The 72,089-nt window shown below is 44.4% G+C and overlaps 1 protein-coding gene across 1 annotated transcript; it reads left to right on the forward strand.

Moving 5' to 3' along the window:
* Nucleotides 1-399: 399 nt before the first annotated feature.
* Nucleotides 400-41,408, forward strand: LOC117054424 (1-phosphatidylinositol 4,5-bisphosphate phosphodiesterase zeta-1-like). The gene is given in 15 exon segments (XM_033163225.1): nt 400-553; nt 2,674-2,796; nt 3,995-4,112; nt 4,115-4,225; nt 15,398-15,524; nt 15,526-15,597; nt 17,526-17,670; nt 19,201-19,353; nt 21,180-21,398; nt 22,025-22,181; nt 28,140-28,256; nt 32,396-32,568; nt 39,898-40,030; nt 40,130-40,279; nt 41,259-41,408. Coding segments are annotated over 15 exon segments (1,908 nt in total). The 5' UTR covers nt 400-541; the 3' UTR covers nt 41,357-41,408.
* The last annotated feature ends 30,681 nt before the right edge of the window (nt 41,409-72,089 follow it).

Consider the following 72,089-nt stretch of genomic DNA (forward strand, 5'->3'; position numbering starts at 1 on the left):
CACGTGCTCAGACGCTTCCCCCCCATGCAGTGTATTGTAAGCTCCAGCATGACAAAACGCGAATTGTATACAAGAAAACTGTATACAACGTGTTTGTTTGTTTGTTGCTGGCTTGCTTTTCAGTCCTCACACAGACGCTGCTCCCTGAGGAGAAGACTGACACTTCTGTTTGTATGTGCGCTGTAGGGGGGAGTGGAAAGGGCCAAACGCGAGAAAAAGAAAATGCAAGCCGAGGCATCTCGTTGGCAACGGAGTGAGCTGTTGACGTCAGTGACGTCGGGAGCCGAGGGTGACGCGCTCCATTGTTTGACGTCAGGGAACTCCCCCGCTCCGCGCCCGTGGGGAGGCACCGCGCCCGCCCGCCGCGCCTCCATCGCCTCGCGGACACCGGCGAGTGCGGTCGCGCCTCCGGGCAGGAGCCTGGAAGACCTTCGGGCGGGCGGGTAGGCGGGCTATGCCGCGCTGGGAGCTGCTGAGACCATCGCAGTAAGGAACAGGCGGAAGAGTAGGCGGAGGAGGCAGGACCACCACCAGCAGCACCATGGAGAATAAATATCCTTCCATCAGGGGCGCGGGAACGGAGCCACTTCGCCCACCCCGTCGTGGAATGAGGGGCGAGAAGCCCCCATGGAGAGACGAGGGAAGGGGGTCTCCCTGGGGTCTCAGCAGATGCCCCCCAGCATAGGAGCCAACTCCTGAGTCCCTTTGACACCCCCCCCTTAAAATCTTTGACAGGGCATTATTCAAATAGTGTGCACCATGTGATCAATTATGCAGGCTAATATTTTACTCAAGTTGGCACCCTGCTCCCCAGACATAAACAGAGAATAAATTCAGCAAGCCGGCAACTTTACGCACATTCAACTTGGGTGCATTCAGCTTTAGGCGCGGAGTAGAGGGGAAAAAATTAAAAAGAGGGTGGGCGTCCAGGGGAAAAAAAGACTTTGTTGACGCCACCCGCCATTGCACCCAGCATGTCTTTGACAAGACGCGGTTTGGGCTTTTGGCGCGATCCCTGGGGGTACGTTGCAGGCTTACTGTAGATCACCAAGAGCTTTGCACCCTGCTTCCCAGCTAACCTCTCTTGGAGTGATGGGAAACATGTTCATTTTTTTTTATAAGAACAACAAGCATAAATGAACAATTTATGGAAGAACACAAGTAGGAGTAGCTGTCCATACACCCCTGCCGCTCCCCGCTTCCTCAATGCTTCCTTCAAACAGATAATGCGCCCCTTCCCCAGAACTTAACCTGTCAAGCAACCTCCTCCCACCCCATTGGGGCCACACATGGCATTTAATAAGTTGCCTGGTCAGCAGAACGGCAATAAAGTATATTAATGTTGAAGATGAAGATGGGTACCCTAAGAAGGATGTTTCCAGCGGAAGAGACTCCACAAGCATCAGTGGAATCCTAGTAGCATTCCCTTTACACTGGCTTTAGACACCCCAGATGTAAATTTTTAGGACCCACCTTTTCCTGTGATTGTAAAATGTACAGGAGAAACTCGAAAAATTAGAATATCGTGGAAAAGTCCATTTATGTAAGCAATTGTTTTCATTAGCTACTGGAGTTTAATATTGAGATAGACTCATGACATGCAAAGCGAGATATGTCAAGTCTTTGCTTGTTATAATTGTGATGATTATGGCATACAGCTGATGAAAACCCCAAAGTTGAAATTGTTAATTTGGGGTTCTCATCAGCTGTACCATAATCATCACAATTATAACAAATAAAGGTTTAACATATCTCGCTTTGAGTGTCATGAGTCTATTGCATATATTAGTTTCACCTTTTTAGTTGAATTACTGGAAGAAATGAACCTTTCCACGATATTCTAATTTTTTGAGTTTCACCTGTAAATTGTTTTAAAGCATTTTTAAACTTTGCATTGAATTAAGCTGCCTTGAGTCCTAGACTGGGAATAAAGTGGAGTAGTAGTAGTAGTAGTAGTAGTAGTAATAATATAATAATTGCCCTCATTCATACTTTATTATCTATTTCCCAATCTCTTTATAAATTTCCAATCGCATGCAGGTAGTGACTCACAAACATCCTGCCCCCACATTTTTTTTAAACTAGGGAGAACCAAAACAGAGAGTTCCTTATCCACAGTTATTACTAAGATGCCCAGATGCAAACCCATCTCCCTGCACAGTAAGCACTTGAGTCCAGTTCCCTTTTGGGGGACAATGCCAGCCACAAAGCAAGTGACTCTCCAAAATGACCTCCCCTCCTTTGCCAGCTTTCCCTTATTACCAGCTTTCTATTGTAGGTACAGTTCTCTCTTTCATACACTGAAGTCTCATCTACTTGTACAGAAATGTGTTGTTTCTAGTCTGCGGAAAGGTTCCCTGTTTCAACGCACATGCCACTATGTTTATAGAAGGGGATTTGTCACCTCTCCCACGAAAGGAAAGATTTCCTCTTGCAGCGATCCTTCGCCTGGAATGCTGTCATTCCACAGACATCTTTAGAACCAGATCCACAACAATGTTTAAATAAAATACTTGGATCTAATTAATCCAATAATTAAAAAAAATTATAAAATACTGGATCTAATTGCCCCCCCCCCAAAAGCCTATAGTGGCCCCTTGCTGACATCAGTCACTTTTTTGAACTGGAAAAAAGAGAGATTCTGGAAAATTCCTTAATTTGCTTTTCTCTACGTGGTTCATGGACCTAATCTTTGATGAATTTAGAGATGGCAAGATCAATCTAGATAAGACCTTGAAACTGCTAAATAAGTTTGACGTCAGTTATGACTACGTTCATGTGAAAAAGGTGTTTAAGGTGAGAAAATAACATTTTATTAAAATATATAGTAGTATCGTGGTCAGTGGACCATAGTTGTCAGCGTAAACTTACCGCAATTCCACATGCCAACAGGACTTCCAGAGTAAAGTTCTTTAAGAGTAGAAAATTTATCGCTTCTAGGCAAGCTGCATTATTACTGTGTAACTACCTATCTTTTCACCTATGAACCAAGCGCCCTTGGTTTTTCTTTCTTTCTTGGGTAGTGTTTCCTTTTTGGAAACCAATTACTGATCATTTGGGATGGGTTGGTAACATCTGTCTCACCTGTTGAACCTTGTATAAAGTGGAGTTACATGAGAGATTTGATTCTTCTGTACACTTGCCTTCCAGTGCCCTTAATGGTCTTAGAAACAGAGATGTTTGGAAGCTTAAAAAACACAATCTGTTTCCCTTCCGATTATGGCTGTTCTTATATTCCAATGGAGTCCTGGCTGTGACAGAAGGGTGGAGAGCTGAGAGGAGAGACTTGGTCAGATGATGAGCCCTACAACATGAGTTTGAAGTGGATGCATTGGCTGGGCTCCTCTCTCTCTCTCTCCATTAATTATTCTTATTAAGCCAGTAATTGGCATACACTATAGCAGGGGTAGGCAACCTAAGGCCCATGGGCCACAAGCGGCCCACGGGGGTTGTTTAACTGGCCCACGAGCTGCTCCCAAACTGAGCCGCCCGCTCTGCGAGTCCCCGTGCGGCACATCACGGCACGGGACTCACTTCCGCAGCGCCGGAACATGTCTGCGCAGATGCAGATGCCAGAAATCGCGGGCATGCGCGGACAATCCGGCCCACGGAGGGATCTCCGCTGGAGTGAACTGGCCCAGGCAGGGTATACCTTGCTGACCCTGTGTACTATAGGATGGGAGGTGAAGGGGTCAAACTGAAGACTTATGCTTCTAGGTCTGCTTTTCAGCTGCACAAGAGAAAACAACTAAGTCCCAGATTTTAATTTAAGGTGCAGCATGTATCCTAAACAATGCCAGTTCCCTTTTCACTTCACTCCCCTACTGTTTTCTCACAAGTTTAGGCTTGCCCTCACAATCACGAAGGCTCGCAACTTGACTCTAGTGTGTGTTTCTTAGAAAAGCTCCGAACTATGTCAAAGTGCTCATCGTTCTGGTGTGAATACTGCCACATTTTACTTATTGCCAATTTTTCTTTCTTTCCTTTTACATAGAAAAATGACAAACAGAAGTCTGGACATATTACCATGGAAGATTTCAGGGCAATTTATCGAACGCTTCTGCATAGACCGGAACTTCACGAACTCTTCAGCAGCTACTCGCCAAACAAAAAGTTCTAACAGTATCAAATCTGTGTGACTTCCTTAGGAAGGAACAGTTTGAACTTGATGTTAATGAAGCAAGAGCTGTGTCACTCATTAATAAGTTTGAACCCATTGACGAAGGTACACTAAAGTTTTAACGTTACAGTTTTTAATTTGGAACCATAGCTTTTAGTGTGTTGATAATGATATTGAACATATTTGTAACAATGAGTATGTAGATAGTCACAATGCAGCCTTTATTTTTCCAAGAGAAAATGTTGTTTTGTACACAGAGAGCTCATCAGTTTTCTAAATTTATTGTCTGCCCTGGACATTCAGCCAGCTCCAATGATAGCGAGGAGGTTAAATGCATTCCATCTAGTGCCTGGAAATTGTGTCTCCTGCACTATATGAGCACATCTAATGGAAGACCAGTGCTGACATCTGTTTCTGCAGCCACGATCTTTCGGTGGAGAAAGGGTGAGCAGCGGTGGAAGAGGCTCATCCTCCACATCCAATCATAAGTGCTACCCATGCTGATTGCATCATTCAGGGTTCCACGAGGACAGGGCTTCACAGGCCCGTCAGCCTAAAGGTTTGGGTGGGGACATCAGAAAAGTAGGTGGTGGACAGTTTATCTGGTCTGCAGGCCTTTTTTACAATCAAACTAAAAACTTTTTTATTTAACCCTGATTTTTGCAGCTGTGCTGCAACTTACATACATTAAAATAAATAAATTCCTAAGCAAACATCAATTGTTGCTTTTCTTGCCACTGGTTAACAAAAAGGTTAAAAAATAAATAAATCAAGAACGACCCACTACTGCTAGGAATAAGCTACCATGGGAGTGTTTTTATAGTTTATAACAAATGTTTTCTTGTCTTCGAAGCTGCAAACATAGAACAGGTTCTTCCAAAACCAATGCTACTTTAGTAATGTCCATGTTATAACCCAAAAGAACAAGATCGGCTTTATGTTCACTGTAACATTAACAATTGCTGTGGTCCTAAAACTGATGTTAATGAGATGCACTGCAGTTCTGCTTGAAATTATTGGTGCTGCTTCAACCAAAAGGCCAACTCTGGGAAATGCAAGCCCATAATTTTTGAGCTCATCTGCAAACTGTGCTAATGATGGTCGTTCTTTAATAAGGAATTTTACTGACTCAGGTTCCAATTTTAAGTTTTCTAGCTTTTTACAGTTGTCCAAGTAATGTTTTAATATTTTACATAGTGGATTCAAATTGTCCTCATTTCCAGGCTGGAACATATTCTTGTAAGCTATAGCTACAATTAACTAATGTACTGTAGCTGTTAGAGTGTTGGGCTAGGACCCAAGAGACCATGGTTCAAATCCGTACATAGCCATGAAGCTCACTGTGTGTGACCTTCGGCCAGTTCTTGCCTCTCAGCATAACCTACCTCACAGGGTTGTTGTGAGGATGAAATGAGGCAGGTGAGAACCATGCTTACCACCTTGAGCTCCTTGTAGAAAATCTGGGATATAAATGCAATAGCTAGCTAGCCTGTCTCCTTGAATCTGTTTTCTAATTCACGAGTGCTATGGCAAAGGTGCCACCATGTTGCCTGTAACAGGAGTTGCTGTTTCAGATTTATTTTCAGCAAAGCAACTTACGAATGCTTGCTTTGAGGTCACGATGAGAATAGGTAAAGGTAAAAGGTAAAGGACCCCTGGATGGTTAAGTCCAGTCAAAGGTGACTTTTGGGTGTGGCACTCATCTCGCTTTCAGGCCAAGTGAGCTGGCATTTATCCACAGACAGCTTTTCCAGGTCATGTGGCCAACATGACTAAACCGCTTCTGGCACAACGGAACACTGTGACAGAAAACAGAGCACACGGAAACGCCGTTTACCTTCCCGCCGCAGTGGTACCTATTTATCTACTTGCACTGGCGTGCTTTCGAACTGCTAGGTTAGCAGGAGCTGGGACAGAGCAACGGTAACTCACCCCGTTGCGGGGATTCAAACCACTGACCTTCTGATCGGCAAGCCCAAGAGGCTCAGTAGTTTAGACCAGGGGATTTGCATTTCTCCCAGTCAAGGGAAAGCATAACTTAATTTCACCACACCTCTCATCAGAACACATACACCAGCCAACTGCAAACCAACCAACCAACCAACCAACCAACCAGGAGACCATTTGCTTAGCATGCAACCCCTTTAATCCTGCTGCTTCCATTAATTGACTCCTTTCTTGCCCTAGCAAGCAGAGACACCTGATTCCCACCTCCCTGCTTAAGGCTTTGCTCTTGATTGGATACCCTAGGCAGTAAGCAGGGAGAGAACAGCAACTCCTGTTTAGAGGCGATGTGTTGGCACCTTTAACCCCAGCACAATCTCATTTGTCAGCATCGGAAAATTTCGCCTACCTTCTGAGTTTGCGGTTGGCGAATTTAGATACCAAGAAGAAATAACCTGTCAAACTTCTTTCCTCCTTTTAAAACTCTCCCCTGGCCTTGTCACATGATTTTCCGTGGAAAGCAGATTTCACTGCCGCAGCACCTCGAAAAAGCACCTGTACCTGTAAGCAGAAAAGCAGAAGCTTTCTGTTGGTTTTCTAAAATTTCTGTATAATTTTTTAAAAAGTAAAATAAAAATAAAAATAGGTGGGCTGAGAAATTTTAGGGAAACCCAGCTCCCCCCCCCCCCCACGGCTAACAGGCATGGATTCTTCTGCTGAGGCTTCAAACCTGCACCTACTGTGTTTTCTTATGCATGTTTGTATGAACTTAGATTGTGTTAATTCATCAGATTATAGTGGTAATTTATCACATTCTTCATTGTTGCTTTCTGGAAGAAAGAAAAGCGCAACCTAAAAAAAAGGAAAAAATGTACATTTATATTTCTTTATTGAAACATAAGCAAAAGATTATTGCAGTTTGTATAACATGTTATCAACTTGTACAACAGTCTAAGCATTCTCCTATTTTCTTAGACTACGTGAATAATTGTTTGTATTGGTTTTGCTTTATTATTTTTGTAGTTCTTTTTGCATTATTCTTATATACCACTTTGGATATTCTTAAAATAGAGAAGTTGTTTATAATTTGAATAAACCAGGACTAATTTGTATGCATCATGTGAGTAAATATTCCATTCAGATACTAAGTGAGACCATGTGTTGTTTCAATTAATGATGATGAAGGTAACCTTATTTGGACTGTTCTTTCTACATTAGCCTGCTGACTGATAATTTTACCTTTAGGAATCTGTTTAGATGCTAACAAATGCAACTTGATAAAACATTGGAAACAAAAGCACAAAATAGATAAATGTTGGTTGATGGGATTAGCTAAATAGTCTACTAATCTTGTATGAAATACATTTGATGTCTTGCCTTGTATAATGACTGCATTAAACAATTTCTCTGTTACAATTCTCATGTTTTTAAATATTGCTTATAGTGTTCTAGTTACAGCATAACTTTATCGTGTGATTTTAAAAAAGCAACACTGCCCACAAATAAACACATTTTTAACACTCTGAATTTCTTACCTCTTCATTGTTGAAGACCTCATTAATGGGATGGCATTTGTGCATTTGCAGCACTTTGAGGAATAGTGGGCGAGTTTGTTTTTGCAAAACAGCACAAAACAGATATTGCACTGGATATTGCTTACCTGAGTTGCTAAACTGCTAACAGTTATATCAGAGGAGATTCTTCTGTTCTTCAACTCATTTTAAAGACAGGAAATGCATTTTTCTAGGTTTCTCTTTTTACCAACACTAGTAACATTCTGTAAATCTTTTGTGGTGTGACATACACACAACCCCCCAGTCATCCAGTAATGTCCCCACTTGAAACTATTCAGTACTATAGCAACAAGACCATGGAGGGATGTTTGAAGCCCATTATAAGGCTTTGCATTCACGTTCCAACTAGTCAATATCCTTCTTAAAATGTGGTGCCCAGAACTGGATGCATTAGTGCAGGTGTGTGTGTGTGTGGGGGGGGGTCTTATTTAATGGAACTTTAGGTTTGCTGCCTAAGAGATTCGCTCTCTGCAGTAGGTGTGGGCAATCTGTGTCCCTCCAAATCTTGCTGGGCTGCAGCTCCTGTCATTCTTGGCCATAGCTGTGCTGGTTGGGGGATTGATGGGAGCTGAATTCCAACAACATCTGGAGGGCCAGAGGTTTCTTTCTCCTACTCTATAATATCTAATTGGATTGCAGTATTCCTATACTTGCAGTATTCCTATACTTCATTGGCAACCTTTCGGGGGCCACATGACATTGTTGGGTGTGACCAGTGGCAAAAGTCGGCAAAGCAAATAGATGTGACTCTTACCTTGTACAGTAGGCTATATTCCACCCATGCAAATACTAGAGGTGACTATGCATACACACCACACACACACACACACACACACACACTTAATCCAAGCAAGCAAGAGGCATTATCACAGCTCATAGAAAAAGTCAACTAGGCAAAAATACTTGAGGAAGGTGGAGAGCAGGACCAGTCAGAGGTGTGGCCTGGGGGGACGGGACAGAGTCTGAAGAGAGTCGCAAGGGCCAGATAGCACTGTAAAGGGGGCACATTTGGCCTCTGGGTTCAATGATCATTTCCCGGGGAACGATAATAGATTTCAATTGCATGTAGCAACTAAGCCTATAACCAAGGCTGAGCACATGCAATTGAAACAATTGCATATTTTTCCCTTGTGCATCCTTGCCTCTTCCTCCCCTTCTTCCTCTTTGCTGAATGTTAGACTGGAATGTTAGACACATTGGCTTAGGAGGAAGCCCCACTGAACACGCTAGGACTTAATTCAGACTGCACATACCTAGGGCTGAAATGTAGGGAGCTAATTTGCATGGGATTGCAGCCCCAGGCCTTAAAACCTTGTTTTGATGTTTGCTTGAAACATTTAAGTTGAAAAGATCGTTTCAGAACTACGTAGTATTCCAGGTGCCAAATTCCCTATTCATATGATATTAGTACAATGCACAGAACTTGAAAATCATCTTTTTTTGGTTTTCTGGGGTAGTTTTTGTTTTGCTTTTTTGCGTGAATGCTACTCCAGGTTCAGAGATTAGAATCATGATTACCTTGGGGATTAGGAAGTAGTAGCTGCTTTCCGCCTTGTGCTGAGAAGACACTTATTTTTTCCTTCTGTCTCAAAAGCAGTTTTGATAACAGCAGCACACCAAAGGGCTAGAGCAGTCTCTACAGAAAGAGCCCTGTGGAATACGTAGGTTGACCTCCAATGTTCAAAAACTCTAATGAGTTTAACTTGAACTGTCTTTCCCCCACCCTTTAACAGGATGACTTGAGGGATCTAAATTGTTATTGTTCGGTACCCTTTGGAATGCAGTCGTGCTTTCAAGCTTTGTCAGTGTGAAAGGTGATAAAAAAAATCAAAGGGCTCTAAAATGTATTTTTATTCATTTCCCCCCATCTGGTTTGATCAGTGTGCTGACAATGAGACAGCCTTACCTAACCTGGCTGGTGCTCTAGGTGTTTTGGATTTCAGATCCCATCAGCTTCAGGCCCCATGCTGGTAGGCATCCCAGTCCAAAACATCTGGGTGGCACACTGCTTTAAGAGGACAGGTTTCTCATCCTGGTGAGCTTCCAGTCTAACATTCAGCAAAGAGGAAGAAGGGGAGGAAGAGGCAAGGATGAGGGAGAAAAATATGAATTGTTTCAATTGCATGTGCTCAGCCTTGGTTATAGGCTAAGTTGCTAGATGCAATTGAAATCTATTATCGTTCCCCGGGAAATGATCATTCGAGCCCAGAGGCCAAATGTGCCCCCTTTACAGTACTATCTGGCCCTTGCGACTCTCTTCAGACTCTGTCCCTCCCCCAGGCCACACCTCTGACTAGTCCTGCTCGAGTATTTTTGCCTAGTTGACTTTTTCTATGAGCTGTGATAATGCCTCTTGCTTGCTTGGATTAAGTGTGTGTGTGTGTGTGTGTGTGTGTGTATAGTAACCTCTAGTATTTGCATGGGTGGAATATAGCCTACTGTACAAGTAAGAGTCACATCTATTTGCTTTGCCACTTTTGCCACTGGTCACACCCAACAATGTCATGTGGCCCCCGAAAGGTTGCCAATGAAGTAACAGTGCACTGAGGTTGAAAAAGATTCCCCATCTCCTGATACAGAAGAGAAGTTTCTTGAGCAGGCACTAGGACAACACAAGCAGGCTGTAGTCCTTCTGTTGCTTGAAGGAAGGAAAACACCACTCCAGTGAATCTCTGACTCCACCTTGGAGTGCTGTCCGAGAAAGGACTGTTGTCCTCAGCTGAAAGGTGTTTCTGTCCCGTCCCTAGTTGCTGAAGAACAAAGATTTGAAGGAGGATTCTTTATAAAGGCTTTGATGTTTAGATTACTGCGGTACATGTGCACATTGCTAGTTTAAGGCACCCCAGGAAATACACATAGTCAATCCCAAACAAAGCTAAGTGCTCTAACTCCCAAAGCTATAAATGTTGACCCGACACTGATCCTTGCTATCCTGTATGTAGGAATGGGGCACAACCTAGTTCCGTAAATGTTCCTGCAGTCTCTCACTAGTCCTAGTAGGTAGAACCCTCTGTTCCCTTCTCATTTGGCACCTCTGGGTGACAGGGGAGGTGTCTCTGCTGTCTGAAAGGTGGCAGGGACCGGCAAAACATTCCCACCTGGAAAGGCAGAGCTGCTCCCAATGTCTGATGGGCTGGGGTGTGTGGTGCGCCAGGCACTATGAATGTCAGTCAGAGGCTCCAACAGCTGTGGGGAGGCAGGTGGGGACACAGAGGGAGATGGGGCTTGCAGCTCTTGTTGCAGAGATGGATGAGATGAGATCGTAGGTTGACGGAACCCCACACCAGACCCTCACGATCAGGCTACCCCAAACCTGGGAGAGACTCCTACATCCCATGGGAGCCCTCCCGTGGGTCCTCCATTGACTGATTTGGCCAGCCTACGGCAGTTTCCAAGAGCACTTCGACCACACCAAGGCCCACCCACTGTTGACTGACTATATACAATAACCAGACTCCTAAGTTTCTAGAGTGTATCCAGCATGAATGTGTCTGCTCCCCCTCTCCCATTATTGGATTTGTACAGATGTTGTGTTTGTTACATATAATTATTTGAGCATTAGGTTTTCTCCTGCTTGACCAGACGTGAACAGTGATTCTGAGGTGGTCTACAGCCCAGTGCCCCCTCAGAAACACATGGTTTTTTTCTTGAATAGAACCCCCATCTCTCTTTGTTACTTGATATATAGTAAGAGTAAGTAGGTTTGTCCCTCAAAGAAAAAAAATCCCACAGAATGCCCCCCAAATTCTAGTATACCTGTATACTAACTGTTTGGCTCCTGAGCTGATTATGACTCCCAGACTCTAGTTAACTGCTTTCTATTTGTCTAATAGTGTTAGAAGCAATTCCCTTTCCTCTGTGTTTGATATTTATCATTTAAATAAATCATTGCAATTGGTGTAGTGGGCGGAACCCTGGATAATAACTTGAACGCTCATAGCTCCATACGACATGCGCTATTATTATTGCTTACGTTTATAGCACAAAAAATATACTAAGCTCTTTACAAAAGGGTCAGATAAACAGGTCCCTGCCTAAAGTAGCTTAAATAGACATGAATCATAAAAGAATTTGTGTGGGCACAGAGGTGGAAAGGAGGGAGCAGGGATCGTAAAAATAATAGCAGATTTAATACAGTGAAAAGCACAGTTTGGGTTACAAAAAAATGCAGTTTTATCGTTAAGCTTGCAATATAGGGAGTCAACAAAGAGGAAAGGACACCCACCACACACCAGTGAACTGCCTGATCTAACCATAGTTACATGGAAGAATGGCCCACTGATTTCAATGGGGTTTCTTTCCAAGCAAGTATGTTTAATATTGGTGTTTAGTTGTAATCCTATAAATGTTTTCTTGGAACCAAGTATTCCTGATTTTAGTGGAGTGTGATGCACCATAGTCATAATCATCTTCAGGTGCGAGTTATGTGGCGAAAGCATCCAAGTTGAAGCATGTACATATGTTTCAGAAAGTTGTTTGTATGTTCGCTATGGATTTGTACACCTCTTAAGATATCATTACCAAATTACTGTTCCTGAGGTCAAGGAGGAGGTTTCATACAGTTGGGTGCCATTTTGGATCCTGAAGGCAGACTGAACCTTTCAAAGCTGCACTGATTTTAACCAAAGTTTGCATGGTGGTTCTTGAAATCAAATCAAATCAAACTTTATTCACGTAGCCAACAGGCCATTGCGACTAAGAATACAGATAAAACAGATAAAAATCCTGGAGAAAGACCAGTCAAGTACACAAATATATAAATATACTGATAAATCATATGAAACCCCCAGGCTAAAAGGCCGTTCAGATAGTGACCTCGTTCTCAGAGAGTCAAACGATTTTCTCTGTTATCGTTTCTGTTCCTGCTAGAAATAAGGTAGACAATGAGGTAGACAATTGGCGCCTGAAATAGTAAAGATGGTACGATACTCTCGTTCCTCAGAGCTATATAGATAAGCTGATCGAGACAAATATAGACCTCAGGTGCATGGGCTAGTCATATATGCCGAGTTGTCTTTCAAATTGAGGTTCTTGAGATGAAGGTGCAGGGTTTTAACTACAGCTGGACACAGTTTTGAATCGAGATTGTGCACTGAACCTTTCAAAACTGCACTGATTTAAACCACTGATTTCAAAACCGCAATGACTTTTCTGGTTTCTTAGAATTCCCGAGCAACGTCAGGCACAAGACTGCTAGTTCTTTTTATAAAGAAAGTGGTGGAGGTGCCAAATAGCCTCAGGGAGTAAAGCAGGGGTGGGGAACCTGTTGGAGGCCAACTCCCATCAGCCCCTGCTAGCATGGTCAATGATCAGGGATGATGGGAGTTGTAGTCTGGCTACATCTGGAAGGCCACAGGTTCCCCACCCCTGAAGTATAGAGTAAAAAGCTGGAGATGTTTGACAAAAGAAGAGTTCTTATGCATACCAAAGAGAAGAGGGGAAGATAAATTAAATGCCTGGACTGGAATGCGACAAGAAATCACCAAGAAAAGGTAAGATCCAAAAGTATTGAGAGACTTAACGGTAAGTATGAAAACTGGTAGCACGTATAAAGAAACTGAGCTGAAATGGGAGCTTAGGAAAAGAGTCACAGGGAGGAGAAGTTTCAGCTGTGAGTATTCTGAAGATTTGTAATTGATAGATAGGAAATAATAGTTTATTAAGAGTGGATAGATAATAATAGCTTATTAAGTATGTATGCATAACAAATGAATAAATAATATTGCTTTTGCACATTAACAAAGAAGTTGGGTTTCTGTGAAAGTTTTAAGATGAGAAGGAGAAAGGCCAGAAAACACAGCATTAATATAATTTAGTTATAAGAAATCCAATTGAAAAGGCTTTTTTTGTACTGGGAATAGGACAAAAATGGTGTCATTGGTTTCCTAAACAGTGATATGATAAATATATGGTAGCAGTATTAACCTGGTGTAGACTTCAAGGATTGCATTAATACAGCAGTGACTTTCATATGTTCTGTTTTACAACAATCCTCTCCATGTTCAGTGGTTTGCCAAGGAACCACTTCATGTATTAGAAACAGGAATTGTCTAATCCTTGTTTGAGGAGGTTTCTGGGGCATATTCCAACATGTTTATCAATTCATTCTTGGTGCTAAGGTCAGAGCCGTAGAGTCACATCTGGAGATGTGGGATAAATTTGATTCAGCTTGCATTTAAATATACCTAATAATGAACTTTCCAAAACAACGCACAAACCAAAACGTCCTTCAAAATTCATACTTTCTGATTTTTGCAATGCACTTCTCCAGCCGTGTAATGTGTAAAAACAAAAACAAATATGTGTTACATTAGGGGAAACGGCTTTGCAAAAATGTGAATGTTAGGGAAAATTGCAAATGTGTATACAGTGGTACCTCGGGTTAAGAACTTAATTCGTTCTGGAGGTCCGTTCTTAACCTGAAAATGTTCTTAACCTGAAGCACCACTTTAGCAAATGGGGCCTCCTACTGCTGCCGTGCCACCAGAGCACAATTTCTGTTCCTAACCTGAAGCGTTATTTCTGGGTTAGCGGAGTCTGTAACCTGAAGCATCTGTAACCCGAGGTAATGAGAATGAGAAACTGAAAGAAACCGAAATTGACATATGGGTCTATCTCTAAGCACATGGTCAAAGCCCTTGAACAGGAATGAACAGACTTCTTTTGGGAAATCTGCTTTGGTTTTGACTTGAACCTACCTGAGCCATATCCAAAGTGGCAACTCAAGGGATGGAGCTAACTGCTTACTGAATCCTATGTGCCATTACACTGGGTGGGGGGTGGGGGTGGGAGGCTTAACTTCCCATAATGTTAAGTGCACAGTGTGCAAATTCATCTGCATTTAGTATTATTTTAACAGTCCATGCTAGGAGGGGAGGGGGAGATTTTAATTAAGACTGCAGAGTGGAGAGAGAGGATAGGCTTAACTCTTCCCAGCTGCGATCCTCACAGAAATGGACCCCCATCTTGCCCCAGGCGTTAGAAAAAGCTCCCATTGGGACAAATGGACTAATTGGCAAGCCAAAGATTTTCATCGGGTGGGAAGGGCTAAATTTCTATTTCCTGCATGCTGTGGTCCCGATCGGAGACCTCCCCATGCTTAGTATTATTTTCTTTAATGTAGGAAAAGCTCTCTGCTGTGTTGAAATTAGGCTCTCCATTGACCTGCATGTACTGATACAAATCTTAAATCTGAGTCAAATCAAGGATTCTTTTTGCTGCTGGTATTGATAAGCAACTGGGAACCAGAAACCTTTGCTGATCTACTGCAAATCGCCCAGTGATTACCACTCTGTTTGAATGTACCAAGTGCTTCCCTGTGGCTCAGCAGTGCAAGATTAGTCAAGGTGACCAAAACATTTTCCAAGTGTGGCAGAGCCGCTGATCTGCCATGACTGATCTCCTCATCTTCTGATGAGCTTCTGGACGAACACCGGCTTCCCCCAGAATCAAAGCCACGATAGCAGAGCGTATTACTAAGCGCATGAACTAACATGGCTAAGGTCTGGTTCTGGCTTGTGTACATTACGCTAGCTTCTGGTGATTGTTATGTCATGAAATAAAGGCATGAATAAGCATCAGCTTATTATTTTGCATGTTCAGCTTCAGATCATAGCCAAGCACCAGGTGAAATTCAGGGGCACACATTCATAGTGTGAATATTTCCAACCTCTGCTTAATTCCAGCATAAAAAACGGTGGAGGTATCTGAGCAATTTTAATTTTAACCACCACCACCCTTTTTAATGTTCCCACTTCAGCAAGAAGCCAAAGGGAGTTGACCTTCGAAGGCTTTATACGGTACATGCTTTCGGAAGAGTGCAGCATCTTTAAACAAAGGCACAGGACCGTTTACCAAGATATGAACTTCCCATTGTGTGACTACTTTATCATCATCACACAATACCTACCTGATACAAGACCAGCTTGTAGGGCCAAGTCACCTGTGGGGCTACGCCAAGTATGTACATTTATTTGTGGGGCAGGGCAGGGAAGGTGAGGCCAAAAGGGTGTGGGTACTAAGCTGTGAAAAAGTGTGTTGTGTTTCCCAATGGCATTATTTCTTCATTTTTTTAAAATAAACACAAATGTTTGCAGCCGTTAAAGAAAGAACTTAGAAAAATACCTATGGGCTGTATTATTGCACTCATTGAATGATTTCTGCTCAGGCAATGGAATGTCTGTTTCTACCCCCAACAAATCTGCTCTGGAGAGTTGGGGGATTGAGGGGGGGTGCAAAGGAGGAAAGTTCCATTGCATGTATGGACATCATCCTGCTAGTGCAATAATGACTTCATTGGAAGCAAGCCTGTGGCTGAGCTAGAACTGAAATAGGGATGGAATATAAAAACTGCTTTGAAAAAGCATTTAAAAAAATACATTGTATTTTCCATAAGGCTCGCCATCGCCATCTAGTGTCACATTGTATATTGCATTTAAAACACACTTAAAATGTTTTATTTGCAGCTGTATAAGACTCAGATTCATACAACAGCAGAATTATTCTTTTGCTGTGATTTAGTGCTTTCTGAACTTTGGGACTCTTCTGAACCCCTTTTGGCATCCCACCAAGTGCCTACTGTGTGCCCCATGGCCAAACGAATGGGGAATCTTGTGTGCAGTGTTGTTTCAGCGCTGGCTGGTGGCCCGCCTGTTCCTCCATTTGCCAATCTTTTTGGTGCTAGCATTTTGCATTGTGAGTGGCAATCACAAATCCCACAGCTTTTTATCATGAGTACCTGTGGCATCATGGCAGATCACTGTGACACCATTGACAAAACCATGTGATTTGTCCCTGGCAGTAATTGTGCCCGGTCCTTGTCTCTCTCCCCTTCCACCTGTGTTGCTGCAAGGTTGCCTTGCTGCTTCTTTGGAAGAAAGGGTGGCTGTGAAACATCAGCTTGCAGGAGTAGGTTCCCTTAGCTCACATTGCTTTAGCAGGATTGGTTACTCAGAACTGAGTCCACAGATTTAAGAATGGCAATCCAAGTCAATTATTAAGTTAGCCCTTCACAGTTGCAAGGAAACCTCTAGTCAAGAGGTAGATGGCGCACCTAGTTCCTGCTTCTGAAAGATTTTTACACAGCCAGAGTTTGGAATTCAGAGTCATCTGAAGCTTGTGGGTTTCATAAGCAGGAATAATTCTTCTGAAATTGGCTCCCAGGATCCTAAATGTTCCAAAATATCACCTGGGTCTTGCAATGACATCTTATGGTGCTCTCAAGACTTTGAGAGGGCTTTGGAATATCATGAGTTATTGCATCCAAATCCTGGCTTATTGCGTGGCTTTGGATAAGTCAAAACCCTACCTCACAGGACTGTTGTGAAGATCAAATGGGATTCCCCTATGCTGCCTTCGAGCTCCTTGGGTGAAAGGCAGGATATGGATAGATCAATATGATGACTAAATAAAGAGTTACATCTTGGCCTATAACTCAGATGTAGGTACAGTCACAACATGACCTTCGATGGTATTTTTGGTGTTAAATTGAATTGGTTGAAATTGTCAGTGTCAGGTAAATAGGGGCTTCTAGCACAGAGATAAAAGGATAGAGTTATACCTCTATCTGAATACACAGAGTGATGGCCAAAGGTGGGTCCAGTTTAGAACTGTAAATAAGACTGTGGCTGTCTAATATTTTCATATCTCTATGGCAGTGCAAACTGCTTCGGAGATCTGTTTTCTTAAAAACTGCAGATCATCAAAATGTGTGCTACGCTATCTGAGCTTCTAGCAGAGTGCAACTCCATAGCTAAACAAGCATTATTTGGAAAGCAGAAAGCAATATGAGTACTGATGAATGGGACACAGATCTTTTATTGTATATTATTATTATTATTATTATTATTATTATTATTATTATTATTTATTTCTTTTTTAATTTAAAGTTCCCTAAAGAAGGGATGCCGCTGTGTAGAAATTGATTGTTGGGATGGTCCAAATAATGAGCCTGTGGTTTATCATGGACATACCTTGACGAGCAAAATTACCTTCAAGAATGTCATTGATGTGGTCCACAAGCATGCCTTTGAGGTAGGTGCATGTAGTTGGTCAAAAGCTCTGAAAAATGTTCACAGGGCACTGTAGGGTACCTACTTGTCCCACAGCAGTATCAGATGACTCTGAGGGTGGGTGGTCTGCCAACCTATGAGAGCCTTATATGATGCTGTCAGCTGATCTACAGGAAGCAGGAAGCAGATAGATCTTAGATGTGAGCCTAGGAACACTGGCAGGGCTGGATAACAGATACAAAAATTAATTCCTTTGTGAAAATTACTGTGGGCAGAACAGCACAGTTGCTCTGCAGTGAGGAAAACCTTGATATGTCTCTAGAATGGCTGCTCCTCATAACAATTTTGGTTGCATTTGTGTGACTGCTGTTTATTTATTTGCATATCTGAAGATTCTCAATTGTGAAAGAGAACTACGCTGTTCACCAACATTTATTAAAGCAATATTACATCAAGCACCCAGTTTAAACCAAGCCAATTCCCACTTTCATAGTGTACGAAGTCACCAGAGATCGAGTTCACATTCCAAAACGGGGAGCATCTCTGCAAGAAACCATCCTGAAATTCAGGGGCAAAGCAGCCCAGCATTCCACTGTTGTTATGTTCTCTGCTATCAGCAATCCCCATTCTTTGTAAAAACCACTACCTAATATGTGGCAGCTGCAGGCATTTAAAAAGAAAACAGTCGCAAATCCCAGATGGGCAGGATGAGCTCACTGACCCATTGAGTCCGGCATCTTGTACTCACAGTGGCCACCAATGCCTGTGGGGAACCCATGAGCAGGATTGAAGCACATAAGCACTCTCCCTTCCAGTGGTTTCCAGTAACTGGTTTTCAGGAGCATTGCTATCATGACTACTAGCCATTGATAGACCTCTCCTCCATGAATTGGTCTAACCTTCTTCTGAAGCCTTCTAGATTGGTGGCCATCACTGCCTCCTGTGGGAGCAAATTCTATACTTCACTTTGCTCCTGATCATTATCTGCAACTGAGCATGTATTTTGCCTTACAAAAATAATTCAGGGAGCAATCCTTACCCCTGGTGAGCTGCAGTGGGGCAGTGCAGCTGGATTCCTGCTGCTTGCACCACCAGTGGCAACGACAGTGTTGAAGGAAATACCGAAAGTAGCAACAACTTGCCAATGGCTTAGTATCTAGAGGATCCTTGGCTTGCTCAGATCTGCTCCTAACTTACCCCTGAAACACCCATTTAGGGTTTACACTGGCCATTGCCAGCAGTAGCTTCTTTCCACCCACACTTTCTCTATGAGAGTTGTGGATTCTCCCCACTGGTAGAGGCCAAAACAGCCAGGCAGTTCTGGGTGGTGGGATGCCCGTGACACATTCAACCACCCTCAAGATTACGTGGGTTGAGGTTTGGATTGTTCTGTTAATGGATTTCCTCAGTAACTGATTTGTAAAAATGTTACATGGAAAAAATATGAGAGAGACATTACACATACCTTTGTAAATCAAGAAAATCTTTAATAAAAAAATATATTTTTTAAAAGTGGGGAGGGATACCAACGGTCTTTATGTTAAATTTTCAGGCATCAGATTACCCCCTTACACTATCTTTGGAGAACCACTGCAGCGCTCCACAACAGGAAAAGATGGCTGGCCATTTGCTGGACATTCTCAGGGATACCCTCTGTACTTCAACGCTGGATGATAGCATGCCATCTGAACTACCCTCCCCAGAGGTAACACCCCCCAAACCCAACATTATTATTATTATTTGTAGAAGATGGTGTGTTGGTGTGTGTCAGTTTGTGTGTGTTTGTGTGCAAGCTCTGCAACTGTTGTGCACAATTGCAGCATAATGATTATTTGGAGTTTGGAATATCTTTGTCATAAAAAAATGAGATTGGGCAGGGGGAAATGAGATTGTGCTCATAGGGCTTGTGGTCAATATCACTCTTGTTCCAGCCCATTCTTCCGCTTCCACCGCTCCTCTCACCATAGCTCATCCTGGAGCCTTTAAAATTGTGAGTGAAATGAAGTAGTGTGGTACAGTGGTTTGACAAGGGATTGGGAAGCCATGGCCCTCCAGATGTTGGAAGACTGCAGCTCCCATCAGTCCCATGTCTAGTGGTTGGGGTTTATCAACATCTGGATTAGACTGAGGAGACCCAGGATCAAATCCTCACCTAGCCATGAAGATGAGGGATGGCCTTGTGATGGTCACAATTTCCCAGCCTAGCCTAATTCACAGGGTAGTTGTGGGGATAAAAACACAAGCGAACAACAGAGAACCTACACAGTCAACGCTGACACCAAACCCTACATATATTAAGGAACATAGAAACATCGTCACCCCACATCTCCCATCCACCACCTTTCCCCCTTCTCTCCCTAATGTCTCAACAACCAAAACTGATTTGTAAAATGTTACATGGAAAAAATAGAAGAGAGACATTGCACACACTTTTGTAAATCAAGAAAAATGTTAATTAAAAAAAATGGGGAAGGGGGAGAACCACTTATGCCATTTTTAGCTTCTTGGAAACATATAAACATTGCAAGTATGAGAGGGCAGAGGAGCCTGTTTTGCATGGACTGATAGGTTGCTTCCTTTATATGCTACACATTGCCCACCCCACTTCTTCAAACAGATTGAAATATAATTGTTTTCCAGGTAAAACAAATAGTCAGATGTGAGACATTCCAAGCTATAGACAAGCCATGCCGATATCTCAGGAACAACACATTGTCCTTGAGATGACAACATGAGGCTACATGCAGTGTTGGTGTTCAGCAATTGAGTTGTGCTGCCTGAGTTTCTTCACACACATGCACTGTGCTGCAGTCCTGAAGAAAGGACCACACTTGTATAAACTGACTCATAACTATGACTCCCTTGCTTGCTGAATTGTTCCTAGAGCTACTGTATATGCTTCTCAAAATTGCACTCAGATTGTGGGTGGAGAAATGCCACCAGGCTTCTCTAGGAGAAGGAGAATTTATCCAACAAGTCTCAAGGGTGGGGGCTCACCACAAGCAGTGGTCATAGCGCAGCTTCTGTCTTTTCTCTAATTTGCAGGAAGGGGTGGAGTGGATAATAATAATAATATTTATATTTATTATTTATTGGATTTCCCCAGCCACTCTGGGCGGCTTCCAACAGAAATCAAATACAAAAATATCAAACATTAAAAACTTCCCTAAAAAGGGCTGCCTTCAGGTTTTTTCTGAATGTCAGGTAGTTGTTTATTTCCCTGACCTGTGATGGGAGAGCGTTCCACAGGATAGCCATGGTTTCCTTTTCATTAGCCCAAAAGCTAATCCCTACATGCAAGTCAAATCTCCACGATATAATGTTGATCAATGACTTGGATGTGAACAAATGAATGGCTTCTGGGGTTTGAAAGAGGGGTGGAGTGGATAGCCATGGTTTCTTTTCCATGGCATCTGCTGGTCTGGTATGCATAACGTTTCCCCAGAGTGGACACCTGAACAAAAATGGCTTTTGTTCCTGTACAGCTGTGTGGTTTACTGTGCTGAATGCCCTCAAATTTCTTTCCCGCAGCAACTGAAATTCAAAATCTTGATAAAAAATAAGAAAGTCGGAACTCTGGAAGAAACCCTGCAACGCAGGGGCCAGAGATGCATGGGCCAAATAGCGGAGCTCGAGGAGGTCATGGAGTCAGAGGATGACCTTATTGATGAAGACCCCCGAGCGCATTTGCTCAAGAAGCCGCTTGCTCGATTGGCGTCAGCTCCCAAAAAGGATAAGAAGGACAAGAAGGTAAATATACCTTCAGTTAGAAGTGGGGGAAGGAATTAGATTTTGTTTGCATTTCAGCGAGAAAGTAGCTAATTGAACCAAAACATGAACAGAAACCCAGCTATCCTTTGAAATGCACACTTCTCTGATTTCTACAGTGCAGTTTTCTAATCAAACATTGTGTACTAAAATGCATATATTTAAGGAAATGTGCATTAAAGATGAAAACAACAGCAGTGAAAACAACACAAAAATGCATTGCATTAGTGCAAATTGCTTGTAAAAATGTGTATATTAGTCAAAGATATACACAAAATGTGTTCATCAGCACTAATTAATCAGAGGTGTTGTTTTTTTAAAATTGCAAATTGCTTGTAAAAATGCGGAGAACAAAATTTAAGCCTGGGAAAATGAGAAAGGAAGAGGACTGAAATTGATAGGTTCCTCTATCCTTAACCTCCAGCACACAAGATTTTTGCAAAAGCAGAAGCCATACATTGTTGCCTGTCTCAGTGACTATTAACTGATGGTTGGTGTACAGTGAACAGGGCATCTTAGCTATTCAGTTATACAAAAGCCCCAGGAGAGAATCACCTCATATTTCTCACTTTGCAAGGCTGTAATGCTTTTTAACTTTTTATTCACAGACTCATAAGGTTAAAGTCGCCATGTTGCTGTCAGAACTTGTGATATACACAGCTTCCCGGTCTTTCGTCAGCTTTGAAGATTCAAAGGAGAAGCAGAAGTTTTATCAAAATAATTCCATCGGGGAGGTGAAAGGACAAAAACTTATAAGCAAGAGAGGTAATTTACAAGATTCTAAAATCAACACTTGCTGCTATTTGCTTCTTTAAAACTATTGGAGGAACTAAACTTTATGCATGGCACATTTCCGCTGTTACACAGAAGTGACAGAATGGTATTTAACTAAGTCCCACTTAGAGTAGACTTATTGAAATTAATGACTCTTGAGTTAAAGGTAAAGGTAAAGGTACCCCTGACCATCAGGTCCAGTCGTGTCCAACTCTGGGGTTGCAGCGCTCATCTCACTCTCTAGGCCGAGGGAGCCGCCGTTTGTCCACAGACAGCTTCCGGGTCATGTGGCCAGCATGACTAAGCCCCTTCTGGCGAACCAGAGCAGCGCATGGAAACACCGTTTACCTTCTCGCCGGAGCGGTACCTATTTATCTACTTGCACTTTGACGTGCTTTTGAACTGCTAGGTGGGCAGGAGCTGGGACTGAGCAACAGGAGCTCACCCCGTTGCAGGGATTCGAACCGCCAACCTTCCGATTGGCAAGCCCTAGGCTCAGTGGTTTAGACTAGTGTTCCTCAACCTCGGGCCTCCAGCTGTTTTTTGCCTACAACTCCCATCATCCCTGACCACTGGCCTTGCTAGCTAGGGATGATGATGTAGTCCAAAAAAAGCTGGAGGCCCAAGGTTGGGGAACACAGGTTTAGACCACAGTGCCACCCACGTCCCACGACTCTTGAGTTAGTCATGTCCATTAACCTCAACGGGACTAGATGGATGCCCATTGAGTCCCAGTGGGGAAAATGTAATAATAATAATAATAATAATAATAATAATAATACCCCTATATGTTTCATAGTCAGTGAAGTTTCCAGAATGCCTTTTGCAACCAGATTGTTAAGCCTCTGTGCTTGGGAATAAGTCATACTGATTTTAATGGAATTTATTTCCAAGTAAGTAGGCTTAAACTTGCAACATGCAAGAGGATCAGTCCTAAGGACCCTCTTGTAGACGTCATTTGAACATCATTCAGTGGGATTTACCTCCAGATAGGTGAGCATAAGATTGCATCTTTGTGGTATTACTGATCTTTGCCGTACTCTACTGCACCGAGAGCCAAATCTAATCAAGAGATCTTTACTGGTTTACTGTTTGCTTCTGTGAAGAAATCGAAGTGCTGTCTTTGGAATAGAACTCTAAATAAATAGATATTTATTTGTTTCAGCCACTGGCCTTTGCAATCTGCACAAAACATAAACTGCACACATATGTGAACAACTAAGCAGGGGAAATTACCAAACTCAACTGAGACACCAGTCATTTGCTTCCAGATATAAGCATAATAGAAATATATACAAGTATAAACACTACTGAGCGGGTAAAATTACTAAAATCAATTGGAATTTTAAAACGATACAATTTAAAACTGTGGGCACGTTGGCAGTCCTTATTTTAATGGAGGTTGCTATGAATTTTGCAGGTGTGTTTTTTTCCTGCTGTCAGCAGCTTATATCGATCTGCAAGGAGAAATGTCATTGTAATAATTAGCTGGGTACCCCAGCTGAGACAGGAATAATGGAGTGATTAACTCTTTGTGTGGATCTCTCTATAAAGAACAAAATAACATGAACTACCGTCTCCCGAAACTTATGGCCAGGAGTTATCGGAGGAATTGCCTTCTCCCACAGAAGCTTGGTCATATTATAAGATCTGCTTCAGAGATCATTTTAAGGATGCCTCTCCCCACCTAACATGTGGGAACATCCTCAGAGGCTGCTAACATTGCTGTCGTTCCAACATTGGGTTGATGCTGTTTGCTCATGTACTTGGAGGACGATCTGTTTTACCGCCAGGAACGGCGCTTGAGGATTTTGATCTTTGTGAATTCTGATATGACCCGACTTGTTCTGCATTTCCTGAACTAAAATGCAGATAAGAACCTTGCAGCTCACCCTCTTGATTTTACCCTTCTCTGAAGCTTGTCAGCGGAAAAAAAGTATAAAAATCAGTTTAGAAATGCTTATTTTCGTGAGAGAAAGCTTTCGGGAATATGCATTTAAGTGCAAATGTTCAAGTAGGGATTTTAAAAATCTGCATGAAGATTTGCACCCAAATTTCCACCTAAATTGTGGAACTTCCCCTCTGCCAAAGTATGTTGAGTATCTGTCTCCATTATACGGCTTTTTATTAAGCACTTTTTTACCTTGGCCTCTGGCAATCAAAGCATTTTCGTTTTCTGGTGGAACCCCCTTTTTATTGAATCTATACTGTTCTTTTACATTTAGAATGTCCCCACCCCCGTTTTATAACTGTAAAGTTTTTAAATCTATTGTTATAATTCTATACTACTTTGTCATAACCTGCCCTGGGACATTTATGTTAAGGGGTGTGGGCAAGAATATCTCTATCTCTATCTATCTATCTATTTCTATCTATCTCTATCTCTATCTCTATCTATCTCTATCTCTATCTCTATCTCTATCTCTATCTCTATCTCTATCTCTATCTCTATCTCTATCTCTATCTCTATCCAAATTGCAAACATGCACTGAATTATGGAGAAAGCTAGAGAGTTCCAGAAAAACATCTACTTCTGCTTCATTGACTACGCAAAAGCATTTGACTATGTCGACCACAGCAAACTATGGCAAGTTCTTAAAGAAATGGGAGTGCTAGATCACCTCATTTGTCTCCTGAGAAATCTCTATGTGGGACAAGAAGCTACAGTTAGAACTGGATATGGAACAACTGATTGGTTCAAAATTGGGAAAGGAGTACGACAAGGCTGTATATTGTCTCCCTGCTTATTTAACTTATATGCAGAATTCATCATGCGAAAGGCTGGACTGGATGAATCCCAAGCCGGAATTAAGATTGCCGGAAGAAATATCAGCAACCTCAGATAATCTGATGACACAACCTTGATGGCAGAAAGTGAGGAGGAATTAAAGAACCTTTTAATGAGGGTGAAAGAGGAGAGTGCAAAATATGGTCTGAAGCTCAACATCAAAAAAACTAAGATCATGGCCACTGGTCCCATCACCTCCTGGCTAATAGAAGGGGAAGAAATGGAGACAGTGAGAGATTTTACTTGGGCTCCATGATCACTGCAGATAGAGACAGCAGTCACGAAATTAAAAGACGCCTGCTTCTTGGGAGGAAAGCAATGACAAACCTAGACAGCATCTTAAAAACCAGAGACATCGCCTTGCCGACAAAGGTCCGTATAGTTAAAGCTATGGTTTTCCCGGTAGTAATGCATGGAAGTGAGAGCTGGACCATAAAGAAGACTGATCGCTGAAGAATTGATGCTTTTGAATTATGGTGCTGGAGGAGATTCTTGAGAGTCCCATGGACTGCAAAAAGATCAAACTTATCCATCCTTAAAGAAAAAACAAAATAAAATAAAAATTCTTTCCAGTAGCACCTTAGAGACCAACTAAGTTTGTTCTTGGTATGAGCTTTCGTGTGCATGCACACTTCTTCAGATACACATCCTTAAAGAAATCAGCCCTGATTGCTCACTGGAAGGGCAGATCCTGAAGTTGAGGCTGAAGTACTTTGGCCACCTCATGAGAAGAGAAGAGTCCCTGGAAAAGACCCTGATGTTGGGAAAGATGGAGGGCACAAGGAGAAGGGGACGACAGAGGATGAGATGGTTGGACAGTGTTCTCGAAGCGACTGGCATGAGTTTGGCCAAACTGCAGGAGGCAGTGGAGGATAGGCGTGCCTGGCGTGCTCTGGTCCATGGGGTCATGAAGAGTCGGACATGACTGAACGACTGAACAACAACAAAATCTCTATCTCTATCTCTGTCTCTATCTATCTCCTCACACGCACGCAAGCACACAGTGCTTTTTTCTGGTAGGATGCAGGGGTACGCATACCCCTAAACATTTTGTGAATCTAAGTTTGGCCTCATTGAGGGGCAGTATTTTAATATTAGTAGGAAAATGAAAGTACCTCTAAACATTTATTTATTTTTAGGGGGGAAAACCCTGTATATATATATATATATATATATATATATATATATATATATTCTGGAATTATATATATTATGTAATGCCTTTCCTAACAAAACACACATTTCTAAACACTCTTTGATTGTGGCCGAAACTTGATGGAAAAGACTTACAAATAATGAATATATGTGAAACGGACTAATCTGCCCACCCCTGTTTCCTGCTTCATTTATACTCAAAACTTCTACTGTTGCCATTTGAAATAATTGTATCGTTTTCATTTTAATATAGTGCAGGATTTATTTAGTGGTTGTTGCAAGCCACCTTGGAGGCTTTTAATCAGAAGCGCAGGATATAAATATGGAATATGGAAGCAGAGAGAGATGGATTGCCTAGAAATTGTAGCAAAAATTACGATTCTCGGGGCTTCTCAAATCACCCACTAAAACAACCCCTCCCCCGAACTGGAATAAATGATGCAAATTGGGCCTCCTGCAGTTTGCATAATCACAACATTTGTTTTGTGGCGTGGGAGCTATAATGGAATTCAGAATTTATCCTTAGTTCATTTCTCTAATAATCTGGTGGGTGAAAGGTTTACATTATAGAGCTTCAGCCAGTGGTTTGGGACCCACGGGTGGATTGCGAGGCCATCCCAGGTGGGTCGCGGCAAAGCTGTTGCTGCCATGTTGGATTCCAGCTAAGGTTGACCAAACGGAAAGGGCACTTACAGGGGTGTCTGGGCTCTTGCGCACATTGATCTGATGAGATACTTGCTGTATCCACTTCCATGTGGACACTGAGATCCAGCGCCGAGGGCCTTCTGTCGGTTCCCTCACTGCAAGAAGCAAAGCTACAGGGAACCAGGCAGAGGGCCTTCTCGGTAGTGGCGCCCGCCCTGTGGAATGCCCTCCCATCAGAGGTCAAGGGAATAAACAACTACCTGACATTCAGAAAATACCTGAAGGCAGCCCTGTTTAGGGAAGTTTTTAATCTGTGATATTTTAAATGTATTTTAATATTTGATGGAAGCCGCCCAGAGTGGCTGGGGAGACCCAGCCAGGTGGGCGGGGTACAAATAATAAATTATTATTTATTATTATTATGTGTGCTGCAAAGTGCAAAGCAGCAGGAGAAAGGCAAGAACCTTCTTCGGTAAGGAATATATTTCTGGCCAATTGTAGGCATCACTTTCCTATAGCTATGCCTGTAGTGAGAGAGCTCTCTATGGGGGTACAGACACTCTGTTCACATTGTAGCCTGTTTCTACGGCTCTCAAGACTTCTTCCAGAATAGAGCTATGCTGGGGACTAGAATGCAGAAGTGCCCACTTCTGCACAAGGCAGCACCCTGGTGGGTAGCTTGGTTGCCATCATGGCAGCAGCTGGAGGCCCAGGAAGTTACATCATAAGTCGGGCTGCGGGAGATGAGAGCTGGAAGGAGCAGGAATACCTCACCATCCTCTCACAGGGTTGTTGTGAGGATATAATGGTGAAGGGGGATAACCTTGAGCTCCTTGGAGGAAAGGCGGGATATAAATACAGTGATAAATGAATAAAATAAACAATAATAAATCACATCATTTCCAGTGGGAGAGAGTTTAGTCCATACTTACCCTCCCTTTTGAAATCAATAGAACTGAACCTTAGCTTGAACATATGCTTTCTCCTTGTTTGTTTTGAACAACAGGCACATTTTTACATGTTCTCCCTGTGACCATATGGACTACAGCCTTAAAAAAAAAAAATCAGAGTTGAGATTTCTTCCAGTGGGCTCTATCCTTGATATCCCGTCATCGGTAACTGGTTCATGGTTATGTTGATTTCCAGGGTGCCTGGCTAGGTTTATGTTTATGGTTTTTTTTTAAAAAAGTGTTACTTTTGAATATGAGTTCATAGAAGAGATGTAAGGAAATATTGCGAAGCATTGTGGGCATGAATATTGCATGGTGACTTTGCCACAAACACACATCAAATTATCTTACCTTTGAAATATTAAAATTTTGTACTTTTTAATAAAATATGTGCCCCATCCCTCTTTGCAGCTCCCGACTTCATTGCACACACAAGGAACTTCATTACAAGAATCTACCCCAAAGGAACCAGGACAGACTCTTCAAATTATGATCCACAAGAATTCTGGAATGTTGGGTGCCAAATGGGTAGGCTTTTCCATCTAATTTTATGTGATGTGTTTGCATGCACGAAACACAAAAATAGGTTTAGATATATGGTTTAGATTTGATAACATCTCACATGGATGAAAGTGGGTTGGGGGCTGACATATATTGGGATCTAGAGTGCCTTTTGGGTTGCTGTAACAGGCCACAGGGCTGAGGAGGGCATTGAGGTTAAGGTAGGCGTGTCCCTTCAGATATTGCTAAACTAGAACTCTGATCGGCTCCAGAAAGTATGGCCAATGGCCTGAGTTGATGGGAGTGATATTTCGGCAGCATTTGGAGAGCCAAAGATTCTACACACCTGGAGACAGTAAAGCAAAGAAGCATCAAACACATTGGCCAGTCTGAGATGTAATGGAGAACCATAGTGGAGAGTCGGGGCAGAGTGGATCATGTGGTCCCCCTCCTCTCTTTGTGCAATGGGGGATGTGCAAAGTATCTTTTTGTAACAAACTAACCACAGCTCTCTGTGACATTTGAACTCAGGAAACCGTGGTTTGTGTAAACTATGGTTCCAGCACAAGCCAGGTTCTGAAGCCATGGTATGAGCATTACTCATTAACCATATTTTAAACAAAGGGCAGTTGCCTCAATTTGGATGTCATGGAAGGCTGTGCATGGTTTAAAATCAGAAATGAAAGCATCCAATCTGCTGGAAAGAGGAGGCTGGAAAGAGGTGGAGATGTGGTGGACTGCAACTGCCATTATCATGCTGGCTGGGCCTGATGGGAGTTGTAGTCCAATAATTCATGGAGGGTGGGAGGTTCCCCAGCCCTGACCTGAATGCTGCCTTGATGATAGCGGACATATGGCTGAGTCAAAATTGCAATCCCTCATGCTCAAAAATATGCCGTGCTGGCCTCCCAAACAGATGTCTAAGTCCTCTTCCTGTAGCACGCTGCCTAATGTTTATGTCTTAACTTGTTTGTCATTGCAATGGGAAATGTAACAACAAATCCATTATATGAAGCCATGTACTTTGCTGCATCCTGCGGCAGTTGGGGGGAAGAACAAAAATACTAATTACATCTCTTCCTGCTCATTGCTTTCATTTTTTTGCTCCTCTTTAATGGCATGTGTGCAATGCATAACAAAAGATAAAGTGATCTGTTTGGTGATATTAACTCCTCTAAAAGCTTTGACTGGGTGCATTGTTGGCAGTGGACAGTTTCCTGGCATGAAAGGATCATTTACTGAGTGCCACTCAGGACTCAGGCAGCCTGCATTGCAGGAAATTGGATGATTTGTAAATGTCACCGCAGCACCCAGAACTGAATGGGTGACATGCGGAAGGAGTGACTTTATTTCTATGAAATTAAAAAGGTTCTGAACCAAAGAGTTTTGCCCTCTGAGATATAACTATTTTGAGCTTGTCCGCATGCTGCCAATCATCAGACTTATACAATGGGAATAGCAATACAGTCTCAGAGAGAGAGAGAGAGAGAGAGAGAGAGGGAGAGATGGTTAGTGATGGAGAGCCAGTGTGGTGTTAGTGGTTAAGAGCAGTAGACTCGTAATCTGGGGAACCGGGTTCATGTCTCCACTCCTCCACATGCAGCTGCTGGGTGACCTTGGGCTAGTCACACTTCTCTGAAGTCTCTCAGCCCCACTCACCTCACAGAGTGTTTGTTGTGGGGGAGAAAGGGAAGGGAGAGTCCCTTGTGAATGTTGAAGCTATGCATGTATGTTGACTTGGAAGTATGTTCCATCAAGCTCAATGAGACTTTGGCCACATCTACACCTGCTGTTTAAAACACAATTGAAGCACATGGCTGAAAAAACAATCCCATGGAAAGTGTAGGTTTTTAAGATGTTTGGCAATAGTAGCTCTGTGAGGGGATAAATAACAGTTCCTGGGATTATTGGAGGAAGCCATGTGTGTTAAATGTTCTTTAAATGCATAGTATAGATGTGATCTTCCTCCCAAGCAAAACTGCAACAAGACTGCAGCCTTAAGGTCTACTTGCTTCCTTATCAAACTGTCACCTATATTTATTATAATCTCTGTTCCATTTAAATGCTGAACAGATGAAAGTTTTACCCACCTGGTGCCCACCAGATGTTTTCAACTTGAACTCCCATCAGCTTCAGCCTGCATGGTGATGCTGGCTGAGGTTGACATGAGTTGCAATCCAAAGCAGCTGGAGAGCGCCAGGTTAGTGAAGGCTGATTTACAGGATAGATGAGTAGGTTGTGGTGGAAATATCTTCTTCTTGTTGTTGTTCAGTCGTTCAGTCATGTCCGACTCTTCGTGACCCCATGGACCAGAGCACGCCAGGCACTCCCGCAGTTTGGCCAAACTCATGTTAGTAGCTTTGAGAACACTGTCCAACCATCTCATCCTCTGTCGTCCCCTTCTCCTTGTGCCCTCCATCTTTCCCAACATCAGGGTCTTTTCCAGGGAGTTTTCTCTTCTCATGAGGTGGCCAAAGTACTGGAGCCTCAACTTCAGGATCTGTCCTTCTAGTGAGCACTCAGGGCCGATTTCCTTGAGAATGGATAGGTTTGATCTTCTTGCAGTCCATGGGACTCTCAAGAGTCTCCTCCAGCACCATAATTCAAAGAGATGGTTAGTGATGGAGAGCCAGTGTGGTGTTAGTGGTTAAGAGTGGTAGACTCGTAATCTGGGGAACCGGGTTCATGTCTCCACTCCTCCACATCTATCTACCTTACCTATCTAGTTTTATTTAATTCACGACCTCGCTTTGAAGTATTATCCAGCAACAGAACGCCCAATGAAATGAAACACAACCTAAACAATAAAACTATCAAAAAGAATGCCAAGCAGAGAGAAGCTAAACAGCAACCAGTAAATCTAGATGAAATCAATTAGGCAAATTAAAGATCAAAAGATTGTTTAAACAGACAGAAAATCTTTAGGTTCTAACTTTGGCATCTTCAGCTAAAAGGTTCATATAGCAGGCAATGGAAAATAGCTTTCTCTGCCTAAGATATTGGACTGCCGAGGGGAGAAAAAATGGACAGTACTAGGCTAGGTGGACAAATTGTTTAACCTGGCACAAGGCTGCTTCTGTGCACCTTTTGAGCACAACAGGTCTTTAAATCCCATTTGAAAGGGTCCATCTTCCAACTTTGACAGACCTAAGGTGTTACCTAGTCCAGGTGACACCACTAGGAATGCTCTTCCTGCAGTGGCTGCCAAACTAATAGACAGGGATGGGTAACCTCATGCCCAGGGGCCAAATATGGTTCTCCTTTTATCTGGTCCTTGAAACCCTCCCCAGAACCCACCCCACACAAGCCCTGCTTCACACTCCAAGTGCCTTGCAGGAACATGCCCTTGAACACTGATAATGACTCTTGATTCTCTGGATGGAGGATAGAGAGGAATCATAGGCTCATAGAATTGTTGGGTTGGAAGGCACCCTGAAGCTCATTTAGTCCAAACCCCTGCAATGCAGGAATATGCAGTTGTCTCAGACAGGGATCAAACCTGCAACTTTGGTGTTATCAGCATCACACTCTAACCAACTGAGCTATCCGCATGTGTAGAAACTAGCCTGCTGTACAAAGATGAAATTTCGATTTGTTGCTCCACCCAGTTCTGCCTTAGACACCCCCAGCCAAGGAAGGTGCACGCCTGATAGTTAATTCTTTATTGACGAAAACATGCACTTACAGCAACTCCCAAAGTGCTCTGGATACATATGCAAACACCCTTCTAGCCTCTAGGAAGCTGTCCCTAGCTCTGTGCTCCATGGAAACCGTCAATTATGAAACCATCAAGAGGTTTTTCCGAACTGCATTTTAAAGACTGGGGAGGTATGTTATCCCATGAGATGTGCACCAGAGCCAGAGTCCCACACCTCAGCTGGCAGGCAAAGAGGCTACAAGCACGTGCTGATATAGGTGCATAGAGCAAAATGTGCAAGTATGTGATCATTGCATGCGCCAGAAATTCAGAGGCCCAGCCCTTGCAGTTTCATCACCTCCATTTGTTTTTTCAATGTCTCTGTATGTGTCATCAGATCCTGGTGCGTGTGTGTGTGTGTGTGTGTAGGGGGGAAATAGTTCTGAAAAACAGCCATTCAGTTGCATTTAAAAAAAGGCTCACACAATACTTTGCATGAAACTGAAAATATCTCTTCCCCCGCTTGCAGTGGCCTTAAACTTCCAGACACCCGGACTACAGATGGATCTACTGAATGGAAGGTATTTGGACAATGGTGGCTCTGGTTATGTCTTAAAACCAGAATTCCTGAGAAAGAGAGACTCAGACTACAACCCACATGACGTAAACTTCAAATTCAGAGCGCTTACACTTACAGTAAGGGTAAGATGGTTTCATTCAACCTTTTACTTATCATTCATATATTATACTTATGTTATGTTTTATAAACCACGGAGCCTCTTGGGCTTGCTGACCAGAAGGTCAGCGGTTCGAATCCGTGTGACAGGGTGAGCTCCCTTTGCTCTGTCCCAGCTTCTGCCAACCTAGCAGTTCGAAAGCATACAGAGCGAAAAAGACAACAGTGACTTTAAAAAGGAATGGGAACATTTTACAAGACATTTGCAGAAACAACAAATAGAAACGGACTCATTGTCAAGATTTGAATAAACTTTCACAACTTTATTGAAGTTCAAAATGGAGGATGACAATGGAACAACATTTACCTTTACCGTTACCTATACATGCAGAATACAACAAACAATGTAACAAACCAGAAGGGGAAAATTAGGGAAGCCGGGGAGGAGGGTGGGGATTGTAAAGGTAGGATTGGATTATGGTACCTGATATTTGTAATTATAAAACTTTAATAAAAATATAATAATAATAATAATAAGCATACCAGAGCAAGCAGATAAATGGGTACCGCTGCAGTGGGAAGGTAAATGGCGTTTCCGTGCTCTCTGGCTTCTGTCACGGTATCCCATTGCACCAGAAGCAGTTTAGTCATGCTGGCCACATGACCTGGAAAGCTGTCTGTGGACTAACGCTGGCTCCCTCGACCTGAAAGCGAGATGAGTGCCGCAAACCCATAGTTGCCTTTGACTGGACTTAATTGTCCAGGGGTCCTTTACCATTTACCTTTACCTTACTTCTCCTGTATCTTGTAATTTTCCCTCTTCATCTGGATCTCTGCCTTTAGAATTCTTTCTCTTGCATCCTGATAGTTCTTTGGTCTCCTGGGTTGTTCTTTGGCCCACTTCTATGCCACTGCTGGATCTTTCTTAATTTTTACTCCAGCCTCTCATTTCCCAACTCCTGAATTTCTCCACACTGTTGCCCATGACCCAGCACTTGCTTCACGGCCAGCTTGTGATCTTCACAGAAACATGCACTTGGCCGTGTTTGGAAGCAGAATGCTAGATGGATCTTTGGTCTGATCCAGCAGGGCAGTTCTGAACTGGGAACCCTTCCTGGAGGCAGAGTTTTGTGTGGGCATTAAGGTTGCAACCCTAATCACGCCTGCTCAAAACTAGTGATGTCAGAGAATTCAAAAACAGGAGCAGAAATGGCCATTGTTCCCTGTCTGGAACAGAAACCAATTCAGCAAGTACAATTGGTATTAGCTGCTGTTTTTGTTGTCAGTCTGTAAATGATACATAACTGCTTATGTTTTCCCCACTGGTTTTGAGTTTATTTTGCATGGAAACAAAGGGGGTGAAATAACACCATGACAACATAACTGATACGATTTATCTAATTAATGACGTAACATGTAAATTTTGCCACCATGGGCAGCGAGACAAATAATGTAGTTTTTGGCAGAAGACCAACTGCAGCAGAACAGAAACAACGCTGCATGCAAAGAACGTAGAGCAGCATGGAAAATGATACCTTATTTATTAGATCCCAACTCTGAAGTAAGTTGCACTGAATTCAATAGGGCTAGGAATGCAGTGATTATAGTTACAGTTTACCCTCTCTAGCCCCCTAGCTACAATATATCCCCGGACTGGGATTAAATCTAATTTGCAGCATCCAAGAACGAAACTGAACTTTCCAAAAATACTGGCATTCTGCTTACAAGGCAGCCTCATTTAATACTGTTATTTACAAGGATCTCGTTCACAGTACACCTAGGTCATTCTTCAGCTGCAATTTAGAACATTACCGTAGCATGTTGAAAAAAGAGAGAGGCAAATTGAATTAAACCTTTCAGGGCAAGCTGTGATATTCATGTACAGAGATGGTTCTGGAAAATTGCCCGTTTGAACAAAAATAAATCAAACAGGTTTGATTTATTATCTGTAATATTTCCTGGTACTCTCCTATGCTTGTTGTTGAAAATACCTCAAATACTATAAATTCTGTGGCCAGCAAGCTGCAAATAGTTATCAAAGACATTTGACAGGTTATTAAATACCAGCAGTGTACAGTGTGTGTGGGTTTTTTTTTGGGGGGGGGGTGGTCTGGCTACAGAGTAAGCATCCTCTTCTCTTCCCTTCTTGCCAACCTTTAACAAAGATTTTGTTCATTTTTTAAAAAATAATAATTAAAAATGCATGTTAAACAAAGCCAGATATGTTTCTCCCTCCTTCATAAGGAATGGTTGAGGGAATTGGTATGTTTAGCCTGGGTAAAGAGATGATGGAGAAGAGATGTGATAGCCTTCGTCAAATATCTCAAGGACTGCCACATGGAGGATGGAGCAAGCTTGTTTTTTCCTGCTCCAGAGGCTAGGGCCCCAACCAATGAATTCAAGTTACAAGAAAGGAGATGGTCAAAGGCCTGGAAACGATGCCTTATGAGGAACGGCTTAGGGAGCTGGGTATGTTTAGCCTGGAGAAGAGAAGGTTAAGGGGTGATATGATAGCCATGTTCAAATATATAAAAGGATGTCATATAGATGAGGGAGAAAGGTTGTTTTCTGCTACTCCAGAGAAGCGGACACGGGGCAATGGATTCAAACTACAAGAAAGAAGATTCCACCTAAACATTAGGAAGAACTTCCTGACAGTAAGAGCTGTTGGACAGTGGAATTTGCTGCCAAGGAGTGTGGTGGAGTCTCCTTCTTTGGAGGTCTTTAAGCGGAGGCTTGACAGCCATCTGTCAGGAATGCTTTGATGGTGTTTCCTGCTTGGCAGGGGGTTGGACTGGATGGCCCTCGTGGTCTCTTCCAACTCTATGATTCTATGAGATTCTGACTAAATAACAGGAAGAACTTTCTGACAGTAAGAAGGATTCAGCAGTGGAACAGTCTTCCACGAGAGGCGGTGGACTTTCCTTCCTTGGAGATTTGTAAGAAGAGGTTGGACTAATTTGTGGAGAATTGGTCTATCGAAAAGTATTGGTGAAAAAAGAACCTCCATGTTCAAAGGCAGTACAACCCTAATGCATCAAGAGGCACAATACACCTGACAAGTAGAAGTAGAAGATAGACATCAATAGCCTTGCCCTCCATGAATTTGTCTAAAGGTATTTTAAAGCCAGCCAATTTGGTGTCCTTCAGTGCCTCCTGTGGGATTGAGTTTCACAGTTCAACTATACACTGTGCGAAAAAGCACTTCCTTTTATCTATCCTGAATTTTCCAACATTCAGCTTCATTGGATTAATGAATTATTGCATTATAGTTTTGTTTTTGTTTTGCTTAAAAAAAAAACAAAACTTTGGGGTTTTGGTAATGAAAGCTTTATGGAAGGAAAGCTTGTCTGCCATTATGATCCATCTGATTAAGAAACCCCGGACAACCTTCTGAGAAACTCCCGAAGTTCTCCAAAGCGTTATTTGAAAGTTAGTGAATCATATGAAGCAAGAAAGTGTTTGAGATATAGGTATCACCCAAGCACTATGGGGCGTCTATGCCTATGCATTTTGTGTTATACAATATTGGTCCTGGACGACTCTGTGTTCTGCTGATTTAATAATATTTTATTTTTATGTTTATGGTAAAGTGAATCTTTTCTAAAACATTTAAATCATATATACTTATGGATGTTTTTCCTCCTTCCGCAGCAGTTAATAGATGACTCCTATTGTTGACAGTGGGAGAAAGATTGAATGCTATATAGGGATCCATGCTATAGCAATCTTCTTAGCAGGGCTAATGGTTGTAATTCTGAAAATGTCAAGAGACTTAAAGAGGATGACACCATGGAGTGCTGTAGTATTTATGTGGCATTTTCAAAGCTCTCATCCCAGGGTTGGATTGGGCTGTGAAATTTCGCTGTTTGTAGTCCAGAGGTTGATGGACTACAACTCCCATCACTTCTGACCATTGGCCATGTTGGCTGGGGTTGTATCATGTGAAATTTGTAAATTCAGAAATTCAGAGACTGCCCTCCATCATTTGATGCTGGGGCTGTCTACCATTATAATATAACCACACTAGCAATATTGTTGTTATAAAATAATAACGATGGGTTGTCTCTCATGCTTGTCCTACTTAGAGTAATAATATTAATAATAATATTTATTATTTGTACCCCGCCCATCTGGCTGGATTTCCCCAGCCACTCTGGGCGGCTTCCATCAAATATTAAAATACATTTAAAATATCACAGATTAAAAACTTCCCTAAAAAGGGCTGCCTTCAGGTTTTTTCTGAATGTCAGGTAGTTGTTTATTTCCCTGACCTGTGATGGGAGGGCGTTCCACAGGGCGGGCGCCACTACCGAGAAGGCCCTCTGCCTGGTTCCCTGTAGTTTTGCTTCTCGCAGTGAGGGAACCAACAGAAGGCCCTCGGCGCTGGATCTCAGTGTCCGGGCTGAATGATGGGGGTGGAGACGCTCCTTCAGGTATACAGGACCGAGGCCGTTTAGGGCTTTAAAGGTCAGCACCAACACTTTGAATTGTGCTCGGAAACGTACTGGGAGCCAATGCTGATCTCTCAGGACCGGTGTTATGTGGTCCCGGCGGCCACTCCCAGTCACCGGTCTAGCTGCCGCATTTTGGATTAATTGCAGTTTCCGGGTCACCTTCAAAGGTAGCCCCACATAGAGCGCATTGCAGTAGTCCAAGCGGGAGATAACCAGAGCATGCACCACCTTGGTGAGACAGTCCGCGGGCAGGTAGGGTCTCAGCCTGCGTACCAGGTGGAGCTGGTAGACAGCTGCCCTGGATACAGAATTAACCTACGCTTCCATGGACAGCTGTGAGTCCAAAATGATTCCCAGGCTGCGCACCTGGTCCTTCAGGGGCACAGTTACCCCATTCAGGACCAGGGAATCCTCCACACCTGCCCTCCTCCTGTCCCCCAAAAACAGTACTTCTGTCTTGTCAGGATTCAACCTCAATCTGTTAGCCGCCATCCATCCTCCAACCGCCTCCAGGCACTCACACAGGACCTTCACGGCCTTCACTGGTTCTGATTTGAAAGAGAGGTAGAGCTGGGTATCATCTGCATACTGATGAACACCCAGCCCAAACCCCCTGATGATCTCTCCCAGCGGCTTCATATAGATATTAAAAAGCATGGGGGAGAGGACAGAACCCTGAGGCACCCCACAAGTGAGAGCCCAGGGGTCTGAACACTCATCCCCCACCACCACTTTCTGAACACAGCCCAGGAGGAAGGAGCGGAACCACTGTATAACAGTGCCTCCAGCTCCCAACCCCTCTAGCCGGTCTAGAAGGATGTTATGGTCGATGGTGTCAAAGGCCGCTGAGAGATCCAGCAGAACTAGGAAACAGCTCTCACCTTTGTCCCTAGCCCGCCGGAGATCATCGACCAGCGCGACCAAGGCGGTTTCAGTCCCATGGTGAGGCCTGAATCCCGATTGGAAGGGATCCAAATGGTCCGCTTCTTCCAGGCGTGCCTGGAGTTGTTCAGCAACCACCCGCTCAATCACCTTGCCCAAGAATGGTAGATTTGAGACTGGGCGATAGTTGGCCATATTGGCCGGGTCTAAAGATGTTTTTTTAAGAAGCGGTTTAATGACCGCCTCTTTCAGCGGGGCTGGGAAGGCTCCCTCACAGAGGGAAGCATTCACCACCCCGCGCAGCCCATCGCCCAGCCCCTCCCGGCTAGCTTTTATAAGCCAGGATGGGCAAGGATCAAGGAGACAGGTGGTTGGTTTCACTCGTCCAAGCAGCCTGTCCACATCCTCGGAGGTAACAGACTGAAATTGATCCCACGCAACTGGACTAGACAGGACTCTGGCACTCTCCCGCCCTGGCCCTGCTCCCACGGTGGAGTCTATCTCTTTCTGAATCTGAGCGATTTTATCCGCAAAAAACTTTGCAAACGCATTGCAGGAGATCTTGGGGTCCCTACCAGGCCCCGATGACGAAGGTGGCTCTGATAGATTCCGAACCACCTGAAAGAGTCTCCTGCTGCTATTTTCCGCAGATGCAATAGAGGCGGTGAAGAAAGTCTTCTTTGCCTTCGCTATCGCCACTTGGTAGGCTCGACGTTGAGCTCTAACCTGTGTTCGGTTGGATTCAGAATGGGTTTTCTGCCACCAGCGCTCTAGCCGTCTCAACGATTGTTTCATCGCCCTCAGCTCTGGGGAAAACCACGGGGCTGTCCGGGCTCCATGCAACCGGAGAGGGCGCTTCGGAGCCAAACAGTCAATAGCCCTGGTTAGCTCCACATTCCAGCGGGCCACCAGGGAATCGGCTGAAAGGCCATCAACATGGGATAAAGTATCCCCTACCACTCTCTGGAAACCATTTGGATCCATTAAGTGGCGGGGGCGGACCATCCGAATTGGTCCCACCTCCCTGCAGAGGGGAAGGGTTGCGGAGTAGACCTACTTAGAGTTATTCTGAGTCATTCTTACCTGGATACAATCCCATGTTATTGTTGTTGCAGCAAGAGCAAAAACAGAAAAAGGTAGAGTGAATCGATATCAGCACAGTAAAAGGTAAAGGTAGAGGTACCCCTGACTGTAAGGTCCAGTCGCGGATGACTCTGGGGTTGTGCGCTCATCTCGCTCTATAGGCCGAGGCAGCTGGCGTCTGTCCGCAGGCAGCTTCTGGGTCATGTGGCCAGCATGACTAAGCCGCTTCTGGTGAACCAGAGCAGCTCACGGAAACGCCGTTACCTTCCTGCCGGAGGTAGGTATACTTATCTACTTGCACTTTGACATGCTTTCAAACTGCTAGGTGGGCAGGAGCAGGGACTAAACAACGGGAGCTCACCCCATTGCAGGGATTTGAACCACCAACCTTCTGATCAGCAAGCCCTGGCTCTGTGGTTTAGACCACAGCACCACCCGCGTCCCTTTTTCAGCATAGTAGTGTTCTTAAAAACACTGAAAAACAACCTCTTGAAACATTTAACTCCATGACCACACTTTAATTAAAATTCACAAGCCCCATTGCTGACTTGCCCCAATTTTAGCCAAACAACCACTCCCCTCTGGTGTAGCCTTCAGAAACAGTATCTTAAAAGGCCATCACAGAAAGTAAGGGGGACCAGGAACCTTCTGTGGGCACCCTCTTAAACCAAGCACTGATTTAAATAGTGCTTTGGAGCACTGGTTCTGATTGCACACTAGTTCTCTTTAAGTGTGTGGGGTGAACATGTGAAGACAGAAAAAGGGGAGTGGGCAGATAAGCAGGCACCTTGAGTTCAACATCTCCAGAGTCACCAGCGCCACTTCAGATCTTCCAACAGTGAAAGGAAAAGTCTCAAAGTAGATTCTTATGGGAACGTATCTCAGTAATTTGAGCAATTCATTCATGCTGGCGGTTGATTATCCTTTATGCAGATTATCAGTGGTTGCCAGCTGCCTCCAAGCAACCTCTCCAAGAGTAATAAGGCTGATCCTGTAGTGAAGATAGAGATCCATGGAGTTCCTGGAGATATGAATAAACAGCAGACTTCTGTCATAAAGAACAATGGTAAGTTTAACACACCATGAACTTGGGTAAGATGTTCAGTGGAGCTTCTGTTCAAAAACGCATGTCCAACAACTAGATTCCCCCTCCTGTTTATTGCAGCTTTGAATCCTAGATGGAATGAAACATTCACGTTTAACATCAATGTTCCCGATCTTGCCTTAATACGCTTTGTTGTAGAAGATCAGATGGCACTAACTGCAAATGACTTCCTCGGTCAATTTACTTTGCCAGTTATGAGCCTGAATAAAGGTAAGATTAAGCAGGGATGGGAGGAGTCAGCATGCACCCATGCAATATTTGTGCATGAATGGGTCTCCCCGTTCATTGTGGAGTTTGAGACAATTTTGCACATGTGGTCCCTTGCAATTCATTCGGAGCTCATTGCACCCACTGGAGTGGCTACAGAGCTCTAGACTGGGATGAAATAACTTGATTACAATTTTGTACAGAGGAATTAAATTAGCCAAATCAGTCATAGACAAAGGCAGCCTTTAAATCAATATAGTCATTTTAGGAGAATTTAAAAGTTTGTGCGATAGAAATCCATCAAATGGGTACATACTTGTTTTGTAGCCACAATATTTTTTAACCAACCCCCCCCCACTAAAATCAGTTTATAAAATATTTCTTTGAGTTTAATATTACATCCACAACCCAATGAAATATCCATAGAATTATTAAGTTGTATTTCAGGCTACATGAACCGTCTTGAAATATTTAGTCTCTAACAAGACAACAAAGTCTATGTGCTGTCAGACTAAATCTAGCAATGCTATTATGGAAGAGGAAGACGTCTATTTATCAATATCAAGGCACAGGGAAACCACAAATAAAAATGCATTCAAATCTACCAGTATGAAGTTAGCAGTACAAAATAAATAGAGATTATTATTTAAATGGCATACAAGGATGATTTTCTGGGAAAGCTAAAGTAAATCTCTACTGCCAAGAGTGCCAAAAGAAACAAAGAAGCAAAATAGTTAGACAACTTTCTTTTTTATTTTGCAAGATCAAATAAACTTTTCCTTCTATGACAGAAGCAGTGTGCTTTAAAAGCATGGTCTGTATGCATCACATGCATGGATTTACTTAAAAAAGAAACAATTCGCATGATTATTTTTTTAAAAAAACTCCTTCTTCCTTCATCATATATTATTGGATGTGCATTTTATATTTAGCACATTTTTTTGAAGAAGAAAAATCTGCTTTCTTCTTGGTTTGTTTCTAGGATACCGCCATGTTCCACTGGTCTCCAAGCTCGGAGTGACCCTCAAGCCCGCCTCGCTCTTCGTATATATCTGGTACTGCTTTCACGTCCTGAATTAATGTCATCACTACTCCTCCCAGCTGCGTGTTTAATAAAGCAACCATACTCAAAGCAGAAGGCACATGATTCCTTCACACAGCACACACGTAGCTAAACTATGGAATTTGCTTCCACAATATGAAGTGATGGCCACTAGTTTAGATGGCTTTAAATGGAGACAAGTCATGTCTGTGAAGGAATAATAGAATCATAGAACTGAAGAGTTGAGGGACCCCGAGGTCCATCTAGTTCAACCCCCTGCAATGCAGGAATCTCAACTAAAGCATCCATGGCAGATGGCCATCCTACCTCAGCTTAAAAACCTCCAATGAAGGACAGTCCACCACCTTCTGAGGAAGTCTGTTCTGCTGTCAAACAGCTCTTACTGTCAGAAAGGTCTTCCTGATATTTACTGTAGTTGGAATCTCCTTTCTTGTAACTTGAAGCCATTGGTTTGACCCCTACCCTCCAGAGCAGGAGAAAACAAGCTTGCTCCATTTTCCATGTGACAGCCCTTGAGATACAGTATTTGAAGCTCCTTATGGCTCCTACTTTTATTTCTTGTTGGAATTGGTGTCTTCAGTATTTCACCATTAAGAAACTCCCATCCATCTTGGGTTCCTTCTCATTGAGTATGGGATCTCACCCAGTAGTTCCTCAAGCTATTTGAAATCAGCCTTCTTAAAGTCCAGAGTGCATGTCTGACTTCACTCAGCTTTCCCTTGCCTCTGAATCATGAAACCCAAGAGGACATGACCACTTCCTCCTACGGTTCCCAGTACTTTTGCTTCATTGACCAGCATTTTTCCCTGTTGGTGAGGATTAGGTCCAAGACAGATGATCCCCTTGTTGGTTCTTCCACCTTCTGGGAAATGAAATTGTCAGTGAGGATATGGCTACCAATGGCTCTTAGCTATGATGGCTAAGTTCTGCCTCTACTGTTGGAGGCAGTATTCTTCTGAATGCCAGTTGCTGGGAATCACAAGTGCAGATTTGTACCCAGGTCCTGCTTGCAGGCTTTCCACAGGCATCTTGATGGCCCCTGTGAGAACAGGAAGCTGGACTAGATGGGCCATTGGTTTGATCCAGGAGGGATCTTCTTAAAGGTGCTAGGTAGAGGCATGCACTAGCACACAGAAGTTAATGAGATGACTTGTGTGACTTAATGGACTGGATTTGCATGATAGCAAATATTTGCACTTATCTATTATTATTATTTTAAAAAACTTTTTGTGCAGGAAGCAAATTCTTCACAGTGCTTTGTGTCTCCCTCTAGCTGCCAGTGGCATAGCAAGGTGGGGGTGATGGGTGCTTGCCACCCCCAGTGCCACCCTGGAGGGGGTGACACTCTGGGTGCCTCCCCCCCCGAAGCCGCCACCAGCACGCTCTGCTTCTCGCAGTGATGGAACCACCAGAAGGCCCTCGGTGCTGGACCTCAGTGTCTAGGCAGAACGATGGGGCTGGAGACGCTCCTTCAGGCATACTGGACTGAGGTTGTTTAGGGCTGTAAAGGTCAGCAGCAACACTTTGAATTGTGCTCGGAAACGTACTGGGATCCAATGTAAGTCTTTCAGGACTGGTGTTATATGGTCTCGGCTGCCACTCCCAGTCACCAGTCTAGCTACCGCATTCTGGAATAGTTGTAGTTTCCGGGTCACTTTCGAAGGTAGCCCCACGTAGAGTGCATTGCAGTAGTCCAAGCGGGACTAGAGCTTAAGAATGAGCTGCAATGTACCGTAGCCGCTGAAAAATATCAACACAGGCTTTGCAAATTATTTGTATTAATACCCAGTATTGTGCAATGAAATTTTTCATAGGGGAACAGATAGGGCCAGAGGCGAGGGTGATGGGTGGTGGTGGGGGGAGAAACGTTGCTCATGTGACATTACAAGGTCCTAATATCTCACAAATGTGCATTGTGCCTCCTTACCTAAATTGGGCAGAAGCTTCCCAAGCTTTGGTAAGGAGGAGCCAATGGAACATTTAGGGGACTAGCCTAGTCCTGCTAGTCCACTGACCACACGCCACTGCTAGCTACTAGCCACAATAGCTATGATCTACCTCCAGAACAGAGTTCAACTAAGGAATTAGCTCCCAGAAGATGTAGTGAAAGCTGCCAACTTGGATGGCTTTAAAGAAGATCAGGCTACCAGTGGCTTCTCATCATGATGATGTATGAACTCTAGTGTTGAAGGCATCTTGCTTCTGAATGCCAATTGCTGGCTACCACAAACCATGAGAGTGCTGTTGAGCCCAGGTCATCCTTGTCAGCTTCCCATGGGCATCTTGGTTGGCTACCATGAGAACAGGATGTTGGACTATAACTGAGCAGTCAGCTTGAAAGAGCAGGGCTTTTCTTAAGTTCTTAAATATTTACTGGTTAGTTATTGGAGTGTGGGGTGCCTTTGCTGGAAGATAATTGGTTAGCTTACCAAGATGACTGACACCTCAGCGTATCAGGTCAGGGATTTTTATTCTTTCAAGTTTCCAAGCTATGGCAGGTTTTCCTCAGCACACAATAATAGATGAGTTAATTTAATTGGGGGGTGGGTGTACCTATCTATTCATTACGATGGATATGTGTTGTTATTTGGTTTCTAAACAGTAATTTTATATAGTTTGTGTAATAAAACAAAATCGATGGTAAAAGCATTAGGTAGGTGGAAATAACATTTCAGTTAGCTTCCAAGGTATTAATCGCCTGGGTGGTAGTGTGAGTGACTTACCTATTAGTGTAGCATCATATTTACAGGTGTGATGTATCTGATCCATTTACCGCAAGCCTTGTATAAATATTACTGCATTTGTGTTTGTGTGGAATGTATGTGTTGAAATGACCGGCCTCAATAGACCAATAACAAGACAAAAGCAGAGTCAAGACTACAGAACTACTGGAAAGCCAATGTCTACATTTATCTACAGTAAACGTTAAGGGAACAAATTAAAAACCCAGTCTACTGAGAAGCCTCTGAAATCAATATTTATTGAGCTTTAAGGACAGGAAGTTTGAAAAACAGCCAGCGTGAGCTGCCAAATGCACTTTATTTTTAGAGGGGAAAGTAATTTGCCTTTTCAGTCTCCCAAAGCTGTAATCAGAATTTTGGCCCTGATAATCTTATATTGCTTGTGTGGGTGTGTTTTATAGCCATTTTTTTTTTTAGGAAAAAAAAGCATAGAAATCACAAATTTTCAGAACTGTGAAGCATATGAAGGTCTTTGCTAGAATAGATTCATATTACAGTACACCCGTCATATATTGCACTCAGAGGAGTGGGAGGCTAATCTCTCCATCCTTTATGGCATCTCTCTCCAAGAATTGTCCAAAAGGGAAGATTATGCTGGTTGCTTTGTTAGTGCAAATGGCTCTGAATTAACTCTGTTTCTTGTCCTGTACTCTGTTTCTTTCGCGATGTGTCCTGTTTTCTCCTGTTCAACCTGGCCGAGTTTGTTGGTGTGTCTTAAGACATGGATGATTGGCAGCTTCCTCTGCAATCCCCAACTGGCAACCACTACCCTTCCTTCGAGGTCAGGACTGGCTAAACTATTTTGGCCCAGGAGCCACATTCAGCCTTCGCCAATCATCCAGGGGCCACATATCAGTTGTGGCTATTGCCACACCAGCCTCTCATACGCACCCACCCACAACACATGCAGGCCTGCTAAGAAGGGGTGCTACCTTTTAAAATTTTTTTGCTGCTGCAAGCAAATTCACTGGGGCCCAGAAAAACTTCCTTAGAGGACCACATCAGCCCCTGAGGAGATGGCTAGTTGCCCCTGCTCTAACAGCAAATGGGCATAAGAACATGAGAACCTGCTGGATCAGGCCAATGGCCCATCTAGTTCAACATCTTGCTACCACGGTGCCCAACCAGATGCCTCTGTGAAACCCCAAAACAGGACTTGAGCCCAACAGCATTCTCGCTTCTTGCAGTTCCCACTGTGGCAGCCAGGGCCAATGTAGGGGGCCACCAAGAGACAAGGCAGGATTTCGGCATACTGACAAAAATCCTTTGCATATGTGGGTGGCGCTGTGGTCTAAACCACTGAGCGAGCCTCTTGGGCTTGCCGATCAGAAAGTTGGTGGTTTGAATCCCCGTGACGGTGTGAGCTCTCATTACTCTTTCTCAGCTCCTGCCAACCTAGCAGTTGGAAAGCATGGCAGTGCAAGTAGATAAATAGGTACCGCTGCGGCAGGAAGGTAAACACAATTTCCATGTGCTCTGGTTTCCATCATGGTGTTCTGTTGTGCCAGAAGCAGTTTAGTCATGCTGGCCACATGACCCGGAAAGCTGTCAGTGGATAAACGTTGGCTCCCTTGACCTGAAAGCAAGATGAGCACCGCAAACCCAGTCACCTTTGACTGGACTTAACCGCCCAGGGCTCCTTTACCAATTTACCAACATATGCTGATAAATGTAGAGGTGAACACACACAACCTTTCTTGAAAGCACCACTTGTATAAAGTGACTCGTCCAATTTGCCTGACTGGGAGTCAGTGTCTAGTATGGTGTTTCCTTGGTGTGGTAGTAGCAAATATATACAGACATTCACCACTGCAGTGATCAAGGCATGCTTAGAGTCCAACAAGAGTAGGAGACTCACTCTCTTGCTTGCGCCTTGTGGTGAGAGAAGCAGAGAGAGAGTAAAACTTCTACACTTGACTGAATCTTTATGGCATCCATGAGTGTTTCTTGCCTACTGTGTGTACCTTCAACCCCAAAGACGCTTCTGAGGAAGGAGCTGTGTTTAGATGTAACTCTGCTGAGTATGGATACTGGCACACATGAACAGTGAAAGTGATGCTGGACCCAACCCTTCTAAATAATCCATCAGAGGCTGATGGATTGATCCAACAATTTGCCCATAAGAAACCAGCTGATGTGCTTCACGTAGCACATGATGGACCTTGCTGCTGCACAAGATGCAGTGCTGGCTACAAGCTTAGATGGCTCCAGAAGGGCATCCGATGAATTCAAGGAAGATAGGTGTCCACAAGTGGCTACAAATCATGATCACTGTGGCATCTTCAGGTTTAGAGGCTGTAGAGCACTGAATACCATCTGCTGGGCTGCAGTAGTAGGGCTATGGCTTCCACCTCCTACTTCTGGTCTTCTGGGAGAAGCTGCTGGGATAGATAGACCATTACCAGTAGCAGCCTGCGTGGTGTGGTTGAGCCACCTTCCTGACAATGACATCGCTGCAAGTTACCGAGATGAACTGTGGGCAGCGAGCTTCAAGGTCAGGGCTGCATGAGCGCACCAGTTTGAGCAAACCTGCCACTCCCACAGTTGCGCCTGCAAAGCTCCAACCTTGCAGCTGCCACAAAAAAGAAAAAGAAAAAAGAAAAAAATCTGTAGTGACACCAGTGTCTGAAAAATAGCTCCACCCCACCAGATAGATACCTACGAGTCAGATGTTGCTCCTATCCAGTGTGGCTCTTGGGTTCTGACAGTTGCCAAAGCAACATGCTGGCAATTCCATCCCCAGTCTTCAAAAATTCTGCCAGGCATTGTGTGGGAAGCACATTAACCCTCCTCGCCTCCTCCTCGAGATAACCTGGCCTTGGGCTAGATGAGTAGCTTCCTACATGTCTAGCCCACCGAGTCCTCTCAATTTATTTATGATTTGTATTTACAGCCTGCCCTTCAGTGCACGGCCCTAGGATGGGTTACAAAAATACCGCAGTAAAAAAGAGATGCGGATGAACGTGGAAACCATAAAGCGAAACCATAAAATAAACAAAGAGCACCATTAACAAAACAGAAGTGCAGAGGAGCAGTGCGGGCGGAGGGAAGGCACCCACTCAGACTGATGCCGGGGTCAAGAGGTGCATGCTTTGATCAGTCATTGTAAAGCGTGCGCATCTCAGAGTGGGGTCACTCCATAACTGGGGGGGGGGGAGAAGAAGGGCACACAGAGAAGACATTCTCATGCACCACCACCCTTGATTAGTGCAACAGCACTCACCTCGTGCCATAGAGAGTTCCACAGCTTTATTCCGTATCAGCAAAAGGTGGCAAAAGGTCTTCCTTTTTCCTGTCCTTTTGACCCTGCTGCCAATTAGCTTCACTGCGTGACCCCCGAGATATAGTATTAGGAGAGCGGGGAGGGGAAATATTGATCTTCCTTTAGTTACTTCCAATTTAACATCCTTATTTAATTGGGCTGAGCAGAACTGCACATAGTTTGTTTATGCCATGCTGTTCAGGGCAGGGAGGGACGAGTCTGTCACTTTTGGTTTCTCTCTATTTCTCTGAAGTTCAGCTTTCCACATTTCCACAGCACTTTGCAAATCCTTTTAAAAGAAGTCCTCGTGAAACCTCACCTGCACTTCAGTGTATTTTTCTCCAGTTATACACCACTTGGTATGCAGTCTTGCCTAAAATGTACCACTTTGCAAACAATTTCCTCCTAATATGAAACATATTTTGTTTAGTATTTTCACTGTTATATGCATTTTTTAAATGCACACTTTACTGTATGCAGCCTCTGCATTTTTGTACACATCACCTGGTTGGGAAACTGTATTGCATAAATTGGAGAAGTGCCAATTTCGAAAGATGGGCCCTTATTTCAATTTGTGCTTTGGAAACAGTGAATCAGATAGGTTTGCCGCTAAGTGCAAACTGAATCAAACTTCGCCCACCCTACTAGCATGGAGAAGAGCTTTATTAAACACGAACCTTGAAATTTGGGGTTCCCCCTCCAAACTGAAGCCAACGATTTGTAATTGTTTTGTGCCAATTTGTACCACTTTTTTTTTTACCACCACCCCCTACAAAGGAGGAGAAAATTTTGGCATCAGTTTGGAGGGGATCACAGATTTGGGGGTTCATATTTAATAAAGCTGCTCTTACTTCCCAAGTAAATGGAGCATATGTCCCAGGAGCAGAAATCTGAGGGTCATGACCCAAGATAGAGAGATAGATAGGGAGACTGACAGATATTAGGACCCACCCTATTCTTGTGAATGTAATTTGTTTTTAACATTTTTTTTTAACTGATGCAATGCTCCCTGGGACCTTATGGTGAAACGCGGGTAAGAAACCAAAATGATGGTGTAACTGCTTATGGTTTACTATAGCGCTCTGTTCTTTTTCAAAGCAGAGGAGGAATTTAGAGCAAAAAAGCAGCATCTGGAGGTGTTCGGATCCATCTCCACTCATTGCCTCTTCACTCCAAACCACTCCTCCGCCAAGCCACATACCCCATTGGGCTCAAAATTCCGGTTTGTAAAGGGAAACGCGTTTTGAGCCCTGCAGAGAGAAAAGCTGCTAGCGGAATGTTTTGGAGCAGGTGCGAAATGGTCAGGGAACAGGTTAAACACCCACGCTGCATCTCATTTCTAAATAACCTGCTCTTGTAGATGCCTTGATGTTTACAAAACAGCACTGGAGGAACATGATGAACCGCATTAGCGTGTAGTGGGTAAGCCTGTGCTGCAATTGCATTCTGGAAAATACACACACAGGCCTTTTATGCACCTGTGCTAATGGGGGCTTTTTTTTTTTTGCAAATGGAGGGCAGTAATTCCATGAAGATAACGAAATGACAATGGAGCATGAAAAAGCCATTATAATTTCCTCGTGATTAGCAGCCTGCTATGCGCACTTAGCAACCTCCTCTGTGCTCATATTCTGCAAGGGAAACACTTCAGTTAATGTGGCAAAACAGTTCACGAGGAAAAGAGGGAGAGACGTCCACAGGAACGAGTAATTCACTTGCCTGCAGCAGCCTTTGGCGGCCTCGTGCCCTCTGTCCTGTGCTGGCTGGGGCTGATGGGAGCTCTAGTCCAAAAAAAATCTGGAAACTAAGCTAAGGCTGACTGGGGTTGATGGGAGTTGTGGTCCAAAACATCTGGAGGTACTCTGCTGACACATCCTGGCTGGGTTTGATGGGAGATGTAGTCCAGCTATCATGTTGGAGAAGGCTGGCCTATCACTGTTCAAATTGTAGTATCTTCCAGTGTGCAGTGTTTTCCTGTAGTTAACTGAAAGTTGCTAATGGAATGCTAACAGCATCACTACTGCCATCACCCTGTGCAATCGAAGGCAGAGCAGATCCTTGCAGCATGTGGGGTGAAGCTGCCCTGGCTATGTTGGAGGCTGTTGCACGAGCCGTCCCTGGCTTCAGCATTGCTGCAGCCAAACTGGAATAATAGAATCATCAAACTGTAGAGTTGGAAGGGACGCCGAGGTTAATCTAGCCAAACCCCCTGCAATGCAGGAATCTCAGCTAAAGCATCCATGACAGAAGGCACCTGATTCCTTCACACAGCACACACGTAGCTAAACTATGGAATTTGCTCCCACAAGATGAAGTGATGGCCACCAGCTTGGATGGCTTTAAAAGGAGATAAGTCATATCTGTGGAGGAATAATAGAATTGAGGAGTTGCAAGAGACCCTGAGGTCCATCTAGTCCAACCCCCTGCAATGCAGGAATCTCAACTAAAGCATCCATGGCAGATGGCCATCCAACCTCAGCTTAAAAACCTCCAATGAAGGAGAGTCCACCGTCTTCTGAGGAAGTCTGTTCTGCTGTCAAACAGCTCTTACTGTCAGAAAGGTCTTCCTGATATTTAGTTGGAATCTCCTTTCTTGTAACTTGAAGCCATCGGTTTGACCCCTACCCTGCGGAGCAGGAGAAAACAAGCTTGCTCCATTTATCATATGATAGCCTTTGAGATATTTGAAAATTTCTATTATATCCCATTTTGATTTTCTCTTTTCCAGGCAAAACATAACCAGCTCCTTCAACTGTTCATCATAAGGTTTGGCTTCTAGACCTTTGATCATCTTGGTTGCCCTCCTCTGTACACGTTCCAGCTTGTCAATATCCTTCCTAAATTGTAGTGCCTAGAATTGGACACCGTCTTCCAGGTGTGGTCTGACCAAGGCTGAATGATCTGGGAGTTTATGAATGCAAAAATAAAGGTGCATGACCTGCCTGTACCAAGGACTTTCTTAAATATATATTTATGTATTGCTTTGGATAACATTGTACCTATTGACCTCACAAAAAGCAAGGCTGCAGTGGTATACCATTCCAATGTAGGACATTTTTTAGCACACACTTTCAGCTCTACCACTTTCCCATTAAGCTGTGAGGAGGTTAAGATGGGATCGGCATATCTGTTTGATCCAGTCACACTTCTGGGTCAAGCTCGCCTGACCCAGCCTCGAGGCCAGGTCAGTCACACTTACCGATTGCATCTCCTGCTTCTTGTAGGTCAGCTCTGTGGCTCAGAAGAAAAATGGGAGGCTTGCTGCTGTGCATCTCAAATACTGAAATTCCGGTCCAGGAAAAAGAGCGTAGCACTCTGGCTATCTCAGAAGGTCAACACAGGGTGAAGCAGAAGGGAAGGCAGGAGACTCTGTGGATGTTGGTGCATTTGTCAGTGGCTAGCATTTCTTGTAATTACTGACACACAAGGAAAATAAAATACGCTCTGTCAAAGAAGTGGGGAAACAGATCTTGGTGACAGCCTAGATTATTATTATTATTATTATTATTATTATTATTATTATTATTAATTATTATTATTTATTCAATTTACATTCCGCCCTATATCAAAAGATCCCAGGGTGGTGTACAACATTACAAACACATTGTTGTTGTTGTTGAGTTGTTTAGTCGTGTTCGACTTTTTGTGACAACCATGTCCAACCATCTTGTCCTCTGTCGTCCCCTTCTCCTTGTGCCCTCCATCCTTCCCAACATCAGGGTCTTTTCCAGGGTGTCTTCTCTTCTCATGAGGTGGCCAAAGTATTGGAGCCTCAGCTTCAGGATCTGTCTTTCCAGTGAGCACTCAGGGCTGATTTCCTTCAGAATGGATAGGTCTGATCTTCTTGCAGTCCATGGGACTCTCAAGAATCTCCTCCAGCACCATAATTCAAAAGCATCAATTCTTTGGCGGTCAGCCTTCTTTATGGTCCAGCTCTCACTTCCATACATCACTACTGGGAAAACAATAGCTTTAACCATATGGACCTTTGTCGGCAAGGTGATGTCTCTTAGTAGTTCTTGACACTCTCAGCCCAGCTTCTCTCATTAGTTCATTGTTCCCTCATCACTGGTGCCATTTCCTATCATTCCATGCTTGAGATTCTATAAAAAAATCTTACAAAATGTGGATACCAATTGTTTTACCCCTCATATACCGAACTGATCACTGCACTGGGTATGATAAAGGAATTGGATGTTCAACATATCGCTTCTCGGCCTTTTGGCTAAGATCAAGTGTGAAGTGATGTTCAACATAGTGGCAGCTCTTATCAGACAGGACCCATTTAAGAACACCCTTTTCTAACAAGCCTTTTCTATTGTTGTTGTTGTTGTTGTTTAATATATTTTAATTAAAGATTTCTTGTGTTATGTACTGAGTGGAATAGGATCCAAACTGCAGCAGGCTGATTGGTCCTAGAACAATAGGATTGAGATTGCAGCAGTCTGACTGGTCCCAGAACAATAGGATTGAGATTGCAGCAGTCTGATTGGTCCCAGAACAATAGGATTGAGATTGCAGCAGTCTGATTGGTCCGCAGGAGCCACCCAATCCAGCTCCAGGTGGAAGTGAATCTGCACTCTGATTGGCATACAGGAGTATCCCTGAATTAGCCAATCACGTGGGGCCCATTGTGTAAATAGTGTATGTAAAGCAGGCGTTTTGGGGGAACTACATTCCTCACTACTATGAGCTGAATAAAGAGCATGAAATTCACACTCGACTCTGAGTATCTTTCACTGGCGACGAAGGTGGGATCCCGCTGAGCTGACTGCCACACACAGCACCGCAGCAACGCCACCTGCCGCACAGCTGCCTCGCACCGTGTATCCAGGCTTCAGCTCCGGGTCCCAAGGAACTCAAGATGGCAACGGACAGCAGCTTCTCGCCGTTCAACCCAGCATCAGGAGACTGGGAAGGATACGCCACCCGTTTCACCTTTCTTCTAGAAGCTAAAGGGGTCACCAACGATGCCAAGAAGAGGGCGATATTCTTCAGCGTCTGCGGAGAGGAGACATTCGAAATCGCCCGGGCTCTCCTTGCGCCTGATGATGTCGCTACTGTTCCTTACAAAACAGTAATGGAACGGCTGAAGGGGCACTTCTCGCCACAGCCCTCGGTGGTGGCTCGTCGAAATGCCTTCTATGCAAAGCGGCAAGCCCCTGGGGAAACCATGACGGGGTTTGTGACCTCCCTCCGCCAAGCCGCTCGGTTCTGCAACTTCTCAGAGTTGGAGAACATGCTGCGTGACCGTCTCGTCGGTGGCCTGAGGGACGAGAAGCTGCAACGACGCCTCTATGCCAAGAAGGACCTAACGTTCCAGGTCGCTCTGGAGGAGGCCCTGGCAACAGAAGCCGCCGAGAGGTCGATGCAAGAGGCACGGCCGAGCGTGCCGTCCCAACCAAGGGTCCACCAGGAGGACCTCATTGATGATTCAGGACCAGACAGGGAGGAGGTGCACAGAGTACAGCAGCGCACTCAAGCCGTGCACACACCACAGCTGCCTCGACCAGAAGGAGGGAACTGCGCAAGCTGCGGGGAGAATCACGAGAGGAGGACCTGCCGTTTCCGCAATGCCAAGTGCAGGCAGTGCAGAAAATCAGGCCACATCGCCCGGGTGTGTCGGGCTCGGCCCATCTGACGCCAGGCATCAGATGACCGCCTCAAGAGCCCCAGGTCCCGGGGCCCAAAGCACCAGGGCAACTCGACGGAGACCACGGACTACCAGGTATACCAGTTGCCCCACCCCAACATAGAGAAAATTTATGTAGAGGTACAGATAGAGGGGGCCCCGTGCCGCATGGAGCTGGACACAGGTTCAACCCTATCCATAATCTCGGCACGGACTTTAAGGAAACTGTGCCCTAGTGGGGGTCCCAAACTCAGGCCGGCCCCATTCACCCTCCGGGACTTCCAGAAACGTAAGGTCCCCACAATGGGGGTGGGGACCTTCAGGGTGCAATATCGAGGGCGGACGCGGCAACTAGACTTGCTCGTGGTCAAGGGCTCCTACGTTAGCTTACTGGGATTGGCATGGTTTGGACCACTGGGGCTAGCCGTCACCGGGGTGAACCGCACTAGCTTACAAGTGGATGTGGACGCCATATGCAAGGAGTTTCCAGCGGTTTTCGATGGGAAATTGGGACAGTATACGGGCCCCCCTATTGCCCTACAGCTGGACCCCGCAGTACGACCTATCAGGCTCAAGGCCCGCCGGGTCCCATTCGCCCTGAAACCCCGTATAGACGAGGAATTGGACCAGCTCGTGGAGCAAGGAGTGCTGGAGCCTGTGCCTAATGCCACCTGGGAAACCCCGATCGTCACACCCGTCAAGCCTAATGGTTCGGTCCGCATCTGCGCAGACTACAAATGTACCATAAACAAGGCCCTCATGGCCCACGCATACCCAGTGCCAGTGGTCAGCCATGTCCTCGCCACCCTGGCTGGGTCAAATTTTTTTGGCAAGCTGGACTTGGCCCAAGCCTATCAACAGCTGCCAGTAGATGACGCCACAGCAGAGGCACAGACGATTGTGACGCACAGAGGAGCGTTCAAGGTAAAGCGGCTGCAATTCGGTGTCAGCGTGGCACCAGGCATATTCCAGAATCTAATGGACTCTCTGCTTAAAGGGATTCCTGGCGTCACCCCCTTCTTCGATGATGTGTTGATTGCCGGGCCCACGGCAGAGGAGTTTGAGGACCGCCTTCGCACCGTTCTGCACCGTTTCCAGACGGCGGGTCTCAAGGTGAAGCGGGAAAAGTGTCTACTAGGAGTGCCTCAGGTGGACTTTCTGGGATTTATGGTGGATGCAGAAGGGGTCCACCCGACTGGGGACAAGGTACGGGCCATTTGTGATGCCCCAGCGCCCAAGGGCAAGACTGAACTTCAGGCCTTCTTGGGGCTATTGAACTTTTACCATGCCTTCCTTCCCCATAAGGCAGCAGTAGCAGAGCCCCTACACAGACTCCTGGACAAGCGGGCCCCTTGGGTGTGGGGCCAGCGCCAGGAGGCCGCATTCCAGGCAGTCAAGGACTTGCTCGTCTCAAACTCGGTCTTGGCACACTTCGACAAGAGGCTGCCGGTGGTGCTAGCATGCGACGCCTCACCCTACGGCATCGGCGCTGTCCTTGGACACCAACTCCCAGATGGAAGAGAGGTGCCAGTGGCATACTTTTCCCAGACACTCACCGCAGCCGAGCGGAACTACTCGCAAATCGACAAGGAAGGTCTGGCAATCGTGAAGGGAGTAAAAAAATTCCATGATTTCTTGTACGGGCGGCCCTTTACCGTGGTGACTGATCACAAGCCGTTGCTTGGTTTGTTTGCCCCCGAAAAGCAGACCCCCCAAGTGCTGTCTCCTCGTGTCCTCAGGTGGTCAATTTTCCTTGCCGGCTACCAGTATGCACTGATTCACCGCCCTGGGAAAGCGATGGGCCACGCAGACGCCCTCAGCAGGCTACCACTACCAGAAACAGGCCCCGACCCAGCACCCGCACAAGAGGTTATGAGCCTGGAGTTGCTTCCCGACCGCCCTATTCAGGCACAAGAAGTTGCACACCATTCCAAGAAAGATAGGGTCATCTCCCGGGTCCTGGACTGGGTGTGGAGGGGATGGCCCAGCAGCAGCCCTGGGCCAGAATTCGCTGGCTACACAACCCGTAAACATGAACTGTCGGCCCACAAGGGGTGCCTGTTATGGGGAAGCAGGGTCGTCGTTCCTGAACCCCTTCGCAAAAGGGTCCTTGCAGCCCTTCACGAGACACACCCAGGGGTAGTGAGAATGAAGGCCCTCGCCAGGAGTTATGTATGGTGGCCAGGGATTGACGGAGAGATAAGAGACCTGGGTCAAACACTGCCAGGCCTGCCAAGAATCCCGCCCAGATCCCCCAAGGTCCCCAGTGCAGTCCTGGGAGTCCGCCCGAGCACCATGGTCACGCCTGCACATGGACTTCGTGGGCCCCTTCCAGGGGAAAACATTCTTCATAGTGGTGGACTCCTACACCAAATGGCTGGAAGTCGCACTGGTACCATCCACTTCTACGTCCGCAGCCATCCGGGTACTACGCAGGCTGTTTGCAACCCATGGACTCCCTGACACTCTCGTCTCAGACAACGGAACCGCATTTACGTCAGAAGAATTCCAGACCTTCACAGCGCAGAATGCCATCCGCCACATCCGCTCAGCACCATTCCACCCTGCCACCAATGGCCAAGCAGAGCGCATGGTGCGGACCACCAAGGACAACCTACGCCGCATGACGCAAGGGGACTGGGAGTACCGCCTTGCCACATTCCTTCTAGCACAGCACAGCACCCCCAGCTCAAAGACTGGCCGGAGCCCCGCTGAACTACTAATGGGCCGGCGCCTTGCAATCAGACTGGACCGCCTCCACCTCGACAGAGCTCAGGATGAGGTAGTGGTAGGTGAAGGCAGGAACCCCCGGACCTTTGTGGCCCAGGATCCAGTGTACGCAAAGAATTTTGGGGCAGGCCCGGCATGGGTACCCGCCACAGTCACCAGGGTGACAGGCCCCGTGTCATACGAGGTGCTAACAGAGGGGGGGCAATGCTGGCGCCGCCACTGCGACCAGCTACGGCGACGATTCCCAGGAGAAAACCAGGAGGAGGACAGGTCAGAGGAGTCCCAAGGGAACAGTGGGGCATTGAGACCCGTAGAGCAGGAGGGGCTGGCAGGGGAGGCAGAATCAGTAAATACTGAGAGGACCCGCGAGGCCGAAAGGGCACCGGAACCAGAGCCACGACAGAGCGAGCTGGTTGCACCAGACCAAACAGCCCCATCACAACCAGCAGCCTTGGAACACGAGCCAGAACCAGAACCCCTGACCAGGGAACAGCCCAGGCCGCAACGCACACGTAGGCGACCAGCGTACCTTGAGGACTATGGATGCAACCTCCCAGGCAGGACTGGAACTTAGAGGGGAGGGGTGTTATGTACTGAGTGGAATAGGATCCAAACTGCAGCAGGCTGATTGGTCCTAGAACAATAGGATTGAGATTGCAGCAGTCTGACTGGTCCCAGAACAATAGGATTGAGATTGCAGCAGTCTGATTGGTCCCAGAACAATAGGATTGAGATTGCAGCAGTCTGATTGGTCCGCAGGAGCCACCCAATCCAGCTCCAGGTGGAAGTGAATCTGCACTCTGATTGGCATACAGGAGTATCCCTGAATTAGCCAATCACGTGGGGCCCATTGTGTAAATAGTGTATATAAAGCAGGCGTTTTGGGGGAACTACATTCCTCACTACTATGAGCTGAATAAAGAGCATGAAATTCACACTCGACTCCGAGTATCTTTCATCTTGGTTTACAAAAGTATGTGCAATGTCTCTTTTGTCAAGTTACATTCTCTACAGATCAGTTTCATTTGTTGAGACATTAGTGTTACATTAGGAAGAAAAAGGAGAAAGAGGTGGAGGGGGCCATGGTGAATAGGGGTGGTGGCAATGCTTCCATTTTACTTAATGTATGTGTGGGTGTTTGTGTCAGCGTCACTTGTGTGGGTTCTCTTTACTATTTGCTTGTATTCCTTTGGTGGTGAGAGAGGTTGGGGTTGGCCTAGGGTGTGGTTGGTTCGTTGTGATTGGCTGTGGTGAACTTTGTTTTCGTGTGTGAGTGGGGTGTGTGTGTGTGTGTGTTTGGATCAGGTTAGCCAGATGGATTCGAATGCTGTTGGCTGGTTCTTGTTGTTGTCTTGTTGGGCTGAGTATGTGATAAAGGCCTTTTCAAACAGATTTATTTATTTATTTTAATTCCCAGTCTGCATGTGCATTGGATTGGCAATTGTTTTTACATATAAAAGCATTCTTAGTTGTTCTTTTGTAATTGTTATGCTCTCTTTCGTATATGAAATTGTGTAATTGTTTTTTGCTCTCAAAATAATGGTTTTTTTTTTAATTACAAGAAACAAAGAAACAGCGAGGAAGGGAAAGGATACCCTCCCCCAAATAAAAAAACGAGGAGAAACCCCCCAACAAAGGTCCCAAAATTCACAGCAGAAAAGCAGAACAGCTAAATCATCAATACATCCATAAAAGCTCCCATAGAAAGAAAATCATTCTGGTATTTTAAAATGCTGATATACAGACAATGGTAATTGATATGAAGAACTACAGTTAAAGATCCTAGGACGGTAAAGGGAGGTGGACAACACACTGATAAATAAATATAAGGAATAAGGTATCTCTAAGGCATAATCTCGTATAAACTCTGTTTAACTGAAATATTGTATAAAGCATAACGTCATAATTCACAATTTCATATCCTAGCATAGCGAGAAGTGGGAATATCTCTTGTTTTCTTTCATTTTGTTAACTTTGGTGTGTAATTGTTTTTTTATTTTAAAAAATGTTGCTGTATTTACTGTGAAATCGCTTTGATATATTTCTATGGGGAAGTGATTGATAAATGGAATCATGGAAATAAATAAATACATTTCCGGCAGCGCACTGAAATGAATCCTGAATTCTGGGTCTAAAACTCAGCGGCCAACGTGACGTGAAACATTGATGCTCTCGGTTCTTCTTGTGCTTTTCCTTTCTTGTCGAAAAGCGGGAAGGAGAGGAAGGCCAATTATGAATTCAAGGCATTCCTGCCCAAGCTGTCGCAGTCTTGTTAGCTCTCCGCAGATTTTTAAAGTTGGGAATACAGAGCTAACATTTCGTAATTAACCCTAGCTATGTTCTCCAAGCATCAGAAGTTATTTCAAGGAGAAAGCAAAGAAACCGCACTGCATTGGGTTACTGAGAAAGCATGCCCACTGAGAGAGTTCAGTACACAAAGACACACACACAGAGGCACACACTCCTTGTTTCAGCAGCCTAAACGTAACTAATATGTGTAAAATTGAGAATTGTGCAATTTCTCTCTCTGTGTGTATATGGGCCTGGCATTTCCCAACTCAGTTTCAGCCTTGGTTTCTTAAAAGGAGCAATAGGATCTGGCAGGTTCAGCCCCATTCACCCTGAGGCCAGGCAACAGGATCCCCAGGGACAGCAGATGCTGATGCAGAGCTTTATTCAGGGCCGGCCCACACATGAGGCCAGGTGAGGCGACCACCTCAGGTGGCAGGGTCCACCGGGACATTCAGTGCTTCTGAAGTTTTCACAATGCAATAAAAGAAACGAACCAACCTACGGGAAATAAAGAAAAGAAAGAAACTAACGAAACAGAAACAGAAACTACAAGTTCCTTCCTCATCACTGTATCTTAACTTCCATCCCCGGCAGAGGAAGGTGTGCGCAACCCTTGCTCTCACCTGGGCTCATCCCTCTCTTCTCATAGCCTCTCACCATGTGGGTCTCTCACATGGGGTCCAATTCTCCGGGCAGTCAATCCTTATGTCAGTTTTTCTTCTCTCCTTGTTCCTGATGTAGACCTTCCCTCTTCCCTTCTTCCTGTAGGGGGGGAAAGCCATTTTGGAGTTGGCCTCAGGTGCCCAAATGTCTTTAATGGGCCCCAGGATTGGGTTTGTCAGCACTGCTGACTGTCCACACCACTCTCCTGCTCCCCAGAGATGGTGGCCTGCAGGGACAGTCACTAATAATAATAATAATAATAGTAGTAGTAGTAGTAGTAGTGGTAGTAGTAATAATAATAATAATAATAATAATAATAATACAGTGGTACCTCTAGTTGCGAACGGGATCCATTCCGGAGCCCCGTTCGCAACCTGAAAGGTCCGCAACCTGAAGCGCCAAATCTGGGCACGCATGTGGTGCAATTTGGCGCTTCTGCGCATGCGCAAAGTTCCGAACCCGGAAGTAACCCATTCTGGTACTTCCAGGTTCGTAACCCGTGCCTAATGCAACCCGCAGCGAACGCAACCAGAGGTATGACTGTAATAATAATAATAATAATAATAATAATAATAAATCATTGGGAAGCTTCTAACAAATTAAAACACAGTAAGATGTCAAACATTGAAAAGCTTCCCTATACAGGGCTCCCTTCATATGTCTTCTAAAAGTCAGATAATGGTTTATTTCCTTGAGATCTGACGGGAGGGCGTTCCACAGGGTGGGCGCCACTACCGAGAAGGCCCTTTGCCTGGTTCCCTGTAGCCTCACTTCTCACAGTGAGGGGACCACCAGAAGTAGATGCATCCGAACCATACACACTTTTGAAAGCTAGGCCTGGCTTAGCACCACCCTCTCCTTTCCTCAAAATGACTCTTCCAGTGCCTATTCTGTACCACCACCCCCCAAAATATTCCGTATTGGCAGGACAGCCACTTGCAAATTGCCAAAAGGGGAAAAGGACAAAGTAAGATACAGATATGTATAAAAATTGTATGCACTAATTCATAAGTGAACGGCTCATCGTGGTTCATAAGAATGTAAGAGCCTGCTGGATCAGGCCAAAGGTCCATCTAGCCCAGCATCCTGTTCTCAGGGCTGACCAGATGCCCTTGATGGGAAACCCGCAAGCAGGATCCAAGCACAAGAGCACTCTCACCTTTTGTGGCTTCCAGCGACTGGTATTCAGAAGCACTGCTGCCTTCGGCTGTGAAGGTAGAGAGAATAGCTGCCCTGAATAATTGCAATTCCCAGAGTGGTTTAACCATCTCTTTTTCTTAAGGCAGCTCTGTGAGGCGAATAGGTCCTTCTAACAACAAGCAGTTGCCAGAATTCTTTAGGGAAAGCTACAAATGTTTAAAGTAGCATCATGGCACTTAAAAGGTATGTGTGTTTTTTTAAAAAAGTATTTTTTTTATTAAAGATTATCTTGATTTACAAAGGTAGTGCAATGTCTCATATTTTTTTTCCATGTAACATTTTTTACAAGTCAATTTCATTTGTTGAGACATTAGGAGGAAAAGGGGGAAAGAGGTGTGTGGGATGGTGGGATGGGTGAGGTGGGGTGACTATGTTTCCATTTTACTTAATATATGTAGGGTTTGGTGTCAGCATTGTTTGTGCAGGTTCTCTGTTGTTCACTTATGCTCCTTTGGTGGTGAGAGAGGTCGGGGTTGGCGTTGGGTGTGACTGATCATTTGTGGCTGTGGTGGTCTTTGGTTTCCTGTGTGAGTGGGGTGGGTGAGTGTTTTTGATCAGGTTAGTCATATTTATTTGTATGCTGTCGGTAGATTTTTGTCATTGTTTTGTTGGGCCGTGTGTGTGATGAAGGGTAGCCATACAAGGGTGAAAGCGTCTTCTTCTATTTCTCCCCGTGTCAGTTTCAGCTTACTGGTTACTTGTGGTGCAAGTCTGTTCCTCTAAACACTGCGTCTGGGAGGCCTTGCCGTGCTGCTTTCTGAGACTGTTATAGAAATTGGAGTTCTTGGTGATATCCAGAAGTCAAAATCAAAGAGTCAAGAACTCTGGCCAGGCGGGAAATCAGTTAAGTCTTCAAACAGTTTTATTATTAGGTATTGAAACAAATTCCAGTTGAAATAAATTCCAGGACAAGGCCCTGTTTCGATAATTCTTCGTCAGCTAGTTTTTCATGGTCAAGGTGTACCAATTCTGTGTGTGCCTCTTGACTCTTTAATTTTGCTTTCTGAGCCTGTGGCAACAGCTGTTCTTCCGGTCTCTCTACCTGACCCTTGGAGCCCTATGCAGGTCACACCCCTCACCAGTTCTGATTTGCTCCCTTCTTGAATGCTTTTTTTTTAAAGATTTTTTATTATTTTACAATAAAACAAAGAAAGAAGAAAAACATTGCATAGACATAAACACAATAAAAACACAATACATAATAAACAATAATCAAAATAGAAATAATCACAATAACAACAAACAAAAAAGAACATATACAAACCTTAACAAACATCTATCTTTGTACTTTTCTTGTTTCTGACTTATCTGTTAGGGGACTTCCCCTGTTCCCTCCACTGCCTTTAAAATCATATATACTCTTTAGGTAGCTTTATATCTTTTTCCAATAACATTTACCAAATCTCTTAATACTCTTTAAAAATACTTAATCTAGTATAAATCATCACTTATAATCAATATCTTAAAGTGTTCTTGCACCATTAAATCATTCACATCATAAATTTCTTCTGAACAATTTTCCTAATATTAACCTGCTAAAGCCAATTCTTCTAGTTAGTTCTACTCAAATATTCAAATGTTCAATTTTACACACTTAAGTAAATAGTCCTTAAATTTCTTCCAATCCTGCGACACCTTCTCCTCCCTCTGGTCTCGGATTCTAGCGGTCAGTTCAGCGAGTTCCATATAGTCCATTAACTTCATCTGCCATTCTTCCACTGTTGGGATCTCTTCACCTTTCCAGGTTCTTGCCAATAAAATTCTAGCAGCTGTTGTGGCATACATGAAAAATACTCTATCCTGACTGGGAATCTCTTCATTGGTCATGCTCAAAAGGAATGCCTCTGGTTTCTTACTAAAGGTAATTTTCATTACCTTCTTTAACTCGTTATAAATCTTATCCCAGAAAGCATTTACCCCAGGACATGACCACCACATATGAAAAAAGGTACCTTTCGTAGATTTACATTTCCAACACACATCAGACATTTTCGAATTCATCTTAGCTATCTTAACTGGTGTCAGATACCATCTATACAGCATTTTCATTATATTCTCTCTTAAACTATTACAAGCGGTAAATTTGATACCTTTCTGCCACAATCTCTCCCAGTCATCCATCATAATATTGTGACCCACATCTTTCGCCCAATCTATCATTGTCGATTTAACCAATTCGTCTTTCGTATGCCACTCTAGCAACAAGTTGTACATCTTGGAAAGGTTTTTAGAGTTCGATTCGATCAGTTCTGTTTCCAGTTTTGATTTTTCCATTTGAAAACCAATTTTTTTGTCTGATTTAAATGTTTCATGAACCTTCTTGAATGCTTTTGCTCACCTGGAATGCCTCTGCGAATGCTGATATTTACTGGTTTAACAAAATTGACAGACTTCTTGACTGTAAGGAAACTTCTTACCTGTTCAAGAGTGATCCTTGCTTCCCTGGATGGAGGCTAAAATGGGAAGATGCAGTGTGGCTCCGAAACAGGCTGGACCACTTCCTAAAGCTGCAGATACAGATGCAAGTTGAATCCTCTGAGTGGCACACAACCCTAGTAGGTAACACTGAGCTAAACAGACCAATGATTTGACTTGGGAAAAGTCAGCTTCATATGTATGAATTAAAGTAAATGCTTCTAGGAGCACCGCTGTCCTTGCAGCGAGGCACTCTGGGAAACACATCTGGCTCCTCTTCCTCCCTCCCGCCTTGGTGGGTAGTGGCAGTGTCCTCCCCCTCCTTCCCTCCCTCTCGGCCAGCCCAAGGGTGGGGCACCCATGGGCATCCCTTTGCCAGCCACGAGGAGGAGGAACTATTAAGTAGTGGGTGGACATAGCAGACGACACAGTGATTCTCCAAGCAGGCTCTCTTTATTCTCAGGCTGGAACAGAACTGGACTGAAGGGCTCAGCCAGCCTGCTTATATGGTACTCAGTAACATGCAACAGTAACAACTCCCTCTAGCTACCCAATCCGTGAACGGCACTCTCAATCCTTCATTTGCATGTTGTGGACCTGAGTGAGAACTGCAGTCACGGTGGGCAGAGTGAAACTATATACACAACACCCCTAGTGGCCTAGGGTGAGAACTTCAATACATAACAGGAACCACTGCCACCCCACTCCCAAAGTCCTGGCCTGGGTGTGGCTTACCTCCACTTGGCTCTGGCCTTGATGAGAGAGCCTTTTTGGGGGTGTCTGGTTGTGCCCCCTAAGAAATTTGCACCCAGGGCTACGGTCCCCCAGCCCCCCTCCTACTACGCCACTGATTTCACATTCTCTTAACAAAGAATTCTTGGCGCTCTCAACAAGCCACAACTCCCAGGATTCCTTGTGGGAAGCCATGCTGCTTAAACAAGTATAAAACCAAATGTACATTTGCAGTGTAGATAAATACAGAGAAAGACCAAGAGATCTTATAAATACTAGTACAATGATGGTGTGCTTGCTCAGCAAGGTAGGGTGTTTTATTTTCAGCAGTTAAGGAAAACAATTAAAACTTCTCCAATGCAAGACTGAGTCGGAAGTGTGAAAATATCACACTGAGCTTTCCCTTAGCTTGCATGGAGCGCTAGCATGAAATACAACGCAACAACATGGGGTTGTTTTGCAATGCTTTCGAGCACAACTGTGATGCATTAAGGCGAGCATAAAACATGAGCGGGAAACTGTGAAAAAGGCTCCTTCAGCAGTTCTTCTGTATGAATCTTTTAAAAAGGACACCTTGTTTGCTTTGCATTAAGATCCTGTGATTATTCTGAGTGCTGCCGCATTGCATGCCCTCCCCTAGCTGTGGGAGTGGTTGTGGGTATTTTGTACACATACGCACACAGAGAGAGCAGTCACATACCCACATTTTTTTTTTTTAAAAAAAAAACCTATTCTACTAGCAGAAAAGTAGAACAAAGTGCATCTGCATGTATTTGAGAAGGCACACATTCACTCAGCTCCAAGAAAGCTGGCTTTGACCAAAGTTGGATTGTTGTTGCAAGAAATGGGAGAACGGAAGGAGAATTCCTTGGGGAGGGAACAGAGCTCAGCAACAGAGCACACACGTTACTCATAGGGATGGGAGGATCTGTCAGTTTCGGTTCTCTCTGTTTCTCATTTTCTAATCTTAAATTCAGTTCCCCACATTTACCCCCCATTTCTGCAACAATTTGCATTTTTTAAAAAATCCCTATGAAAGTTCACCAGCATTTTAGAGTTAATTTCTCATAATGAACGCAAGCAATGCTCGCAAGCAATCTAACCTAACACAATGCGTTTTTGTATGTTATTTTAAGCGATGTAATAATATTTATACACACTTTTTTCTTGTAAATGCTTCTTGGTTGGAGAACTGCATTGCAAAATTTGAAATTTGGCTGTTTTGGTTCCCATATAGCATGGGTAGGCAAACTAAGGCCTGGGGCCCAGATCCGGCCCAATTGCCTTCTAAACCCAGTCTGCGGACGGTCCACGAATCAGCGTGTTTTTACATGAGTATAATGTGTCCTTTTATTTAAAATGCATCTTTGGGTTATTTGTGGGGCATAGGAATTCATCCACCCCCCCCAATATAATCCGCCCCCCACCCCACAAGGTCTGAGGGACAGGGGATCGGCCCTCTGCTGAAAAAGTTTGCGGACTCCTGCCTCCCACAGTTTGGTCAGACTCATGTTGGTAGCTTCGAGAACACGGCCCAACCATCATGCCCTCTGTCGTCCCCTTCTCCTTGTGCCCCCCATCTTTCCCAACATCAGGATCTTTTCCAGGGAGTCTTCTCTTCTCATGGGTTGGCGAAAGTATTGGAGCCTCAGCTTCAGGATCTGTCCTTCCAGTGAGCACTCAGGGCTGATTTCCTTCAGAATGGATAGGTTTGATCTTCTTGCAGTCCGTGGGACTCTCAAGAGTCTCCTCCAGCACCATAATTCAAAAGCATCAATTCTTTGGTGATCAGCCTTCTTTATGGTCCAGCTCTCACTTCCGTACATCACTACTGGGAAAACCATAGCTTTAACTTAGAAGCATGGAATTGTAAGGGATCACAAGGGTCATTTAGTCCAACTCCATGCAATGCAGGAATCTTTTACCCAACATGGGGCTTAAACCCATGACCGTGAGATTGGAAGTCTTGCACTCTACCAACTGAGCTATCCCAGCTCAACTTGCTCATCTGGGTTTCTAACACTCCAGAACAGTTACAGGTGGGTAGCCGTGTTGGTCTGCCATAGTCGAAACAAAATAGGAAATTCTTTCCAGTAGCACCTTAGAGACCAACTGAGTCTCAGTTGGTCTCTAAGGTGCTACTGGAAAGAATTTCCTATTTTGTTTCGACTCCAGAACAGATTTGGGGAGGATGCAAGGCACCAGATGAAATGAGTGCACTGGATACTACCCATAACACCCCCAAGCCAATCACACAACCTTGTTATAATACACATTACTTTAAAAAAAGAAAAAAAGGAAACCCACCCTGCCATAATTAAAACACATTTCTTTAAAACATTGAAGTATAAAGGTCCATAATGAAATGATGCAGGCAGCTGCCCCATTGTGCCTAATGGTAGGGCCAGCCCTGAGTACTGTATATTAGATGGCTAACCTAGCTCTGGGTTGTGTGACAAGAGGTTCCTGGCTGCAGGGGCTTCTTCTGCTTTTGTACTGTCTCATTTTCAGATCAGACGAGAAAAAAAGGGGGGAGGATAAATAAACAAGGAAACAAACAAAAAGTTTCCACTAAAATCATCTCTATGACTGCTAGGACTTTTCCCCGGCTTAGCAATTTCCTTCCCTCACAACTTCAATCTCACCCGTGAAAGAAAAGGCAAAGGAAAAAAAAAATTGAAATGCTGCATTCTCTCTCTCTCTCTCTCTCTCTCTCTCTCTCTCTCTCTCTCTCTCTCCTCTTTGTTAAGGCTTCTTTGCTGCAGGCAGTTGTAGAAAGCAAAGAGTATAAAAATAAAACCAAAAATACCCAGGAGAAGCACATTTCTGAAGTTTTTCTCAGGTTCTGCTACTGAGTACAAAATTAAAAAATAAATAGCTTCTCTCTAGCTTTCCCTTTGTATCCCGACATAAAAATAAAATGAAATACAAGATGTGTGAGCTCTTAGAATAAGAGACATGGAGTGGGTGGGTGGGAAGCCTGTTGTTAAAAAGTAATAGGCTTGATCGCAAGTGAGACTTCTGTTTATATCCATTCTGAGTCCCTCATAAACACTGAAAAGACGTACTGCATTATTGCATTTCACATAAGCTCAAGACCCATCAGTATTATCCACCCATCCATTCAATTTTTCAATTGCTTTTTGCGTGCACCTCAAGGAGATTTACAAACACAACATAAAAAGAGCTAAAACAGTACAAAACAACAGCTAAGCAACACCTTTTGACCCACCCAGAAAGTTTGATTTAACAAAAAATGTCTTTATTTGATTCTGGAAAGTACACATAATGTATTCCACAATGCAGATATTGTGGAAGTTCGGTGGGTGAACATTAAAATTGCAGAGTCAGCAGGGACCACATACATTATTAGGTGAGAATTCCATCCTCAACTTGAAACCTTCTAATGAAGAAAAGTCCACCCGTCTTCTGAGTCAGGCTGTTCTGCTGTCACACGTCTTGTCCTCATGTTTGGCTGAGATCCCCTGTCATGTAATTTGAATTGGTTGGTTCGAGTCTCACCCTCTTGAAGCAGCAGAAGTTTGCTCTATCCTCTATGTGACAGCCCATCAAATGTCTGGAGACAACTATCATACCACCTCCTGATCATCTCTGCTATGGGCTAAACATACCCAGTTCCTTCAACTTATCCTTGTAGGGCTTGGTCTCTAGGAACCACACCATTTTTGATGTCTTCCTCTGGACACATTCCAATTTTGTAAACTTTGTTGCCTGGGATGGGACACGATGCTCCAGGAAGAAAAGCAGAATAGAGTGGTTAGCATTTCTTCTTTTGATCTGGACACTACACATCTGCTGGTACAGCTTAGAATTGCATCAACCATTTTACGCAGCTTGTCACCCTGCTGGCTTGTACAGTATTTAGCTTGTGGTGTACTAAAGCCCCTAGACACTTGTCACATGTACTGCTGGGAAGCCGGCTGTCACCCACCCTGTATTTTCGCATCTAACTCTGCCTGCCTGGATGCAGAACTTTACACCCATCTCTGTTGAAATTAGTTCTGACCCAGTTCTCCGTTACATTTACGGCAATCCGAACAAACACGGGGATTTTCGTTTTCCAGTTTTTGTGTACAATTCCGCACTGCTGAGAGACAAAGTGGTTTTGAAATCCGATAGCTGACTTTCCTCTTTGGCAGTGATAGCAAATAAAGCTGGTTACAAACTTAAAGGACTCCCCTCCCCTTAGCCACTGTTATTCAGAGGCTATGACTAGCTCAGGGATATCCTGAGATGTTTTTTGTTGCCAGCTCCGGCCACCCCGAATGTCAGGGACTGGCTGACTGAGGAAGAGTGGTGGGAGCTGCCCTCCTAAGAGCCCCCCCAGGGAGGACAGAGAAGATAACAACTCAGATCCGGGATTATGGTGGTGGGACACCGAGGAGGGGAAGGGGCAAGCTGAGATGTGCTAGAAGCAGGGGGTTTGAGCGATCAGGGGACGGCGACAGGTGAAGGAGGCCCTTCCAGGACAGGGTTAGAGACTGAGAGTCACAGTGTGGGTGCAGATTCAGACAGAGAGGAGTCAGAGGTTGCCCTCTGCATGTTGCTGAGTAATGGGCCAGACAGGTCCAGAGGAGGAGCCCACCCCCTCGACACAGTCTTTGTCTGCTTGGGAGGGATACAGAATGAGAGGCTAGAGGGGAAAGGATGGGGGCTGGTACTACATTTCAGCAATGTCTCAGCTGGATTAAGACGAGCCAGAGGACTCTGCTGTGCTGTTCCTTCCTGTTAACAAAAATGTTCCTTCCTGTTAACAAATGTTAATTGCATTCTGTGCCTCCCATTCTTTCCTGCACTGTGAATGACCTGGGCTCACTTGACAGCTCCTTGACACCGAACAAGCATGGCCCACGGTCAGAGATGATGGGAGTTATATAGGACAACAAACAAATTGAGTGCACCAGGTTGGCCACCCTTGGCCTAGCTGGATGAAGAACCACATCTACAAATGGGAGCTGTGTATATGGTCCTTCACTCTATATAGCAGGGCCTGTGACCCTCCAAATATTACTGGCCTACAATTCCCATCATCCCTGACCAGTGACCAGGATGGCAGAGGCTGATGGGAGTTAGAGTCCAACAGTGTCTGTAGGGGCACAGGTTCCCCATCCCTGTTACACGGCCATGGACTACTGTGGGAATGCAGATGTGATCTGATCTGATATGTCAATTATCTGGCTAGACTCAATTCATTCAACAGTTGCTTGGTGTTATCATCAACCATCTGATCAAGGCTATTCTTGGTCATGGGTCAGCTACTGCCTCTTCTCCCCATCTTGCTTTCTTGGAGAATTAACAGGGAAGAGCTCTGCCCTCCCACGTGTGTCACTACCGCAAAGCTCCTGAAAAGGCATGCTTCTTGTGGATAAGGTAAAAGGATGTCTCCTCAAAGGAAGCTGAGTTAGATGCAACAGTGTTTGGAAGAAGGGGAGAAGAGAAGCTTCCCTCAGCCCAGCAGCAAATGGTTATGCTGCTCTGGTGATTTGCAAGCAGCAAAGCCAGAGCCAGCACTCTGAAAACTCCATTTGAGAACGCACCTCAATGCCAAGTCTAAATCCTCTCTGAGATGCATGTTGCCGATCTATGTGTTAAACCACACTTTGGATTTCCAAGGCAAATGAAAAGCAAACTTCAATAAAAGCTATTTACAGCAGCAGCTTTAATAGCTCGAAGCTGATCCTCAGTTATCTTTGGCACCAGAAGCCAATGTAACCAGTGAGGATTTATATATGTTTATTTCGGCCTTTTTAGCAATTAAAATCACTGCAGAAGTGGGAGCACCAAGAGTGACCTTTCGAGAAGAGCAAAGGCACATAACCTTTGCTTACAAAGTTAGCTTTCATTTTAAGAGAATCCCACGATATTGCACATACACAGAAAGCAGAACTGAATGCTTCTCTTACTTTTTTTTGCATTCCACTTTGCCTCTGGTAGGTTGTGTGGATTGGGCCCAGCAGGACAGAGTATGCAAGTGAGCAATGGTAGAAGACTGGGATGGCTGTCAGTTTTGGTTTCTGTCAGTTTCTCTTTTACCCAGTCTTCTGTTCAATTCTCAACATTTCTGCATCATTTTGTGTTTTTATTCTTTAATTTTCACGAAGATTCACCAGCATTTCAGTATGAGTTCCTTCTAATATACACCTTTTAATGCAATTTTGTCCAATATACACATTTTTGCAAGACATTTCCCCTAGTGAAATGGATTTTCATATATTATTGTCACAAATATATGTAATTTAATACAGATTTTGTTCTGGGAAAAATGCATTTTTGCATACATTGGCTAGAGAACTGCACTGCAAAATTATGGAGGAATTTTCACCCATCCGCAGATGAAAATGGCAAGGAGGACAGAGGCAAACTGAGGCCATTTTGCTCAATCTTCACCTTCCTCCCCAAAACCTAGAGCCAGCAATATTTACAAATGCTTACCTTGACCACCTTGAATGCGTTGAAAAATGGTGGCATTGACCCCTGCTGCCAGTCCTATCAAGACAGCCTGTCACCCTTGGGATAAATCCAATATTTGGCCTATCCCTAGAATGCTTTTCAATCTATGAATGTGCAGAGCATTAATTAGGGCTCTGCCTGGCAAAGAACCATTTGGCTGTAAAAACATTTATTCATGTAATGAAAGCTGCCTTCCTTGTTCATTTTGAAGAGGTTCATTAAGATGATTAGAGTCATTAATGGTTTCCAAATGCTTTCTGAATTAAGAATAAAGCACGGGTCTTTTGTGCTGTGGGCAAATTGCAGCCTTGTTTCGGTGGCCTAATTTGTAAACATCATTTATGTGGGTAAGCCATATTTGTCTTCCTTTTGGAAAGGAAATTATAGAAGAATATATTGAACACCGAATCTACTTACATCTCACCCTTGGATGTCTCAGTTTTTCAGCTGCACTATTTCCTTTAACTTTCATATTGTGAATGGAGTAAAGGAGAGGACTGAAACAAAAATTTAAAAGATGTAATAAGAACTTCCCAACCTCAATTAGAACTTTTGGGAGAGTGGCACTGTGGGTGGCACTGTGGTGTAAACCACTGAGCCTTGGCCTTGCCAATCGGAAGATCGGTGGTTCGAATCCCTGCAACGGGGTGAGCTCCCATTGTTCGGTCCCAGCTCCTGCCAACCTAGCAGTTTGAAAGCACATCTAAGTGCAAGTAGATAAATAGGTACCGCTCCGGTGGAAAGGTAAACGGCGTTTCCGTGCGCTGCTCTGGTTTCACCAGAAGCGGCTTAGTCATGTTGGCCACAGACCCGGAAAAACTGTCTTGTGAGATCTGCATGCTATCTGTGCCAAGGAAAGCACACAGGGTTCATAATCCGATAAATTCTGTCACGCTGTTAGAAGACAAATGAACAAACAAAAACCTTCATTGACTAATAGTACAAATGTTAGTCCACTAATGGATTAATTAATCAGTTAAATGGGCCTGCATTTGCATATGAGACAAAGCAATCTTTCAAAAAAAAGGGGTGGAAAGTGTTTTTCTGTATTTCATACCCTACAAGTGTCCCAGAAAAAGGGACCCCCACAGCAAGAGCACAATGGCCATGCCTCTTCTTGATACCTGATAGCCACAGATTGCTCTGGGCCGATTCAACCTAACTTGCAATGATCTGTGTCTGTGGGCACCTGACTCATCCAAAGCCCTCTGAAATCTGGTACACTGGCTGAATGCAGTATAGAGCCCTAGGGATAGTGACATGGGGGCTGGCTAGCATGCTATGTTCACTCTGACTCATCTTGCGAGCAGTTAGGACGCCTGAATTACCGGTATATAAGGCACACATTTGGTGAAAGCTGCCAGTCAAGTGTATACAACATTGACACAGGGGCCTGACTCAGGCTCCACCTGCACTACATTTAAAGCAGCGCCATACCATTTAAAACCATTATCTCTCCCCCCCCCCAACAGAATCCCGAGAAATGTTAAGGGTGCTCAGGGTTGTTAAAAAAGGTAATGGTAAAGGACCCCTGACAGTTAAGTCCAGTCGGGAACAACTCTGGTGTTGCGGCGTTCATCTCGCTTTACTGGCCAAGGGAGCCAACGTTTGTCCGCAGACAGTTTTTCCAGTCTGTGGCCAACATGAGTAAGCCGCTTCTGGCGAAACCAGAGCAGCGCACGGAAATGCCATTTACCTTTCCACCGGAGCGGTACCAATTTATATACTGCCACTTAGATGTGCTTTCAAACTGCTAGGTTGGCAGGAGCTGGGACTGAACAATGGGAGCTCACCCCGTTGCAGGGATTCGAACCGCCGATCTTCTGACCGGCAAGGCCAAAGCTCAATGGTTTACACCACAGTGCCACCCACGTCAGGGTTGTTAAGAGACCCCTATTCCCTTCAGAGAGCTACAATTGCCAGAGTTCCCTGGGAAGAGGGAATGTGTGAAGAGCCTGTGTGGTGTAGTGGTTAAGAGCGGTAGACTCGTAATCTGGGGAACCGGGTTCGTGTCTCCGCTCCTCCACATGCAGCTGCTGGGTGACCTTGGGCTAGTCACACTTCTCTGAAGTCTCTCAGCCCCACTCACCTCACAGAGTGTTTGTTGTGGGGGAGGAAGGGAAAGGAGAATGTTAGCCACTTTGAGACTCCTTCGGGTAGTGATAAAGCGGGGTATCAAATCCAAACTCTTCTTCTTATTATTATTAAACCACCCTGAGGACTGTAGCTCTGTGAGGGGGAATGGGGGGTCTCCTAACATCTCTCAGCACCTTTAACAAACTACAGTTCCCAAGATTCTTTGGGGGAAGCCTGTTTAAAGTGGCATGATTCTGCTTTAATTGTATAATGCAGATGGGGCCTCAGTATAAGGTGGCTTCCTTTCTTCCTTTGATGTCATAGGAAGAAGGAGGAGGAGGAGGAGGAGGAGGAGGAGGAGGAGAGTTTGGATTTCATATCCCGCTTTATCACTACCCGAAGGAGTCTCAAAGCGGCTAACATTCTCCTTTCCCTTCCTCCCCCACAACAAGCACTCTGTGAGGTGAGTGGGGCTGAGAGACTTCAGAGAAGTGTGACTAGCCCAAGGTCACTCAGCAGCTGTATGTGGAGGAGTG

This window comes from Lacerta agilis, chromosome 10 (genome assembly GCF_009819535.1).
Source record: "Lacerta agilis isolate rLacAgi1 chromosome 10, rLacAgi1.pri, whole genome shotgun sequence".
In the NCBI taxonomy this organism is placed as follows: Eukaryota; Metazoa; Chordata; class Lepidosauria; order Squamata; family Lacertidae; genus Lacerta; species Lacerta agilis.